At 38.8% G+C, this 72089-nt stretch overlaps 4 protein-coding genes across 5 annotated transcripts; 3 read left to right on the top strand and 1 right to left on the bottom strand.

Annotated features, from left to right (window-relative positions):
• The first annotated feature begins 19885 nt into the window (after positions 1–19885).
• LOC121978786 (dynamin-related protein 5A-like) lies at positions 19886–30801 on the top strand. Its single transcript, XM_042531082.1, has 16 exons — positions 19886–20141; positions 21229–21292; positions 21392–21496; positions 21583–21684; positions 23202–23252; positions 23351–23412; positions 23589–23679; positions 24334–24398; positions 25211–25405; positions 25540–25659; positions 26223–26293; positions 27274–27499; positions 27733–27783; positions 28876–29104; positions 29607–29746; positions 30406–30801. The coding sequence occupies exons 1-16, from the start codon at positions 20013–20015 to the stop codon at positions 30532–30534; spliced, it is 1830 nt and encodes a 609-aa protein (XP_042387016.1). The 5' UTR covers positions 19886–20012; the 3' UTR covers positions 30535–30801.
• A 1645-nt stretch (positions 30802–32446) lies between these two features.
• LOC121978768 (E3 ubiquitin-protein ligase SINAT5-like) lies at positions 32447–37120 on the bottom strand. Of its 2 annotated transcripts, none has more exons than XM_042531067.1 (3): positions 36706–37120; positions 33490–33876; positions 32447–33113 (listed from the first exon to the last, which is right to left on the bottom strand). In XM_042531067.1, exons 1-3 carry the CDS (start codon positions 36898–36900, stop codon positions 32751–32753), a joined length of 945 nt encoding a protein of 314 aa, XP_042387001.1. In that variant the 5' UTR covers positions 36901–37120; the 3' UTR covers positions 32447–32750. The 2 variants fall into 2 exon arrangements, with proteins under 2 accessions (XP_042387001.1, XP_042387008.1); XM_042531074.1 differs by having other exon boundaries at positions 33577–33876.
• Positions 37121–37536: 416 nt separating this feature from the next.
• Positions 37537–57413, top strand: LOC122042115 (SNF1-related protein kinase regulatory subunit gamma-1-like). Its single transcript, XM_042602070.1, has 7 exons — positions 37537–37702; positions 37804–37976; positions 38046–38135; positions 38221–38382; positions 56565–56647; positions 56730–56921; positions 57035–57413. The coding sequence occupies exons 1-7, from the start codon at positions 37537–37539 to the stop codon at positions 57411–57413; spliced, it is 1245 nt and encodes a 414-aa protein (XP_042458004.1).
• A 457-nt stretch (positions 57414–57870) lies between these two features.
• Positions 57871–58842, top strand: LOC121978757 (50S ribosomal protein L12, chloroplastic-like). Its single transcript, XM_042531057.1, has one exon. The coding sequence runs from the start codon at positions 57973–57975 to the stop codon at positions 58540–58542; it is 570 nt and encodes a 189-aa protein (XP_042386991.1). The 5' UTR covers positions 57871–57972; the 3' UTR covers positions 58543–58842.
• The last annotated feature ends 13247 nt before the right edge of the window (positions 58843–72089 follow it).

The raw sequence follows: 72089 nt of genomic DNA, 5'->3' as shown, positions 1-72089 counted from the left end.
ATAGAATTCAACAAAAAAAAAATGTAAATTGGCTCTGCGAGATAATTTAAAATGGAAAGATATAATTTTTGCTAAATAATTCATAAAAAGTAATTTCATTGTTAAAAAAATTGAAAATTTTCTTAGAGATAAGTGACGAAGTTATCTTTCTTAGAAAAATTAACTTCTAATTAATTTCTAACAGAAATCATGCAAAATAATTTATTTAAAAAAAATATGATATGTTTAGGCATGATTTTCGAAGGTTCCTTCCAACTGGATTAATTAGAAATTTTTTAGGAATATATTTCCTTGATAATTTTCTAATTTTGCCCTTGTGATATTTAAATTACCAATTTAGTTCATTATAATTTCTAAAGTTCGAAGCAGAGAAATTTGAACATGCAGAAATTTTTAGATTTTGTATTTGCTCCTTTAAAATTTCATTTTCTATTTTTATCTTGTTGATATCTTTTAATAATTTTTTATTCTCTATCTCTAATTTGTAGGAACTTAACAGCATTTTTATAAATATAAATAATTGGTCAGGAGGTAGGGATCGTACTTGACTTACCTTGTCTATTTCTGATGCTCCCCCTGTAGTGATGTTTTCCTTTGACGATGCTCCCTCTTCATTGATGCTCTCGAAATTCATTGAGGATGAGTTTGCTTCATCTTCTGGTAGGTACTTAGCTATTAGAGTTGTTCCGACAATTTTCTCAGTTTCAGATTCTTTTGATGATGACTCGGTGTCCATCGAGGAGTTGGATTCGGCTTATTCTTTTGGTTCTTCGTGGAGTTTCAAGAACTTTTTCCAAAGTTCTTTTGCACTTTGGTAGTCTCCGATTCTGTCGAGATCTTCAACCGGTAGTACGCTTAAAAGATGAAATTCAGCCTTACCGTTTGACATAAAATCGTCGTGCTACTTTTTGGTCCAGAGGTGTTTTTCGAGTTCTTCTCCGTTCATGTTCTTTGGTGCTTCATAACCATATTTCATTATTAATAAAATATTAAAATCTATTTTAAGAAATACCTCCATTCGTCGCTTCCAAAATATGAACTCTCTTTCAAACGTTGGTGGGTAGATGCTAGCTCCGACCATTTCTTGTTTGCTTCGGTCAGCAATTAGTCCTTCTGAGGCAACCTGGCTCTAATACTACTTGTTGGATCCTGGGTGGCCGACTAGAGGAGGGGTGAATAACCCTGTAAAATAAAATGAAAAGACCTTCCTATACTTATAGCTTTATCAAGATAAACACTTGCATAAAATAATTAGCAGACTAAAAAATGAGGCACAGAAAAATTACTTGGTTACAACTGGGGAGATTTTTAATCCAAGGAAGTTGAAAGTGCACTAAACAAATTCTCCTTCAAGCGGAGAAGCCTCTTACAATGTTAATGGCTTACAATAACAAAGCTAGAATCAAGTAGAATCAATTACAAGTGTTTTCCAGTGTTCTATTTAGCTTCTGGAACTAGAGTTGTATTTATAGCCCTGGTCGGGGCTCCTGGAAGGGTTCTAGGAGCCTGGAGGGGAATAAAATTTTATCCCCATTACAATAGATCGTGGTTAACGTGTTCCGAATAAAAATCCTAGCCCGGGCGCCCGAAGTCCGATGAGTCTGGGCGCCCGGACCAAGAAAGTCAACATCCTATTGACTTTTGGTCTCAGTCTTCTGCTTTAGTTCTGCTCGCCTTGGTCCAAGTCTTCTGCTCCGGCTCTGCTCGCTTGGGTGATCTCGGCCATCTGAAATAGGGCTCACCCGAACCTAACTTCCGGTCTTTTCGAGCAACCTTCCACTCCTGGCTTCTCATCCTTCGGAATCGCCACGTTCTTCCTTCTTGTCCGCTGACATACTCTTCCGCAGCGCCTCGTCCCTCGGACGCACCGTCCTTCTCGTTAACTGCATCTTTTGCTCGTCTCCTCGAGCAATCTTTCACTCTGACTTCTCGTCTCTCGAAAACACCGCTCGCCTCCTTCTCGTCCACTCGCGTACTCTTCCATAGTAACTTGTCCCTCAGATGCACCGAGCTCGTCGGCTCTCTCCCGTGCTGTCCTTCTCGCTAGCTGCGCCTTTCGCTCAACTTCCTATGCTCCTAAGTTCCTGCACACTTAGACACAGGGTTAAAAACCAACATGACCTAACTTGATTTGGTTCATCACATCAAAACTACTTTGGGGTACTAACAAAATTGCTAGAGCAGGGAACATATCGGGTGTATGGGAGCCCTAATATCCCAATTTTAGTGATGAATTAATTATTTCATCGCTACTAGCGATAGATTAATCCGTTGTGAAAATGGCGGATATTATGGTTTAATGCTTTCCGCCGGCTAAATACAAAGAACTTAGCGACTGAATGTTATTTTTCGTCGCTAATTAGTAACTAACAACAACATTCCATCGCTAATGTTCATCGCTAATTCCATCGCTATTAGGTGATTTTTGTAGCGTTTATTTTGATTATTGTACGTGCTTGAGTTCAAAATATTAATGAAAATTTTGTTTGTTTATTTGCCACTCTAAAATAAAGTATCATGATTTACTATTATTGTTTAGTATTTGGTGTTTATAAATATGATATAGATTCCATTTAGAAATCATAATATTTAGATCATGATTTGCTATTACAATTTAGCACAAGGTATTTACAAATATGATCAGACCCTTTTGGATCACTTATAGGACCAGTTGGAAATTAACATTCATGTAATTTCCACACTACACATCAACATCTTGTTCTATGTCATTAATGATATTGATATTATGATTACTGTTGAGATTTGTTACAGACATATATAATAGCTATGATCTCATTAATCATATACTAATGAAGTTAATGGACTAAATTGTTTACAGTGGTATTCTATACCCATAAAGTTTGATATCAACTAAAATTTTACTTGTATTTCATATATAACTCACAAGTAGCCTAAGTGGGAGATTATTGGATATTATCCCCTTTATGTGGGCTTATTTGTAAGTTGTGAACCCATTTAAGTGATCTACTTTAAAGGTATTAGGTTTCGGATTATTGGATATGTGTTAATGTGTAGAACATTTTAACCCGATTCGTTATCATCTATGGACTGATAATGGATTAGTTGCTTATATAAAGGGAGATCCTCAAGGGTTTAGGACATTATCTTAACAAAACCCTCGTTCCCCATTAAGAGAGTTTGCGGCCTGTCAACTCTAGAACCATTGGAAGGTCTCTCCTATTGCTTCTACTTCATCTTCTTTCTCAAGCATCAGAAAGGACAAGACCATGACTCTTCAATCAAACTCCTTATCATTGGTTTATGCTTTTACGTTGTTGGCCATATTTTCAATGAAACCAGATCTTCATGTATAGAATTGTTTTCTTTATATGAATTCCTTTTATTCCTAGAATTCATCCCAGAGAAACAAATTCCTTTCAAATAAATCTTAGTTGAATCGAATGCAGAATGCTCTTGTCTATGCTCTTGCTCCGAGGATGGATCCTCTATAGGGCATGATCATGGAGGTCGTCTTCACCTTTTCCATGGTCTTCTCCGTCTATGCTCTCATCATGTACCCCTAAAAGAGCGTTGTGTCCAATGTCATGCTGCTCCTCGTCAGCTTCATCATAGGCGCCAACTCACTGATCGACGGGGCCTTCTTTGGCGCTTCAATGAACCTAAATAGGTCCTTCGGATGTATCAATAATTGCACGATCTTTTGGAATGAAGATAGTGAACTGATGGAATGCAGAATGTAATCATCCTCATTATAAGCAGAGTAGTCACATGTCTGGGAAGAAGAAGAAAAATATTTCCTTAAAAGTCATGCATTACTTCCTGTTAACTGCTAGTCTCCAACACTTGTTTGCATTTGTTGCAACAGCAAGACACATGAGGTGACATCAAAACCATGTACACGAAGGAGATATAATGTGTTATCCTTGTGACTCACCTACGTGGAAACATCTTGATATAATATTTTCTTCCTTTGTAATGGAACCACGTTCTGCAGATGGATTCCATTCATTTGGAAGTTATGGACAACAATATTTATCTTGACCAGTTCTATTAATACCATATAACTTCCATGGATGTACATAAAAGATGAATTCATGTTTCTTGTTGTACTTATTTCAGGTCCTTATAATCTAAAAGGGCAAATAAGTATTTTTTTTACAACCTTTGATTGTTGAGTTGAATCATTTATGGAATGTAGGGTCTGAGACTTTTGACATTGCAAGTAAATCAAAGTTTACAATGCATGCTGCTTTGTTATGAACAATTAGTGATTTTTCAGAATACTCAATGTTGTCAGGATGGAACACGACTATAAGTTAGCATACCCACATTACGTGAGTGAGTTTGATACATTTTCATTATCTTATAGTAAAAAGATATCTTAGTTTGATAATTATAAAAAAAAAAATTTACCAATTGATTACCCATTCAGAAGAAATAAGAAAAATTTCAAAGGAATGAAGTGGTTTGGAAACTTCCTCCAGTATCAAAGTCAAGTGAAGAAGTTCTTGATGAAATTGACACTTATGGATTTTTACTAGTATATCAGGATGGTTCAGATGATATAGATAAGTACATTGTTAGAGTGAACAACTATGGTTGGAGGAAAAGAAGCATATTTTGGGAGCTATTATATTCAAAGTATTTACTCATTTGGCATAATTTAGATGTGATGCATGTTGAGAAAAATTTCTTCGATAACATCTTCAATACTGTGATGACTGTTCATAGAAAAACTAAAGATATAGCAAAATCACGCGAGGAATTAAGATAATTAGTAAACATACCTGAATTACATCAGAATGAAACAATTGGTAAATATCCGAAAGCATGTTATACATTGGACAAAGAAGGAAAGCAAGCATTATGTACTTGGTTAAAAGCAATCCAATTTCCCGATGGATATGCCTCGAATTTGTCTTGCTATGTTGATACAAAAAAATTAAAAATGTTTCGAATGAAGAGTCATGATTGTCACGTGTTCATGCAAAGACTAATTCCAACAACATTCCATGACCTACTTCCTAACAATGTTTGACAAACACTTATAGAATTGAGTATCTTTTTCAGAGATTTGACTTCAAGGGTCATTATGACACTAGATATACTTCGACTTCAGACAGACATTCCAATGATACACTGTAAGCTTGAACAAATATTCCCATCTAGTTTTTTTTATTCTATGAAACATCTACCTGTTCATTTACCATATGAGGCACAACTAGGTGGTCTTGTGCAATACAGATGGATGCAGCTTGATCCGGCGGTTAGAACAGGGGACCCCTATTCTGAGGGGTCAATGCCACATGGGAGTCAAAGGGCCAGGTGGCCGACCGGAGAAGGATGGGCCGACCTCCCGGCCGGCCGACCGACGAATAACCGATGGCAAAGGGTGCCCCGACAGAAGTCGGGGTTCCGGCGCTCAATTGAACAGTAGCGAAGGGCCAAGCGGAAGGCCGAAGGCAAGGTGACATACTGCTAGCAGTCCCCACAACACCTTACCGAGGATCTACCCAGCATATCGATGCAAACGACAGGCCTGACGTGATGTGAGCGCCGTCCGGCCGGCGCGTAAGATGAGGGCCGGACGGACGGACCCCCTGTCCAGCCGGCCGGACGGATGCCCCGGCCTGTGGTGGGTAGAGAAGGACAAGAACATCTTATGACAGCTGTCAAATCCTATGGCTAGGCCATACTCCAAATCTGACAACGAGGTGTTTTGTTGTCCCATCGAAGGCGTGCTTGGACTGTAGCGGTATGGCGTCAGGTAAGCTTTATGACAGACACATACCGAAGTATGAGCTGCAGACACGTATGCGCCTCGGTGGACGTGCGTGAGCTCCTGTACCACTCTATATAAAGAACCTTATATTTCGCCGGAGGTACGCGTTCAACACCTTTAGAGCCACTTTTTTCTGTTGCTTACTTGCCTGACTTGAGCGTCGGAGGGTCGCCGCCGGGAACCCCTTCCCGGCCCGACTTCTATGCAGGTTCGCCGGAGGTTCGTGCAACCAGTCAAAGATCCACGTCAGCAGCCGGGGAGCGCCACGTGCCCAGCGTCCGTTGATTCAACATTCGGACAGGATCAATTTGGCGCCGTCTGTGAGAACGCTCCTGCATCCGAACGGAAACAATGGACGAGGCTGGACGACAACACACGGTGACGCTTTCCTCAGAGGAACTCGGTGCTCTGATCGAGTTGAGGGCCGCCAAGCTTGTGGAGCAAAAACAGAAAGCAGCAGCCGAGCGGCCGGAGCAGCAAGCAACGTCCGTGTCTGGTGGCCGAGCAGAAGCACCGCAGGCCACCGTTGCATTTCATCGGGCCCTATTCCGCACCCCCGAAGCTGCAGCAACCAATAGAGATCGGGGATCTTCTTCGGATGAAATGCCTAGAAAAGACAGAAAAGGAAAAGCCCCTCGAGCGGACTCATCGCCCGAGCGAATTAATCGCCAATTTTCAGAGACTATTCTACGAGACCCTCTGCCCAAGCACTACGTGCCTCCGACGATCGGCGAATACAATGGAACCACCGATCCGGATGATCATTTGGGCAAGTTTGATAACACGGCAACCCTGCATCAATACACAGATGGGGTCAAGTGTCGGGTTTTCCTCACCACCCTCTCTGGGTCGGCTCAACGGTGGTTTCGGAGATTGCCGGATGGATCTATCTCAAGCTTCAAAGAATTCTGAACGGCCTTCCTCCACCACTTCGCCAGCAGTCGGCGCTACCAGAAGACTAGCGTGAGCCTATTCGCCATCAAGCAAGAGGCTCGCGAGCCGCTCAGAACTTATATCCAGCGGTTCAATCAAGTGGCCATGGACATTCCAACGGCCACCTCAGAGACAATGATGAACGCATTTACGCAAGGCCTCGTGGACGGAGACTTCTTCCGCTCACTCGTTCGGAAGCCGCCTCGAGACTATGACCAAATGCTACACCGGGCCAACGAATATATCAACGTGGAGGAAGTCCAAGCGGCTCGAAGAAAGGAAACTCCAACTGATCGGGCTCCCCCTGCTGAGCGGAAGCCTCACACCGCTCATCAACCGCCGAGAGGACCGAGGGCCGAAGCAATCCGCTCCCCCCATGGGAGGTCCCACGTACAAGAAGTAGCGGCCGAGCGACCCAAGCCAAAGAAGAAATGGACTCCCATGTTCTGCTCATTCCACCGCACGGACACCCACAATACCAGGGACTGTCGGAGTCTGCCCCTGATTGCTCATCCCGTTCCCCGAAGTGGTGGTCGTCGATCACCATCGTCTGACAGGCGACAGAGGCCTCGGGTATCCGAGCGGACAATACCCGACAGGCGGCAAAGGCAAACTCCCGAGCGGCATCATACACTGAGACGAGAAGACAATCCCCGGCAGTCTAGGGAGCGGCCCAGACCGTCCGCCCGGGAGGAAGAGAATAGAAACAACACTTCCCGGGGCGAGATCAGCATCATAGCTGGTGGGCCGACCGAAGGTGACTCTAACCGAGCAAGAAAGGCGAGCGTCCGGCAGCTCCAAATCCATGCAGTCGGCTGCAGCCAAGAGCGGGCGAGCGGACCTAAAATCAGTTTCGGGCCCGGGGACTTGGAAGGAGTTGAAGTACCCCACGACGACGCACTCCTCATCAAAGCGGTAATAGCCAACTACACTATTCACCGCGTATTTGTCGACACAGGAAGTTCAGTCAACATCATATTTAAAAAGGCGTTCGACCAACTACAAATTGATCGGGCCTCTACGGGTTTACGGGTAACGAAGTTCAGCCGGTCGGACAGATCCGGCTGGCTATCTCGCTGGGAGAAGAGCCGCTCAGGAGGACGCGGACAGCAAACTTCGTGGTGGTCGATTCTCCCTCGTCATATAACGTCATTTTGAGACGACCGGCGCTCAGTGAGTTCCGGGCGGCCGTCTTCACCTTCCATCAGAAAATCAAGTTCCCCGTGGAGGATAAAGTGGGAGAAGCACGGGGAGACCAACTTGCAGCTCGGCGCTGCTACGTCGAGATGGTCTGAGCTGAAGCCAATTCCGCTCGGAAATCGCCACGGATAGAGGTGACCGCTATAACTGAAAAGCCTCCCTCTTTAGTTTATGAAGAAAAAGAGGAAGTGCAGATACACCCGATCCGATCGGAGGCCACGACATTCATCGCGTCCGATTTGGAGGCGAATCAGAAAGAGGAGGTGGTCCAATGCCTCCGAAGAAACCATGATGTCTTCGTCTGGTCGACACATGAGCTGCCCGGAATTTCACCAAGTATAGCACAGCATGAGCTCCACGTCCGACCGGACGCTCGGCCAGTAAAGCAAAGAAAAAGAGACTTCAGCGCCGAGCAGAATGCCATCATCCGAGCGGAGGTGGAGAAACTCTTGGAGGCTGGCCATATACGCGAGGTCCAGTTCCCGAGCTGGTTGGCGAATGTGGTGCTAGTTTCCAAGCCCGGCAACAAGTGGAGAGTGTGCATTGATTTCCGGGACCTTAACAAGGTGTGCCTAAAGGACTTTTACCCCTTGCCCCGAATCGATCAACTGGTGGATTCTACGGTCGGCTGTGAGTTGATATGCATGCTCGACGCCTATCAGGGATATCATCAAGTGCCGCTCGCCCGGCAAGACCAAGAAAAAGTTAGCTTCGTGACGGCCGACGGCACCTACTGCTATAATGTGATGCCGTTCGGATTGAAAAACGCGGGAGCCACCTATCAACGCTTGATGAACAAAGTGCTCAAGGAGCAGATCGAGCGGAATCTAGAAGTTTATGTGGACGACATTCTTATCAAGTCCGTCCGAGCGGCAGATCTCTTCAAAGACATGGAGGAAACCTTCTGAACGTTACGGAAATATGGAGTCAAGCTAAATCCTCAGAAATGCCTGTTCGGAGCAAAAGGAGGGCATTTTTTAGGGTACATAGTGACCGAGCGGGGTATCGAAGTAAATCCCAGCAAGGTGAAAGTTCTACAAGACATGCCGCCTTCGCGAAATACGAGGGAAGTGCAGCGTTTGACCGGTCGGATAACTGCTTTGTCCAGATTCATATCCAAAACCGTCGACCGGAGACTTCCTTTTTTCAAAATCTTGCGCAAGACCACTAAGTTTCACTGGGACGAAGAATGCGATCGGGCGTTCGAAGATTTGAAGGTATACCTGAACTCTCTCCCGGTATTAGCCAAGCCGGCTGCGGGCGAGCCACTTTGCATCTACTTGTCTTCAGCCGAGCAAGCAATCGGCTCGGCACTAGTGATGGCAAGCGGGGAAGAGCCTGTGTATTTTCTTAGTCATATTTTAAAAGATGCTGAATCTCGCTACACTGGACTCGAGAAGCTGGCTTTCGCTCTGGTCCTCGCCGCTCGGCGCCTTCGTCCCTACTTCCTAGCGCATACCATCATTGTCAAAACCAATAGCCCGCTCGGGCGAGTATTACTGAATCCAGAAGTGTCCGGGCGACTCATCAAATGGACGACGGAGTTGAGTGAATTTGACATCCAATACCAGTCCCGCTCGGCAATCAAAGCGCAGTCCTTGGCAGATTTCGTGACTGAGGTGCAGAATTCAGAGCCCGAAGCTATGTGGAAATTATTTGTGGACGGGTCATCCACTCAGCTCAGAAGCGGGATTGGAATACTGTTGCTCTCCCCTCAAGAAGAAAAGATGCACTTATCAGTCCGGCTGGATTATAAAGCTACAAACAATGAAGCAGAGTATGAGGCCCTCATAACCGGCTTGCAGGCAGCACGGCATGTGAGAGCCGGTCGGGTAACGCTTCATTCGGATTCGTAGTTGGCCGCTCAGCAGCTCTCTGGCACCTTTGAAATCAATAGCGCTCGGCTCAAACTCTACGCTGCAGCCTTTGAGAAGCTCAAAGCCAATTTTAGAGAAGTCATTGTTCGGAAGATACCCAGAACGGAAAATCAAGCGGCCGATGAGTTAGCCAAACTCGCGAGCTCAATAACGCTGGTCGCCATTCTGCAGCCAATTGAACAAGTATCTTTGGTGGCGCACGTTGACCGGATGGAAGGTCTCACGTTTCCGAGTGACTGGAGGACACCCATCACGGAGTTTTTGCGCTCGGGCGCCACACCGTCGGATCGGAATGAAGCCCAGCTATTAAGAAGAAGAGCCGGTCGGTTCACACTCATCGGTGATCAACTCTACAAGAAGGCTTTCTCTCGTCCGTTGTTGAAATGCGTGAGCTCGGAAGACTCGGCTTACATCCTCCAAGAAGTACATCAAGGATCATGCGGAGGGCATCCGGGCGGACGATCGCTGGCTAAGAAGATCCTGCTGGCCGGATACTTCTGGCCAACCTTACAGGCAGACGCCGCTCGGACCGTGTCGACGTGCCTTTCTTGCCAAAAGTACCATAACTTCTCCCACCGACCGGCGGAGGAGATGAAGGCATCCACGGTCGCCTGCCCATTCGATCAGTGGGGAATGGATATTGTTGGTCCATTTCCTATGGCGATCGGGTAGCGGAAATTTTTACTGGTGGCAGTCGATTATTTTTCCAAGTGGGTGGAGGCCGAGCCGCTAGCCAAGATCACCGAGCAGATGGTCAAAAAGTTCATCTGGCAACACATCATTTGTCGGTTCGGCATCCCTCGCCGACTTGTTTCCGACAACGGGCGGCAATTTACAGGGAAGTTGCTCGAAGATTGGTGCAAAAGCTACGGCATCGAGCAACACTTCACGTTTGTGGCCTATCCCCAAAGCAACGGTCAAGCCGAAGTGGCCAATCGGGAAATTCTTCGTATCTTGCGCGCTTGGCTCGACCATTTGGGAGGAAGCTGGGTAGATGAAGTGTCAGGCGTCCTATGGGCCATCTGAACGACTCCAAAGGAAGGAACGGGCTTCACACCTTTCCATCTGGTATACGGCGATGAAGCGGTGATTCCTGTCGAAGTCGGCGTCGAGTCAGTCCGGATTCAGAATTATGATGAGGGCAACGCCGAGCGGAGGAACATGGAGTTGGATTTGGTCGACGAGGAGCGAGCCAAGGCATCCGTCCGGCTGATGGCGTATCGTCAAAGAATGAAGCAGAATTACAACCGGCGCGTAATCCCCAGATCATTCCAGGTTGGCGATCTTGTCTGGAAGAAAGTAAAGCCGGTCGGCGACGTCGGCAAGCTAGAAGCTCCTTGGGCAGGCCCCTTTAAAATCATTGAAAAGCTCCGCTCGGACGCTTACTATTTGGAGGATGAAGACGAGCGGCAGCTGGACCGACCTTGGAGCGCGAATCACCTCCAGCCTTACCGGGCAGGGTGAAAGGTGCACCAATTTAAATCATCCTGTATACTTTTTTCAGCTGTATACTTGAAAAGCATAAATGAAACATCGCGAGACTAAAGCAAGTATAAGGCATCGTCAACAAAAATGAAGGCCCCACGCCGTTCGGCCGGAGGTAAATTATCCGAGCCAAGCGCTCAAAAACGAAGGCCCCGGACCGCTCGGACCGGAGGTATATTATACAAGCCAAAGGCTCGATGCCGAAACCCCTGCGCCGTTCGGCCAGGTAGACATCGTCCAATTTAGGCTCAGAAGGCCGTCGAGCTCCGACGTTAAATATCGAGAGACGAGCCGGCGTCTATAAACCCTCCGAGCGGAAGACCGTCGAGCTCCGACGTTAAATATCGAGAGACGAGCCGGCGTCTATAAACCCTCCGAGCGGAAGACCGTCGAGCTCTGACGTTAAATATCGAGAGACGAGCCGGCGTCTATAAACCCTCCGCGAAGACCATCGAGCTCGGCGTTAAATATCGAGAGACGAGGCGTCTATAAACCCTCCGAAGCGGAAGACCGCCGAGCTCCGGCGTTAAATATCGAGAGACGAGCGGCGTCTATAAACCCTCCGGCGGAAGACCGCCGAGCTCGACGTTAAATATCGAGAGACGAGGCGTCTATAAACCCTCCGGCGGAAGACCGTCGAGCTCGGCGTTAAATTTCGAGAGACGGGTAGGCGTCTATAAACCCTCCGAGCGGAAGACCGTCGAGCTCCGACGTTAAATATCGAGAGACGAGCCGACGTCTATAAACCCTCCGAGCGGAAGACCGTCGAGCTCCGACGATAAATATCGAGAGACGAGCCGGCGTCTATAAACCCTCCGAGCGGAAGACCGTCGAGCTCCGACGTTAAATGTCAAGAGACGAGCCGGCGTCTATAAACCCTCCGAGCGGATAGCCATCTACGTGATACATTCCGACGGTAAGAGTCAATCGATGACAGAGCCTGTTCTTTAAGGCCAACATACGGCCGAGCGGCTCGCTTAGTAAAAATAGATGAAAAACCCCTTTGAGGTAAGGTGCTAGGCAAAAGATGGTTAATAAGAATTAAACATGGGAGCGCGTGAACGAATGACGTTCGCGCGCCGAGCGGCTATGCAGTCGCATGGTGAAAGGCGTTTTTTGAAAACAATCGGCTTGAGCTCATGTTAGAGTATGAAGCCGAGCGGAGGAGTTCTAAAGAACACTTTAAACATGACGAAAGAAAAATTTCTTGCCAAAACAAAAGTTGCAAGAACAGAAAGATGATGATCTATTTACGCCAAACGTTGGGCAAACAAAAGAAGTTACAGCAAAATAAGTTATGCCGAACAGCAAGAGTACAAAAACATGATCACTCCTCACGCGTCAAAATCAAAAAGAGCATCAGGAATGGCGCCCATCACGCTAGCCAAATCCTCTGGGGGGATGGTCAGCTCGGCGGGAAGGTGGCCTTTAGTCTTCAAGTAATCCACCGCCGCCTTGATCGCCTCTTCGAAAGTGAGGGAAATCTTGTCGGTGAATTTCTCTCCGAAGTAGTCCGAGCGGACAAATGCTTTCCTCACTTCGTCAGAGCGAGCCGACTCCCCATCCTGATACCCTTTGAGCGCGGCTCGGGAAGCATCGTTGGCAGTCTGGAGATCCTTTAAATCCCCTTCAAATTTAAGCCGATCGGCCGAACGGCTCTCCTTCTCGGTGGCCAGAAGGGCATCCAGATCCTTGATGCGTTGCTCTAGCCCTCTGATCTCCACCTTCATTAGGTCCATGTCGTCGATGGCCTTGCGCTTCCGAGTGGTCGCTGTCTTGACCTCTTTATCCCGTTGTTTGACCACAGCTTCAAGCCGAGCGACCTCGCTCGCCAGATCGGAAGCTCGTTTCCGTTCGGCTTCCAAAAGCTTTTTGCTTTTCTCCAGAGCAGCCGTGGATTGCCCTTGGTTTGCCTCTGAAAGTTTGAGTTTTTTCATTTCTTCCTCCAGCTCAGCCAGTCGATTGCTGACCACAATCTGCTCTACCCAACTTTGTGAACGAAGGCAGTTAAGTTAAAAGCTAAAACAAAAAGTATTGATAAAGCAGAAAGGCATACCCCGGTCGCCTGCTGCAGGTTACTGTCCCCTAGCTGACTGGGGGACATGAGCGCGACGCGTACGCGCGCGTCCTCCCAGACTTTGGCGAGCGGACCGGTGAGGGTGATCTGCTGTTCGGGAACCGATGGCCGATCGGCGGCCAGTAGGTATTCCTCCGAGGGAAATCTTAGGACAGTTTTAATCACCCTCGGGCCGCTCGAGTCATCTTGAGATGCAGCAGCATGGCCAGAGGACTCGCCGATCGGGACCGGACGGTCGCCCAGTCGCTTAAGACGACATAGAGTCCGAGAGGTGGAAGGTTGCGCCTCAGGGATGGTCGGTGGCAAGTCAAGCTGAGTCGGAGTGTGCTCCGAGGAGACCGCCTCAAAAACCGCATGAGCATCATCGCTCCGCTCAGAAAGCTGCTCTCCTGTTGGAGGCTGTTGAGCGGCTTGCTCTAGCCGACGGCGCTTTCGAGTGACCAATGGTGCCTCGTCAGCCGATCGGCCTTCCTCCTCGCCCTGGGCAGATGTTGTGACATCGACCGCGGCATCGTCGGTGAAGACGCGGGCGGCCGATGCCTCGGGAGCAACTTGAGTTCCCTCGCTCCCTTCAGTTGCAGGGCCGGTCAGGACCAGCCCTCGTTCGGCTGCTTCCTTGTCCTTCACCGCCTCAATATTGGCGGCTTTCAGCTTGAGCTTTTCGATTGCTTTAGCACGCCACATAACTTCAGCTGCAGAAACAAAGAATAAATCAATTAGCACAAAAGAAAAAGGAGGATAAGAATCGCTTACTCATGCTGCAAGGTAGATCGGCTTGGATAGGAGATAAGCCGAATATATACATTACTCCAGGAAGGAGCAACTTGTCGATATCGTAACATTGGCCGACCAGCTGGTTGGCCGCATGAAGATACGCCGGATGGCTCTTGAATTTGCCAAGACCCGGTTGATTCGGCACCGCCGTCTGCCACTTCGTTCGGAAGGCCGGCCGCTCGGGGAGACGCATAAAAAAGAAATGCTCCTTCCAATGCTTATTGGAGCTCGACATGTTGGTAAATAGGACGAAACCCGACCTAGATTGAAATATGAAGGTCCCCCACTCGGATTGTTTTGGGTAGAAGAAATAGTGGAAGATTTGGGGGTCCAAGGGGATATCGTTCAACTTGAAAAGGACTATCACCCCGCTCAGCAACCTAATTGAGTTCGGGACTAGTTGGCCGAGCGGGAGGCGAAAGTGGTTGCATATTTTGATGATGAACAGATGGGGAGGAAAGCGCAGCCCGGCCAAAAATTGATCACGGAAGAAGCATATAGTGTCGGGCGGCGGATCATTAGGCCGATCGGAAGGAGTAGCCACAACTATCTCATGGTTAGCCAGAATTTCATACGTCCGAATGAGACGCAATGCGTCTTCTTCATCGAATCGGCTCTCCATAATAGTATACCAGAGACTAGGAGCGCCGACTGTAAGCGTAGAAGTACTCGCCATGGTTGAAACAGAAGAAATATTGACAGAAAAACTAAAAGAAAATGCCGACAGAATGAAAAAGAAAACAATACAGGAGGCGGAGAGCTGAAAAGAAAGGCTTACGGGTACGAGAAAGATCGAGGAAAGGAAGAAGATGGTGAGCGCACCAAACAGATGGGGAATAAGGATCGCCGGAGCAGAAAGAGCAGCGTGGAGAAGAAGGTCGATGAAACAAGAAGGCGGCGGAGAGAAGTGGCCGCGAGACTTATAACGTTAGCGTCGAACGGCTGTATCCGTCCGATTCAGGTCGCGAAGAACGAGGTCATCATCCGGCCGTTCATTTCAAACGGCGGATGTCCCATCGGAGGTGACGCCACCGCCATACGCTGACAAGAGCAGGATCGCCACGTGTCAGCAGGACACAGGTCGCATTTAATGAGCGCACCTTACCGTGCGCAACGCATGTGATTGGCAGTAAGGGAAAGGATTTGATAGGGATTTCAAGGGAATACAAGGCACGAGCAAGACACCGCCGACCGGATGAGCACCTCTATGTCTGGCCGAGCGGACTAGTGTAGCAGTCGTTATCCAGTCAGATCGGCAGTCCAGTCAGTCGGACTTCGCCTCCTTCGACTAGATTTGAGGGGGAGGCAAGTGATCCGGCAGTTAGAACAGGGGACCCCCATTCTGAGGGGTCAATGCCACGTGGGAGTCAAAGGGCCAGGTGGCCGACCGGAGAAGGATGGGCCGACCTCCCGGCCGGCCGACCGGCGAATAACTGATGGCAAAGGGTGCCCCGACAGAAGTCGGGGTTCCGGCGCTCAATTGAACAGTAGCGAAGGGCCAAGCGGAAGGCCGAAGGCAAGGTGACATACTGCTAGCAGTCCCCACAACACCTTACCGAGGATCTACCCAGCATATCGATGCAAACGGCAGGCCTGACGTGATGTGAGCGCCGTCCGGCCGGCGTGTAAGATGAGGGCCGGACGGACGGACCCCCTGTCCAGCCGGCCGGACGGACGCCCCGGCCTGTGGTGGGTAGAGAAGGACAAGAACATCTTATGACAGCTGTCAAATCCTATGGTTAGGCCATACTCCAAATCTGACAACGAGGTGTTTTGTTGTCCCATCGAAGGCGTGCTTGGACTGTAGCGGTATGGCGTCAGGTAAGCTTTATGACAGACACATACCGAAGTATGGGCTGCGGACATGTATGCGCCTCGGTGGACGTGCGTGAGCTCCTGTACCACTCTATATAAAGAACCTTATACTTCGCCGGAGGTACGCGTTCAACACCTTTAGAGCCACTTTTTTCTGTTGCTTGCTTGCCTGACTTGAGCGTCGGAGGGTCGCCGCCGGGAACCCCTTCCCGGCCCGACTTCTGTGCAGGTTCGCCGGAGGTTCGTGCAACCAGTCGAAGATCCACGTCAGTAGCCGGGGAGCGCCACGTGCCTAGCGTCCGTTGATTCAACATTCGGACAGGATCACAGCTATTTGAAAGATTTCTGAGGAAATTAAAAAAAATAATATTCATAACAAAGCAAGAGTTGAGAGATCAATATGTAATACATATTTGGTTGAAGAATCAACCTCCTTTTGCTCTTATTATTTTATTGATAATGTGAAAATCAAACATCGTAAGTGTTCTCAAAATTCTGATGATACTCAACCAACATACCCAGAGATACTTTCTATTTTCAAGTTTCATGATAAGACAATGTGTGCAACTATTTCTAAATGACTAAATGAATAAGAATATTATGCGGATATATATACTCTTAAATTGTAAAGAGATCAAACCATACATAAGGTAATAGTTCAAGTATATATATAATACAATATTAAAGAATATTTGACATACTATCTAATATGTCCTCAAATTTTCTTTATGATAGCTTGTACGAACAATAACTATATCTACAAAATCTATCAATAAGTTCAAGTGAGGTATAGACTAAGTTAGAGGATGAATTTGCATATTGGTTTCAAATTTATGTAAGTTCATGATTAAATTATTTATTACACTTAACTGTATTATATACACATCTAATTTATATAATCAATACTATTATAGATGAACGATCGTAGTATATCAAATATGGAAGATGAAAGACTATAAAATCTTACATCAGGACCTCTCCGTAACATAACAATCTACTCATATTATTATGTTAATGGATTTAGATTTCACGTGGCTCATCATGATTCACAAAAATTGGCGTATAATTCTAGTGTTTGCATAAAAGGATCAACACATAACAATGACACTCAATTTGATTATTATGATAGACTTGAGGAAATTATCGAGGTTGAGTATCCAGCTTTACCTTTAAAAAGGTGTGTATTGTTTAAATATTCATGAATGATCCAACTCTAAGAATAGGTATCAGAAGACATTGTTTCTACAATTTAGTTGAGGTTAACGCAGATAAAAGATTCAACAAATTTGAGTCTTTTATCTTTGCGGTATAAGCTAGTCAGGTATTCTATCTTGAGTATCTAAGAAAGAGAAGAAGACCTAGTGAATAGGTAGTAGTGTGTCAAATAAAGCCTCGGTCAACCATTGAAATGTTGAACACCATAACTCCGTGAAACCATAATGCATATCAAAATGAAGAAGTCGAGATATACTCAGTTGATTCAGAAATACAATCCTCATCACAATTATTTGTAGATGTTAATGCTACTTACAAGGAAATAAATGATGGAGAGATGTCTAATAGTGAGGAGGTTGATGTACCAATGGAGTCTAGCGATGAAAACTTAGAAAATGTTAATTTAGTTGATCCAAAATGACATCAGGTGATTAATAATTATTAACAATGTATAATATATTGTATGAATTTTCTTTTTTTTTTCCACCTTCCTAGTTAGAAGACAATATTATATCAATTATGTATATCTTATATTGTGATTTTGCATATATAGTCATGCAGCCTACACAGAGACCACGTGGTGACCAGACTATTTTGCGAGTTGTTCGCGACTTGTAAGTAATATAGTATTTAGTAATTATTACAGTACTTTAGCTTCTTTTTAATTATTAAACATATCTAACACATGATATTTTTTCCATGTAGTTTTATCCTAGATGGTCACCAGGTAACATCGTATATATCTAAAAAGTTTAAAGAATGATTGTCTCCTGTTGATACTACATAATAGCTCGTAGACCAGGATATGAAGAATTTTTATTAAGGTGAATTTTTGGTAAGTATTTTGGATAGAAACATATTTGTAGTTAATATGATATTAATTGTCAAAATATATTGTTGCAGAAGAGATATGTTTGGAAGGAGGGCTAGGAGAAAATGATCAAGAAAATTTAGAATGCCTATTACTCTAAATTATACAAAGACATGTTATACAAGTGTTATACAAGTGGAGACAGCAGAGCACTAGACCATCTGAGGTCCCTGATACAGTTTAGCAATCTTGGCAAGCCATTTGGGCTGCCTAGTATTGGCAAGATAATTCAACGATTGCTCAAAGTAATCGTAATTTAGAGTCTGGTGAGTCGAGCACCGGATCCACAAAGCATACTGTTGGATCTTGTTCTATTGTGAAGCATACCTCTGACTTGGTAAGTTTAAAAATTAAGTTATATAAATATTTCTTACATATGTTTTGTCATTAGTTTTATTATATTTGCATTTTCTGTACATGCTGCTAAATTACAGAGACCTCTCACTTATTGGGAGATATTTAACAAAAGTCATAAGAAAAAAGATGGGTCATTTGTTAATCGGTGTTCCTTAGCAATTAATGTAAGATTATTAAATTTCGTGAATTTAATTGTAGACTTTACGTGGAGGTTAATAAAATTATTATTTTGACACAGGAAGCAATGCCCACTAGAGTTGCTGAGAGCCTGAGACATCCCAGCTTGGGGCAGAGGGAGAGGCATCATAGTCTCTTTCCACCGATGTGGTTAATGACATTTATTATGATGTTGTCGGTGGAAGGAAAGAAACCTCTCTCTATGGGCTTGGCTCTCAAGCCAAAGTTATCTATGAGCAGGAGATAGCTCCAGGGATCAGAGGTCGTCCTAGTTCCTCCTCCTCATCTAGTGAGATATGAGAATTGTGGGAGAAAAATTAGAACTTACGGACTCGACTATCGTCATTGGAGGAGATGATGGATGGGAGGGACGCAGAGATACGAGAGTACGAGAGATGCGACAGTGACAAGCTGAGATTGATGCTATATTTTGCCATATGCAAGTAATTGCAACGACATTTTCTTCGGATTTCAGATCTACCACCTGCATCGTTTGGAGTCTCAAGAGACCTAGGAGACCCAGGATCCCAACCATTTCCCTACGGAGTAGATTTGAGGTATGTTATCATTTATCTTAACTTTTAATTTCAATAAAAAAAATAATGCTATTTTTTAATAATTATATACATCTCTAATTATTATACATTTTCATGATCAATTTCAGATTTTGCTTATTTTTATCTCAGGATGCAGGTATGTATTTTTTTAAAAAATGTTCGTTAGTTTTTATTTATCAGTTTAAGTAGTTACATCTTTTGTAGTTTAATATCGCATTTTGTATTCATAACTAATCGTAATCAACTTTCATGCAAGACTAGAGATTATTTTGTTCATTTTGTTTATTAGATTTGGACTTGTGCTTATATTTATGATTATGTATCCATTGTGCATTTTCATTCATATGGATTATTGGAATATAATTTGTGATGTATAGTGATTTTGTTACGTTATAATTTGTGATGTGTAATGAGTTTATTATGAGTTTTGTTGTGATGAATTATGAGTATATTGTGAAAATCATGTTTGTTTGTCATATTTGTAGTAGATTAAATTTAAATGTAAACATGAAAAATAGAAAAAATAGAAATGGGCGCCGGAGATCATGACGAAGGCTTGTAGGATAGCTGTTTCTTCTAAAGGCGACGATATCGCAGCTACGTTAGAAGCAGATTAGTGCAAATAACACCTTATTTTTAAAGAAAACCACCGACTCAAATCCGCCAGTTGATGGACGGATGTTGGACTCGTAAGCGGTAAGCCCAGTAGCCTTTCAAATAGACGGCCCAGATCATCTCAATCCTACCACCGCCACCTTCTTTATTCAAGTTCTACTCGTGGCACTTGGAACAGACGTTCCTTCCTTTTACGGCGACGCTTTTGCTCCCAGCATCCACCCGATCGCCGCTTCCTATCCCATCTCCCATTTCCCTGATACATTGATCTGAAAAATCTGACCGGCGAGGAGCCATGGATAGCTTGATCTCCCTCGTCAACAAACTCCAGAGAGCTTGCACCGCTCTGGGAGACCACGGGGAGGAGAACGCTCTGCCCACCTTGTGGGATTCGCTACCTGCGATCGCCGTCGTTGGTGGACAGGTAATTGGTTTCTTCGTTGATGTTTTGTGCCTGCCTTTGGTTACTGACTCTCTTTTTTTCATCCTCCTCCTTGGATTCTGGTGTCTTACCGTAGTTGGGTGTTTCAAGTTCAACATTGGAGGGTTTAGTTTCGATACGAAGCGTCTGTAGTTTGTGTATTTGTACTGAGTTGTTTGGGAGATTGCTTCTTACGGACAGATTTTTTTTTTTTTTCCTGCCGTGATCGGTGCTTCTTTTCGTCTTACTCAAAACTATCTTTTGGTGCCCCCTTTTTCTTGATTGTTCCAATGCGGATTCGTCTCGACATGATTGATACTCACTACTAGTTTCTTGTGTGTTCGCCGATTCTTCTTTTTTCTCATCCTCCTTGGGTTCTAGTGTTCTTACTCTAGTTGGGTGTTTCAAGTTCAACATTGGAGGGTTTAGTTTGGTACGGAGCATCTGTAGTTATTGTATTTGTACTGATTTCTTTGGGAGATTGCGTCTTAAGGACAGATTTTTTTTTTTCTGTCACGATTGGTGCTTCTTTTCGTCCTATTCAAAACTTTCTTTTGGCGCCCCATTTTCTTGATTGTTCCAATTTGGATTCATGTCAACATGTTTGATACTCACTACTAATTTCTTAGGTGCACGCGAAGCATCGAATATTGGTTTGCTGCAGATTTTCCCATTTAAACGTCTAGGAAATTACCATTTGCCGCCCCATTCAATCAAGTCAAAGTACTTTGTCAATAATTGTGTCCATTTTATCTTTCAAGGTTAGGAAAATGAAATGACAAGATCCTGACCTATTCAATCTAATTTATTTCTTGTTGCATAGGTAGTTGTGGTGAATTTTACCAGCTCTTTTTTAGCCAAATTAGAATCATATTATAGGATATGTAATAATTTGTTTTTTAAATTGTTTATTCTGCTTCCTTTTGCTATCTTTTCAAATTCAAGAGGATGCTCTTCTTTTCTAATAAGCTAGTTAGTTCATGTGCATGTTTTCTTTATGATCAAAAGCTAAAGTTGTTTGCTTCATGCTTTTTCCACATCTCATTATTTACTTTCCACTCTATATTCATGACCTGGTTTTGTATTTTAGAGCTCTGGTAAATCTTCTGTACTTGAAAGCATAGTCGGGAAGGACTTTCTACCAAGGGGTTCAGGTGACCTCTAAGATGTCCATAATTCTCTTACTATACATTCTTTTGTCAAGTTTGAGGTGGTGGTTAGTTTTTTATAAGCAACGTCATTACCTTTTGTAGGAATTGTCACTAGACGCCCCCTAGTTCTTCAGCTGCATAAAATTGATGGACACAGAGAGTACGCCGAATTCATGCACCTTCCAAGAAAGAGGTTCACAAATTTTGGTAATTTTCTTGGCTACTATATTTGTGTTTTAGACATTCTATGAACTCGTAAGATTGAAATGTACACACTGCTTGTTTCAATACAGCCCTTGTTAGGAAGGAGATCCAAGATGAAACAGATAGAGAAACTGGACTTAACAAGCAAATTTCACCTGTTCCAATTCACCTTAGTATTTATTCTCCCAACGGTGAGAAATTGATGGCTTTTTTACATTTTGTAATCATCTTCCATACTAACTTCATATATCTATCCCTGCACCAGATGAAAAGGTTAAGGACATGGTTTAAAAAGTGGCCGCCTAAGCATTTGCATTAGGAGAATGAAGCAGATATAGCATATGTAGTTCTCTATATGCAGTTGGCTTCAATATGCAGGACCATAAATAAATTAACAATCTTATGGTTTTAGTAATATAGAGTATTTGCATTGTATTATCATATTGCATGAAGTAGGTCTCTTGATGTCTTTAACTGTGGATTATTAGAATTTAATTTTGTTGAAGAAAGCAAGTTTTTTGTATGAACATTAGTAAGTACTTTGATGGTAAACACAAAAATTGATAACTGATCCAGGTCACAAAATACTTGGATCCAGACAATTTTGGTTGAGTCAAGAAGTAGACCCGCGCCCACCCCAACCATGTATGATGTGCAAGACAAACATGTAGGGTGTTCTTTATAAACCCCTTTATGCCTCTTCTACTTCTTGATGTGGGACTAAACAAAAAAGCAATGTAGACGTGCTTTTTAGTTGAAATCCTCTTCTCAAATCCAGTAATACTGTTTGGAGTTAAATATTGGAGAAGAAGCTAAAGCACTTTTGAAAGAGTTCTCGATTTGCTTAAGCTTGAATAGATATTGGATTGATTAGATGAATATTGTCGAGGTTACAGAATTTGAGCACACCCCAAGGTTTGATGTCTGTTGGTGTCGGCTGCTTCTTTTGTCAGATGTTTGAGCCCCAGGAAAAAGATGAGTCAGTCCATCTCCTGGTTCTTTATTTGCCCTTGTTGAACTTGAAACAGCATTGCTCATGAATAATCCACTATTTAACTTATTTTAAAATATCTTATGTTAATAATTTAATTTTAATTGACACATCTATCTGCTCATAGACTCACTGTAGGTTGTAAAGAAGTGATGTGATAGAATTGGTATTTTTGGATGCTATAACTATAGCTTCATCTATATATCCAAGATGGATTATCATGTGTCATGTGATGGCTTAGAGAAACTGATGCTATAGAGTATGTGTTTTTCAGTGCTTCAACTGTATATCCATGATGATTTCTATTGGCCAAGTGAAGATTTAGAAAAAACTAGGGCAGGGATACACTATGAGTTACCCCATACCCTCAGCAGTGAGGTGATCTTGTTGACTGTGAATCAAATATTGTTGCGCCTGGGAAACAAGAAAATGATCTTGATACTTAGTGCAGTGAATAACTCCTATTATATTTTACTGAAATAAATTATTACCCAGATGCTCAATTATCCCACTTCAGGCTTTTGATATCCTTGAATTTTACTTAGTTTATCACTCATCCTCGTGATCCGTTAAAAGGGATGTCTGATACATCGTTGCATATACAACATTTTGAATCTTTCAATATATCTCCCATAAATTTGCCACTCTTTCACCATGCACCCCTGATTTTAGAGTAAAATTTTACTGCAATAATACTAATACTCTCATCTCTGGCAGTTGTGAATTTGACACTAATTGATCTTCCTGGACTTACAAACGTTGCAGTTGGTAATTCACTATCTATGTTTGTTAAATTTTGCTACCCTTTTTTTAGTCATAGATGCACTTAATCTTCCTAAACATTCTTTACTGTGTGTATATCGTAGAGGGACAACCTGATAGTATCGTAGCTGATATTGAGAATATGGTCCGTTCATATATTGAGAAGGTGATACTTATGAAGCTATGTTATGTTATCATCCCGTTTCTCTATGTGTTTTGTTTATTGTTGAAATTCATTATTTTTCATTGCATGCTGTGTTCTTTCATTTCTACTACTATGGATATCCTGTGTGTTGACTTGTCGATGTTCTATTGAATTTTTGACTTTTATTTGATGTGCAGCCCAATTGTATAATTCTTGCTATTTCACCAGCCAATCAAGATCTTGCCACATCTGATGCAATTAAGATATGCCGTGAAGTTGATCCTAAGGGTGTGTCTTGCTATTTCTGAAAAAAAAATTATACAAGTGTTGTTTTTGTTCTTTATACATTCACGAAGTTATTGCCCATTTTTATTCCAGCAGCGGCACTTTCTACTTGTAGATAAATGGAGCATCTATTTGAAAGGAGTTAAACATTATAGTGGTTAACAAGAGATCTTGGGAACTTTCACAATAACATTGTCAATATGCCATAAATTTTTAATTACATGATCTCTTTTTTTTTGTACCTTGCAAGTTATCAAAATTGATCTCTTAAGTTCATCTCGTCATTTTATTTTAGGTAGTTCTCTTAATTACATCTGGCTTTGAATAATATTTTTGTTATTGGAGTTTAACTATTTGATGTAGTTTTTCAACTCAGGCATTAATGAATTTTGAATGAATGATCTTTTTTCAAAAAATAAATCACTTTACCAGATGAATAGTGTGGCTAGTGAAAAAATATTAAGCAGGTTGTATTGATGGATTGATGGCACCTACTAAAAATGGCACATATGGTTTACATTTTCAAAGACAAAATAATGCATTTAGGGAGATTCATGTTTCATATAGAAGATCTCTTTATCATATAATCTTTCTCTGTTAGTGAATATATGACTGCCAATGTTAAATTGACTGTCTGTGTTTCTTTTGTCATTCTAGGTGAGAGAACACTTGGTGTGCTTACTAAGATTGATTTAATGGACAAGGGTACTGATGCTGTTGAAGTAAGCTGATTTCTTCGCATCTCTTTTTGCAGCATAGCTTTTGTACACTGTTGAATAAACAATTACCTATTATCTACTTATTCTTTCAGTGAGGTAATTTTCTTTCTATTCTCAGACAATCTAGAGGTTTAGATTTGTTGTTACATTTAGCTTCTTAGTTCTGCATTGTATGACAGAAATAAAGTACTTTCTTCACTTGGAACAATCTCCAATCCTGTGTTCATATGTAACTTTGCATCGACAATGTTTCTTTTGGATGTGCTCGTCTTACTCACAGCATAGCCAAGAAAGAACCTATGTGATTACCCTAACTAATTTCCTTGTAGAAATTACAAGATGAAGCCATGGAGGTTCGCAGAGTTATTTGGTTGCCTTTTTCATATGCTTTATGACTAGAGGCCATTAGTAGGTATTTAGTTCTCTTGAAGTCCCCTTCAAGCTATAGTTTTGTTGGCAACACTAAGGTTTCCATACATATGATGACTAATATCATTATTCTAATCGGCTTGCAGAACTTGGTTGCTTCTAGTATCAGTGTCTTGCCACTTGCTATAATGTACATGTACAATGCCCATGAGTTTTAAATTTAGTAGGCTTTCTTTCTCTGACAATTTAGATTAACCATATATTTCAATTTTTCTCTGTGACAGATTGCTGCTATTGCTTATTTTTTCTTTGTGATTGAAATTCATACTCTATTTGAATAATACATGTTCATATTTTTTGTTGTATTTATTTGGTTGATGCTTAAAACCTTATCATGTCAATTTTGTGCATTTATATCTTTACTCTGTGTATGATACTCTCTTAAGATACTGGAAGGGAAATCATATCGTCTACAATTCCCTTGGATCGGTGTTGTTAATCGTTCTCAAGCTGATATTAACAAGAATGTGGACATGATTGCTGCTAGAAGAAGAGAGAGAGAATATTTTGCAAATTCACCAGTATACAAGCATCTAGCTCACAGGATGGGGTCTGAGCATTTGGGGAAAGTTCTCTCAAAGGTATCAGATTTTTCTGCAAGCATAGTTACTTTGATTGGCATTTTGAAAGACACACAACGTGAATGGTGACTTTGGATCTTGAATTAACAATTTCTTTTACTAAAATAATAGAAAATCATATTTTTTATATGCAGCATTTGGAGCAAGTAATTAAATCTCGAATTCCAGGCATCCAATCTCTTATAAGTAAAACACTTGCTGAACTAGAAGGTGAATTAACTCGTCTAGGAAAACCAGTTGCTGCAGATGCTGGTGTAAGTTTCATATACTCTCTTTATGATTGATATTCCAATCTTTCCTGGTAGATTGTAGAGTTAATGTAGAGTGGTTTTAATCTGTTCTTCAACTTGTGTCTTGAGATATCTAAGCCGTTTAAGAAATTTGTTCAAATTTCTTAAACGTAGTTATTTGTTTCTCTTCTGTTGCGAGTATCAACTGAAGCTGACAATACTCTTCTTCTTTTTTTTTGTCTAGCTCATTGAGATGTAGTCATGTAGATGGATGTTGACACATTAATACTTTTTTTTGTGTCATGTTTCTTATACAATTTGTGCCCTTAACTGCTCAGTATGTTTTGGTACTGATAATTTGGTTATCATGGTTTGTTGAGATCAATTACTTGTTAGCTGATAACTACCAGCTTTAATGGATATAATGTTTTGTCTTTCTCTAGTGCAGAATTTCTTTAGTATTTTCTATATTCATTCTATAAATCAGGAGTTAATCATGGAAGCTATCCATCTATTAGTTCTCTTTCTTGGATATGTGCATCTAATTTGCTGCGAGGTTTTGAGAATTATTTTTCTATTATGTTCAGGGTAAGTTGTATGCGATTATGGAAATTTGCAGAATCTTTGATCAAATTTATAAGGATCACCTTGATGGCGTGTATGTATTTGTACCACACTTTTTTTCAAGAACTAATTATTTTGTATCATATTCACTTTTGAATTTCCTACAAACAGCTTCACTTATGCTTCTTTTGAATGAAGATGATTGTACATGCATCCGCATAATCTGAATCGATATGTAACTTACAGAGTAATCTAGTAAAATCAGTTTTGACATAAAATCACAACTTATTGAAATTAGGCAAGTTGATTGAGATTCCAACTTATTTATGTCTCAAGTACAATTTTTCTTCTGAATTAATTTTTTCAAGATGTTTTGGTGGCATTGAAGAATGATTAGTTACCATGCAGTTATGCAGATATTGCATAATGTTATCATTTATTCAATTAGTCAGAATCGTGAAAGTGCTTTAGTTCAGTGCTGACGAGCTTGGGGTCCATTGTTGGGTGAATAATGGAGATCAAAGGAATATATTGAGAGCACTCTAGTCCAAGCATGTTTACAGAGTACATGTGATGTCTGTAGATTATGTGTCTATACTTTATAATACCAAGTCATTGCACTGTGGAGCTATATCAGTAACATGTAGCAACAATGGTTCAGTTAGCAACATGGTTAGGATAGGAACTTGATCCACAGAACTATCGCTATGACAACTTGCAACATCATGGAGAATGGTAGTAGCATTGCCCATGACATTGTATCTATAATAAGTTACATAGTTGTAGTGGTAACATTATCCCTGGACAAAATTATCGCTGTTGGACTTATAGGAATGTTACAAAGATATGTTTCCTTTGGTATTTTAACATAGGAATGAATTTAGCTTGATCACAAGTAGTTCCTCTTCATTATACTAGTCTCTTTACCTCTGAATGGTAGAATGTTATAGTTTTATCAATAAAGTCGTCGACTCAAGTGTTTACCACCTTGTTCAGATTTATAGTTACCTTTAATGTGCATTATTTATGTTATCATAGATTTGCCATTAACATAGAATGTGTTATCAACTGCAGGCGACCTGGTGGTGAAAAAATTTATAATGTTTTTGATGCACAACTCCCTGCGGCTCTTAAGAGATTACAATTTGACAAGCAACTTTCAATGGAGAATGTAAAGAAACTTATCACTGAAGCTGATGGTTATCAACCTCACTTGATAGCTCCTGAGCAAGGATACCGACGCCTCATTGAATCTTCATTGGTTTCTATAAGAGGTCCTGCTGAGGCAGCTGTTGACGCGGTATAAATTTCTCTTTACATTGAACTAATGTTTTGGCTCTTTGAAACCGGGAATACACTTATCTTGAAATTGCCCTGTTGTTTACTCTCATGGTAGTTGGATGTTGCTACATACCTGCTTTTATTTCATTTACCTGCACTTGGTGTTAGATCTGTTAACTTCTAGCATATCTCCTATTTCTTGAATTTGTGATTGCAAATGGCGCTTCTAATTCTCCTGCAATGTGTTTACAGGTTCACGCTTTACTGAAGGAGCTAGTTCATAAGGCTGTTAGCAAGACTCCAGTAGGTTTTAGTTGCCTTGCTGTTTGCTTTCTATTCTCTTGTGAATCATCATGCCTTTTCTTGATTTGCTTCAAAACAATTCACTAAGAAAACATTAATTAAATGCATTGCATATGTTGATCCTTTTATTTGTTATAGTTGGAATTAATTAAAGTACTCAAGCTGTTATCTTTCGTCTCTTTCTTCTTCAGTTGTTAGTCATGTGTTAATCATGCATTAATCATGTGTTAGCATTCACTAGTAAGAATCTGAAAACTCAAGTTTTTCTAGTTCTTTGTTAAAAATTTCAGGTTTACCTGAATCAAACTATTTGTTTAATCTCATGGGGAGCCATAATCTTTTTCCATGTCTCTGCGTCTTCTTCCATGTCTTTGCATATCTTGATGTTTTTCAGACAGATGCCTGAAATGTGCATAGTATTCCTGTTGCACTGAATTAATAGTTGTGTAGGGACATTATTCTGTAATGCAGATTAGTAGTGGCATGGTATTGTGACCAACTATGCGATGGTCTATTGCTTGTAAAGAAGGTTGGTTTGCATGGTCATGATTATGAAAGAAGCTGAAGTATGATTTGAATCACTTATGATTGTCCAAAATTCCTTTAGGAATTTGGTTTTCCAATATTTGAGAATATGGAAAATAAATAAAGGATCAGTCAAAAAAAATTCTGTTACTTTTGTATGCAATTTGTTGTGACAAGGAGTTCCAGATCTTGACTATGCTATGAGTCTGTGACACGTTCACGATATCTTAGGTCTAGTGAAACGTCTTATAGATATGTTCTCAATTATATTTTATTTCTCTTAGCCAATGCTTCACTTAAATTTAATCAAGTAGTCAAGTTAAAAATTTAGCATCAGATAGTTTGAAATTTTGAAATTCGTAGTTTTAAAAGTACAAAAAGTGTTGTGCATTAATTAATTCTTAATAATTTTTCAACGTATAAAATTGTTGCGAAATCATGCTAATTGCATGAATATTATTTCACTGCTCATAGTCGAGAATTTTGTCATTTCATTAACCATACTTATGTTTTCAAATTTCATTAAAAGCACAAAATTGATTAATCCTTCATGATCTATTTTGGTAGGAGCTCAAGCAATATCCTACGCTGAGAATAGCAGTTGGGAATGCAGCTTTTGAATCATTGGAGAGAATGAGGGAAGAAAGCAGGAAAGCAACTCTTAAGCTAGTGGATATGGAGTGCAGTTATCTCACAGTAGATTTCTTCCGAAAGCTTCCTCAAGATGTTGAGAAAGGCGGAAGCCCAACACTTTCTATTTTTGACAGATACAATGACTCGTATCTAAGACGTATAGGTGAGTTAGGATTATGAACTTGTTAGACCATACACGAAGCTCCGTGTAAGATCCTGTGGAAGGGTCAGACCACATTGGCTTTATTGTACGCAGCCTTATTTTGTGCTTTGCAAGAGGCTGTTTCCACAACTCGAACATGTGGGTCACATGACAACAACTTTACCATATGGATTCAATCATAAAATAAAAATATTTCTTGCTTTTTATATTCTAGATCTGATTTTGGTTTGAAAATATAAGAAGAGATGGGATCAATATTGTATCTGTACAATGTCTTCTATACAAGTATTCCATGTTTGTATAGATCTAGGTGTCTGAGTTTTATTGCTCATTTCCTGAAATTTAATTTGTGATCAATTGATGTGTAGGTATCCAACTCGCAGTATCAATGTTAGTTTTAGATGTCTGACATGGGTAAATTAGGGGTAGTAGGTCCTGAGTGTTATAATGATGTTCACTATTCAATTATATGCTTGATGCCATTTATATTGGTGTTTGACAGGAACTACTGTTCTGGCATATGTCAACATGGTGTGTGCAAGCTTGCGAAACTCTATTCCTAAGTCTATTGTTTACTGTCAAGTGCGGGAGGCAAAGCGCTCCTTGCTTGATCAATTTTTTACTGAGTTGGGCAAAAAGGAGGTAAGATTGTGAAGTACTTACATTTTGACCTTTTATAATAAATCGATACTGCTGTTAGGCAATTGTTTTGGTGTCTGTTCTGATACATCCTTTCTCATAGAAACGTGAAAGGTTTCTTCGCTGACTTCAGTGATTTTGGTTGTAGAATGTGTCATCTAATATTTGATGTCTTTAAATGAAAACTATCTTATGTATTTCCCTATTTTCAGCTGTTATCATGTTTTACTTCGATTACAAAGAAGTTTATATATGAGCATGTAAAAATCACTTAATTTTGTTGCAACTGCCTGTATAGGAGCAGATGCAAACTTTTTGATTTATTTTGGAGTAGAGCTTTCCTTATCATTTAGTACATCTTGATCTTGATTTCAATTGAATCCAACAATATCAAAACTTGGATTACTGTTTTTTGGTTCTCCTAGAAGTATAGTGAAAAACCTTCTTATTTTCATTATGTGGTGGTTGAAACTGACATTTTTTACTCTATTGGCCCCATTATCTTTTATATGCTTTGCTTTTTTCCTTTTACTTCTATTGGCTTCTATGTGCCAACTTTCTTACCTCTCTAATTCTGTATTGTACTGTTTTTTATATTTCTTGTATCATCAATGCTTGCTCAGAATGGCATTTTACGTTTAGTGGGAACTTGTGTTATGCAGTCTAAGCAGTTGGGATCATTATTGGATGAAGACCCAGCAATTATGGAGCGTCGAGCTGCCCTTGCAAAAAGAGTGGAACTCTACAGAAGCGCCCAAGCTGAGATTGATGCAGTGGCATGGACAAAGTAGGCACCAATTGGAAATATAAAATTTTCTCGCATCCAAATGTTTACTGAGAAAATATAGTTTATACACTTCATATGATAATTAATAGTTAGTTTCATCTTTGTATTATCTTGTCGGTTGATTATTGTACCGAGTCGCAGCAAATTAGTTCTGATAAAAAGTATCTGGTGCAAGGCACAAGCTGACCTGCTGCCAGATATAAATAATAATTTTCTTTTTGAATGAATTGTGTTTCTGTTGTCTTAATGTTTTTTATTCAAATTATAGAAATGGGTAAAAAGTGTCTTTGGTGCAATGCACAAGCTGACCAAAATGTAGATGATATATTTATATAAGATCTCGTCAGTGTTGAATTTGACTTGAGAATTGAGAATGAGAAAGTAGGTGGATGATAGAAGAAATGAGAAATTGTTCTCAGTTTTTTAATTAGAATGATATTATTTTTTATATTGTGCTAGATTTGTAATATATAGTGTCAGTGATAAATTAAAGAGGTAGAAAAAAGAAAAATATAGAATTATATTTAAATTCAAATTTAAAAACAAATTATAAATAATAATAATATTTTAATTTATTTTGACTTTTAACATACTGAGTGTAAAACATCAACATGATTAATATATTGTCTATATCGACTAATATTGAATTCTAATAATTTATCTCCTGTTTTACTCGGCATGCATGCAAAACACCAATTTGGACTAGCTATCAGATTTAGCTGAGATCATTGACATATTTCCATCAGTGGAGAAAGAGAAATTTCTGCAATTCTTCACTCATTTCCAAGTATATCACAAAAATGCACTGAACATGAGATGGAGAGATATTGTCACCCAAGATTTCTTTAAAAAGAGATGTAACAAAATTCAGAAAACACATTCATACAAGCTGCTTTAGAGAACTTGTATAGAGATGCGAAGAATAAGCATTGCAAATTGATCATGTAAATGCCTTGTGCAAATGATTAAAAAAAAATCGATAAACTAACCACATGATATCAGGCTTTATAGAAAAAATGACTGCAAAATATGAAATCAAATTTAGGAATCACATTAAATATGGAAGATTCATATTCTTGAACAAGGATGGATTTTGTTTGACAGAATCCCTCCATTCATCTGGCTCTATCTTCCCATCACCAGTTGAATCTGCCTAAAACGAAAGTCTTGAAATGACAGTAAACAAAAAATTAGACTTTAACTCGAAAAATCTGCAACTACAAAAGAGGCTATTAGTTGTGAACAAGTCATACTATGAGCTCTGGATCTTACCTTTACAAAATTGTTTCAACAAGTTCGCGTGAAAGAAACAGACCTGATTCACCGAGAATAGCTAACACAGTCTGCTTCAGCTGCAAATCATATCAGCCAGTGCAGCTTAAGTTGCACAATTTAAATGCAACTGCAAGTTAGATAAAGCAAGCAGATAGAAAGGATTAGAATGGCGTACAATAATTAAGCAATTATCAGGGAACTTTCTCCAAGAAAATATTTGGGTAATCTAATTGATAAAACTTTAACTTAGGGCAACTAAACAAAAAGGAAAAAGTTGTAATCCAGCAGAGATGCATGCAAGCAGAAATCGAGTTTTAATATAATTGCACTTTAAAGCAATCTGTAGGATATGAACAAGTCTCAAAGATACATCAGAATACTTGTCTTTTTGGCATCGTTGTATACTAATTGCTTTTACATGGACGATGGTTGATTTTCCTCAACAACAAAAAGGAAATAGAAAATAAAAAATAAAAATAGAAAACAATGAACTATTAACCTAAAAACTAACATCATCGATCCAATAGGTCACTCACTTATCTTCATTAAGGGACATCAAGCATATCACAAAGCTACTTGTGATTAGTTAACCTTTTGAAAAACAGGAAAAGGGGCATCAAGCATATGCAAGCAACTAGACATGGCAACTCAGCAATGCAATAAAAGAATATCACAAAGTTTAGGTCAATGAGTTTGGTTCACCCGTGTTTTACAATTTCTTCTTTAAATTCACGTTGATCTCCTGGATAAAATAATTTGACTTTCAACTGTGGCCACTTTTTCCAACACATGGCAAATTAACTTGACTCTTCAAATACATCTTAGATGACACTTGATCCTTAAAAACACAGTTAGAAGTTCAACTACACTAGGGCGAAAGAATTTTAGGAAAGACTTCCATCATGAGGTATGATAGTATCCAGAATAGATCGAATCAGCTCAAAGTCAGCTGCAGACGCTTGGCATGCAAACTCCGGCATCATTGTTCTGTTGCTCCTTCCATATCCGACCAGTGACCCTCAGTTTCAGTTCTTTCCTATCACCACCAGAAAAGAAGAGAGCCATGTTTCTCTGAATGATAAGACCGTCATGACTGTCCCGGACTTTGCGGTGACTATCACGAATACTTCGAGGTGTACCTTCCCATATTAGCTTCCTTCCATTGGCCCCAACCTCAACACTATAGCTGAAATTTCGCGCTTCATTCTCATCTCCCATGAAACGCAGAAATGCCATATACACGGGAGCCATTCCCAGCTGGAAGGCTTCAAAGTGCAAGCAGAAGTAATGACCAAAACAATTAAATACCTGAACAAGGACAAAAAAAAAATTATGAAAGTTTAGCAAAGAGACCCATAAATGTGACAAATAACTATGAAACAACTTAGGTAAAACCCAATAATTTCCCCCATAATTAATCTATTCATCTTAAAAGACTGAAATGGCAACTCTTATATCGTTTAGGACAACCGGAAATAACATTCTTCAATTGTCATGTTGGCAACTGTAATATTTTGTTCCAAAAGAGTGAATTAACTTGTAGCATAACATTGGAGTGTATAAGCGCCACATTTCATATTTACTCAGTTAGTCAATTGGATTAATTTAAACAGACTTTTAGAATCACAAAAATCACTAAAAAAACATGCAGTCTATTTAGTAGCACAGGAGTGAGTAAGCTTACAGTCAGCATCCATGTAGCATTTTCAACCTCTCTAGGGTTAGATTTGACATATCGATGATTAAATGTGCAACCACTGTGCATGTCTACCTTGTGGTCATCTCTTAAATGTGTAACTAGAAAAGGGATATCCCCCACGACTGCGCATTCAGATCCAGCATACGGGCACTTGTAAGGCCTATAGCTGCACTGGGCTTCATGCTTCAGTTTGCTGTAGTATGGAAAGATCTCTGGGCAACCAAGTGAATTATATTTGCAAGGAAGCTCAAGTGACTCAGCTACTTTTTCCAATGCTAAACACCTAATGTCTCCAAGCTCCTGTCGACAAGTAGGGCATCGGTTGTGCACCCTTGCTTTGCATGTGGAACAAATTGTATGCCCATTTTGACACTGAAAAAGTAAACTGATCTTGAGACTGGAGAAACAATTTTAGTGTGAACACAAAGAACCAAGTGCATGCTCATGGAAAAAATAAGAATACTGAATTAGCAAGTAAACTTTACTCAAAACATATTAAGGTTACAATAAGAGCTAATGTATTTGGATCTCCAAACCCGTCAATTGGTCAGAAATAAAAATAACTACCAACAAAAATTACCATTAAAAAAACAATTACCATAATGCTATGTAGGTTCCCCTAAGCAGTAGAAGTTGATTGTTCATAAACTATATGCATATAAATTGGGTGTATATTCTCATATCTAAGATTGTTGAAGCTAATGGACTGTTCAACTAGAGATATGTGACTTACTTTCACTCTGACGTGTAATCTTTTCCTGTGTCACAAGATGTAATATCCAAAGATGAGAATTTGTTGGATTTCGGAGCATGAATGATGCACCACAGATTGCATGCATTATGAGATGTTTGCTCCAACTGAATTCTCTACTCGCTATGCTCCAAAAAGAAAAGTTTTACCCTATAATCCTATACTTGTCAATAACTAGTAAAATATTATCTTATTGCTCAAATGGTTATTAGTCTTATATGATATGGTGATTCTAGGTCTATTAATTGCCTACAGTAATATACTTATTTAATTACTGTAAAAATATTATTAATTATAAAAAAGTATTCTGAAAAATAGTTGTCAATATGAGTGACTAAATCTTTTAATGTTATTAGTTTTAATATAATTATTTAATTAATTTTAATATATTTTTAGTGACTAAATGTTTTAATCTCTTTAATTATTAAAATAAATAACAAATTAATGATATGATTTAGTCTTTTAAGACCATGTTGATTACCATCTTATATTTTTGATGTTATTATGTATGAATAGAAATTTAATTATTTTATAAAGAATGTTAGTGCTCACTATACCTCATTTCTGAAATGCTACATCAATTTTTTTAATAATTTTAAAAATTCCTTTGAGAAAGCAACTTTCCTATTGTAAGCCATGATTGTCAATGGAAAATTGGTTTAGGAAAGTGATGCAAGGGAAAGAAACAACAGGAAAACACTACAACCCCATCTTTGGCAGTGTTTCATTTGAGAGGAAAAGAGAGGAGAGCAAAGAAAGTAAAGAAAAGAAAAGGGAAAAGTAACTTCATTGCTAGAGGAAAGGAAGAAGGGAGGACAGAGATATCTTTCCTTTGATTTGGCTCTACTCAAATAGGGAGGAGAATCATAAATGTTGCAACCTTCCAACTCTTTACTTCCATCTTTTGTATTTTTGAAGCAGCCTCCAAGCCCTTGCACATGGAGCAGGATATGGAGGAGATCCTGCACATGCTAGATAAGGTCTAAGGCATGGGGATAGAGCTCTCACACACCCAAGGCATAGCTCCAGAGCATAGAGACGAAGGAAATCTAGCAGTCCAAAGAGAGTCGGTGACCGTGTCTGGTGGTTCACTGGAGAGAAATGTTTCAAGGAAGATAGAGACATTTTTATCTTTTTTACTTGCTTGCCTGATTTCCCCTTCAAGGAAACAACTTAATTTTTTTTTCTCTTTTCTTCATTTTCTACTCTTACCTTTCTTCCCTCATCTCCAAGTTGTGATTTCTCCAAGGAAACTCTGAAACTCACTCTTAGGCATCAGCTTGCCAGTACCCAGGAAAATGGTTAGGTTATTGATGCCTACTGATAGCACTAAAGAACTGCTTTTGTTTCAAAAGAATTTTAAAATAAGTTTTTTTTTTAAATTATTTTTGTAGATGAAGATCTGTGTACTTGCATTCTGAGTAATGTTTTGTTGAGCAAACAAATAAAAATGTAGTCAATTCTATTGAACTGAAATTATTGATGCTCCTTTTTTTGCTTTTTGGCAAAGAGGTAGATTAAGCCTCAATGAATTGGAAAAGCAACATAATGTTACACAAAGTTATCTCTTATTATTATAACAAGAACGGTCATAATTGCAACATGGTAGATACCTCCATTGGGCCCAGAAACTATGAATTAAGATATCTTTACAAATAATTTTTTTTTTAAAAAAAAATCAAGTAATAGTACTGTGCAATCTATGAAAAAAAATAAAGAGAGAAATATGCATGCCATTACTGAAAATTGAATATTGGGATCCCAGCTAAACTATCCACGCAACAAGAAATAATGGATTAATTTACAAAAAAGAAAGTATCATTATGCCTTATTTGATCCTTCCCGGGGCCCTGCATGGCGGGAACTTCGTGCACCGGACTACCCTTTTTTTTTATGCCTTATTTGATCTTTAAGTAAATTTAGAATTGTAAAGGAATAGAGGAATCATGATATTAGGTTATGTCACGTGGATTGTTTGTTTTGATATTGTTTGAACTTCTCCAAGTCTAAAGGCCAAGGCCAGACTAGCTATCAATAAAAAGTCTAAATCATAATTTCTTATCATTTGAAATCCAAGCAACCAATCAAAATCATGATGTGTGATTTGTACATAAACGAAAGACCATAAAGAATTAGAAGTCAGTTACGAATAAAGAAGCATAGTTCTGGAGCAAACAGAACCGAAACTGGGCAATGAAATCTTACAACCACGCAGCAACTACTTATTACCATCGGCTCATAATTGACCAACCAATTCCATCATATAATTAATTTTTCTAGCAGCCACCCCCGAAAAAAAAAAAGAGCATAGAAGGCCGCTATCTTTACCCTAGTTATGCCAACAAAATAGTGCACAAAAACATAAACCAAAATCCAAATATAAACGAAGAAAAAACCTAAAAAGCGGGTCATCGCCGATAAACTATACCTAATAAAGGGCAAGAATCGACCTGGTGGATTGGGGGATACATGGAGTTTGTACAGACAGGGCACTCGAGGAGCTCGTGGACGCTGGTGGCAGCGGGAATCCCAGCGGGGGTAGCGGCGCCGGCGTGGATCTTTGACGAAGCGGGGTGGGGAGGGGAGGTCTCATCCTCGTCCATTCCATCGATCGACGAGACGCATTCCACGCTATCCGACTCCATTGCACTCGACGGCGAGGGGATTCGGGCCCCTCCCTCCCTCCTCCCTCCCTCCTCCCTCCCTCTCCCCTCTTCTTCTCGGCAAGGGCAACCGAAGAAGCCGAAGCCAGAGAAACAGGAGCGATCGAGCCAGAGAGGAACGGAGGCGAGAGAAAGACAGGGCGACCGCCCCTTTTCCAACTCTCTGGTGGTCAGCGTTACCTTGTGGTGTTTGGATCACCGTTTTATTCTCGGAGCAAAACCTATAACGTGAACAGGGCACCTCTTTTATACCAGACGCGTGATTGGAAACCAGGATGGGGCCCGACACATTTCGACCTAGTATCGTGGACTAGCGTCAATTCCTAACCGCAGCGGGAAAAAAATTTATCTCATTCCCAAAGTTTGCTGTAATTTGCTTTTTGCCTCTCGAATTTTCTGAAAAAATGTCGAGCAATCGTCAAGTCTTCGTTATATATATTTTTATCCTAAAAACGCCAATAATTAATAACAAACAGGAGTTGACTGGATCGGAAATGACGTTCCATACCATACGACTTATTCACACGTGTGCGGCGGAAGCGTGTCGCATGCTGGCATCCTTCCACCTGCGCGCATACTAATGCACACCCGCTCACAGAAGCGATGAGATAGCTCGACATGAAGTCTTCCAGCGGTGGCCTGGCGGCGGCCGGAGAGACAGAACCCTTAGCGCCAAGATCGAGAAGAAAGGATGAACAGACAGTAGCTTCGAGCTCTTCGCTACAATCTTTCCTCAATCACATTCCCATATCTGCCATCCCCAGCGTGCATGCTTCAGTGCCAGGTGCTTGCCTAATTCATTATATTGCCATGCATGTTAGAGAACTTAAGACGAAAGGGAAAAAATGGCTCGACGAACATACAAACATTATGTTGTTCTTACAGTTTTGGAAGTCAGATTCGATGACTGCGTGGAGCATGCGATCAGGTTGATGTACGAAAATAATGTGTTTGGAGCACCTATTGTGGATCCCGGGGACGCACTCTCCACCAGAAATCCCATGGACAAGGACATTGGTTTGATTGAGTTCTCTAGCCTGCTGCTATGGTCTCTTAAGGTGATCTGATTGTAAACCTGCAGTGTAGAATTTGTTTACTAAATTAAATATGTATATATACTTTACCAGGAAATCGACAAAGTAAAAATTGAATCAAAGGGAAGCAACCATGGATTTCTTGATGTGCTAAAACAGAATTCTCATATTGGACAAACTAAGGTTCTTTTTCTTTCTATCCAAGAATAATTATTGACGACTAGCATTGTTTCTTGCTAAAGCTCGGAGTCTTGGTCTCCCCTTGCAGATTGCAGAACTGGCCAAGTCATTTTTATGGGAACCCTTCTTCCCCGCCTATGAGGTCGACACACTCTTTCATGCACTATTGTTGTTCTCAAAACATCACAGATTAAATGTCATACCAGTCGTCGATCAGTCTAAGTGCACTGTATCAGGGTTTATATCTCAGGTAAGTAAAATGGATTTATTCCTTCTTTTTTTTTTTAATCAAATTCCAGAAGATTCATTTGCTTCAGAGATATAGAGATGCCATTGTTGTAAAACCAAGATGTCTACGTAATTTCGGTTGGGATCTTCTAATGGTGTAATCTGAGCGGGCAAAATGATAGTATACCATCGTTTTGACGAAGTCGGGGTTAGAATTAGACTCTATCTCTTTAAGACAAATTTACCTCGCATGTAGTGCTCACAAAACACGGCAATCGTCTCCCAAATATAACAACTTTATCTTACATAGCAACACTGCAAGTTACAAGACCTCTGAACCAAAGAAACTTCTTGAACTCCAATGCAGGTATGGAATATAATGCTTGCTTTGCTTGGAAGGAATTGAGTGATTGAAATAAGGATGTGAGGGACCTTATTTATACTAAATGAAGAGGTATAAGAATCTCTTGTTTCAATTATATCTCATCCATCCATTTTGAATTGGATAATGTAGATCGCATCATTTCCTAAGAGACACACTACCTCTTCATTAGATGTCACCATTTATAAATCAATGAATGAGATTTAGTCATCCAAAGAGAACTTAAACTTTTCAAGTTGAATGAACAAGATTTGTCAATCTTGATCCAACGATAAAGATTTAATTTCTCATTTATATTAAATTCCCAACAATCCTCCAGATAAATAAAAATTAATACATGCATGTTATCACCTAAGGAGAGTTCAATTAAAAAATTATTGCATCAGGAGAGGTAGCTTGTGGCTCTGAACCTTCTGTAGTAGAGTACCATCGAATTTACTAGGCTGCTTAGTGAACATAATGTCTTGAACTACTCAACCGTTTGTGTAAACCAAAACAATGGTACCTACACAATAACTTCTCTCACTTCTTTATAGCTCTCACTGTTTTGTCCGTTTTGACTATGGACAACATCTTGGATTGCTAAGTATTTCATTGAAGTGGCCCGTCTTCATACTTATATAGGTGATCTCCTATAAAGAGTTTCCTACCATACTCTACTTTTTCAAGTATAGGAGTCATTAAAAGTTTATAACTTAACCTCACTACATATCGTAAGTAACACTTTTCCATCCTATGAATGAGAGGGGAACTAGTCCAAGTGCTTACACGAATTTTATAATTTCGTTGTTCCATTGAACTAAGATCTTGGGATCTCTAATCAACAAGGTTAGATTACCACTATGAATGTTCTTGTTTGTAGATTTTTAATCTCATTCTTCTTGATGTGTAGTATATTTGATCTCTATTCAAACCTTTTGTAAATGAATCCACCAAGTTATCTTTTAATTTGACATAATCGACAGAGATAACTCTATTAGAGATTAACTACCTAATGGTATTGTGCCGTCGATGAATATGTTGTAACTTACCATTATACAAGCTATTTTGTACCCTTGCAATTACCGATTGATTATCACAATATATCATCACGGCAGGCACTGATTTTTCCCAACATGGGATATCTTCTAAAAGGTTACGAAGTCATTTTGCTTCTTCTGCGGCTTTATCTAAGGCTATAAACTCAGATTCCATAGTTGATCGAGTTATGCAAGTTTGTTTTGTGGATTTCCATGACACTGCTCCACCACAAATGGTAAACATATTCACTAGTGGATTTAGAGTCTTTTGTATCAAATATCTAATTTGCATCATAATAGCCTTCTAGTATCACTTGATATCTTGTATAATGTAATCCATACTCTAAAGTATATCTTAAATATTTAAGAACCCTTATTAATGTCTTCCAATGGTCATCATTTGGATTACTTGTAAATCTACTTAATTTGTTGATCGTATAGGCAATATTCGAACGTGTGCAATTAATGATATATATCAAACAGTCAATTATTCTCGAATATTCCAATTGGGATACAGGTTCACCATGGTTCTTAGCTAAGTGCAAGCTTAAGTCCATCAGTGTTTTTATAGGGAAAAATCATCTACATTAAATTTCCTTAGTACTATCTTAATATAATAAGACTGTGAAAGGATAATTTCATCTAATGTCTTATCAATCTTAATCTCGAGTATAACTGTTGGACCGTGATCGTTCGATAGAGGGGGAGGGGGGTGAATATCGATTTAAAAACTTTCGAAAAGAGTTAAGCACGGCGGAAAATATAAGCGAAAAGAAACAAGGCTAACACAAGTTCTTTTTACTTGGTTCGGAGCCTGTGTCGACTCCTACTCCAAGGCCCGTACTCGTTAAGTACTTTCGTTGGGCAATCACTAATAATTCGGAAGAATGTTTATAAAAATTGACGTACAGGAATTAATTAGTAAAACAAAATAATACCGACAAGAAAAGAAACTAAAGGAATGGCGCGATGTCGGAGATTCGCAGTGTCGTAGGAGCACAAGTGAGCAAATCGTTTGTTCTGAGTTGTGTATGGAAGCTCCACCCCTTGACCCTTCTTTTATAGGATGCTTAGCGCGCCCGGATCGCTTCCGGGCGCCCTGGTGTGACGTAGCAGGCCCAACCAGAGAGCTCCATATGTCGACGACGTGCTAGGGATAAACTTGCCTCCGGGCGTCTGGACCACCTTTCTCCAGAAACTCCTTCTCCTGCAAGACAAAGTTAGTCCGAGGTAAATATATAATGTATATCCTGCAAAATAAATTATTAGCACAGTTTATAATTTTAACATAAAGAGTATGACTTAGATTCCGTCTTTCCGAGACCAAAATCTAGTCACGATCTCAACTTAGATTTTCGAAATGGATCTAAGTTAGATCGACGCCTAAGTTCCCTTCCCGGGAACGCGTCCTCACAATCACTCCCCTCCAGTGACTTACCTTTACTTACCTGCCAGACGTCCGGTCAGCCCTTCAACCAGTTTGAACTTCGCGCCAGCTATCCGGTCATCCCGTCAACCTAGCTGGACTTCGTGCCAAATGTCCGGTCAGCCCTTCGACCCATTTGGACTTCGTGCCAACTATCCGGTCGACCCATCGACCTAGCTGGGCTTCGTGCCAGACATCCGGTCAACCCGTCGACCTGTCTGGACTTCGCCTGCATACTCGATCAGAGTGTTAAACAACGACAAACTTAACTTAACCTAATTTGGCATTTATCAAAACCTGAGTTAGACCATTAGTGCTAACTGCACCAACAATCTCCCCTTTTTTGATGGAATGACAATCTGGTTAAGTTAGTGAAAAAATATACAAGTAAAAACAAACATTTATAGGGTTTTTTAAGTTAGATAGTTAATTTAATTTTTATTTCTTAACTTTTGTAAACTAACTGAGTTTTGAAAGATAGCTAATTTAACAACATAACTTAGTATTGATTAATTTTCAAAAGATAATTTTTACAATATAAAAGCTAATTTTTCAAGTATAAGTTTAAAGTTTAACCAAGTTTTAAAATTTCAAATTTTCAAAACATAAGTGTATAAGTTCCAAATTTCAAGATCAAGTTTTAAATTTTCAAAATAAGTTTCAACTTTGAAATACTTTTCAAACATAAGTTTTCAAAATCAAAATTTCAAAACTAAGTTTGAAATCTACTTTTCAAAACTAATTAAAATTTATTTTTTATATCTAAGTTTGCAAAAGATTCTATTTTCAAAACCTTAGTTTATAAAATCCAATTTAAAATCTATTTTCAAAAAAATAGATTTTATCAAATTAGATTTCCAAAGATCATATTTTAAAAAAAATTAAGAAAAGACATTACTTTTAAAGCGGAGAAAATAATTTTGGTACTAAGTATGAAAATAAGTTGATTTAATCCTCCCCCTAAACCTGACATTTAAAATAACTGTCTAACCAATTAGGTACTTACTAACTATCAGAAGATAGCAGCTTTCACTTGGTTAGTCAAGTTAAGTGCATTGTAATCAGTTAGTGTTTGACTAAACTGAATAACTTAACTTGATCAATGTCTGTTTTGTATTTAACACCCAGACTTATGTCGATGTACTGAAATAAGCATCTTAAATCCAGACAATTTGTCTATGCATCTCACCCCTTTCTATGTTTGGCAATCACAAGCAAGGGAGTCCTAAGGAGTTGGTGAGATGCTCAAGTACTAACCCTAGGGGTACATGATTTCTAGAGAATTTTTCTAGTCTAAGGCTAAAACTGTTTTGAAATTCTAAAAATAGGAAATTTTGAAAACATAAAAGTATTTTACTTTAGAATTTGAAAATAACCATTTTTTTAAGACAATTTTAAAATTCCTAATCTATTAGGCACATTCCTAGTTTTCTACGTAGATTGCTAAATTCACTCTCAGAGAGTGGTTTGGTGAAAATGTCAGCTAAATTTGACTTGGACTCAATGTATTTGAGTTCAATGTCACCTTTAGTAAAGTGATCCCTGATAAAGTGGTGCCTAATTTCAATGTGTTTAGTTTTTGAATGATGCACATGATTTTTTGTTAAATTTATTGAGCTAATGTTGTCAATTAAAACTTTTATATTTGTAAGGTTTAAGTTAAAATCTTTTAGGGTGTGCATCATCCATAGTAGTTGTGCAACGCACTCTCCTATAACTATATATTCTGACTCAGTTGTAGATAAGGCAACACAGTGTTGCTTTCTACTAAACCAGCTGACAAGTGATGGACCTAGTAGTTGACATCCACCACTTGTGCTTTTGCGGTCTAACTTGCACCCGGCATAATCTGAGTCAGAGTATCCTATTAATTCAAAGTTGTTGGTCCTGGGATACCAAATTCCTACATTTGTTGTTCCTTTAAGGTATCTAAAGATTCTTTTGACTTGAGTCAAATGAGATTCTTTAGCACAGGTTTGGTATCTAACACACGTACTAACTGTAAATAAAATATCTGGTCGACTTGTAGTTAAGTATAGTAGGATGCCTATGGCACTTCTATAATATTTTAAATCAACTGGTTTTCCATTTGGGTCATCATCTAAGATTGTGTCACTGGCATGGGTGTTTTTATCTCTTTAGTATGTTCCATTCCAAATTTCTTAAGTAACTCCTTAGTATATTTTTGCTGATAAATGTAATTTCCTTCATTTGTTTGTTTGATTTGTAATCCTAAAAAATAGGTTAATTTACCTACTAGACTCATTTCAAACTCGTGTTCCATTAGGCTTGTAAATTCATCTAAAAATTCTGAATTTATTGAACCAAAGATTATATCATCTACGCAGATTTGGGCTATAAAAATATCTTCTTTTATTAACTTAACGAATAAGGTTGGGTCAATTTAATCTTGGCTGAACCCTTTAGAGATTAGGTACGAAGTTAGTCTTTCATACCACGCCCTAGGTGCTTGCTTAAGTCCATATAAAGCTTTTTTTAATTTATAGACATAGTCAGGGTGCTCTAGATTTTCAAACCCAGGTGGTTGTCCTACGTAGACTTCTTCTTTTATTAATCCATTTAGGAAAGCAGATTTAACGTCCATCTGATATAATCTGAACCCTTTGTGGACTACATAACTAAGTAACATTCTAATGGACTCTAATATGGCTATCGGGGCATAAGTCTCATCATAGTCAAGTCCTTCTACTTGACTAAACCCTTTAGCAACTAGCCTGGCTTTATTTCTAGTAATTTCCCCAGTTTCACTTAATTTGTTTCTAAATACCCATTTTGTTTCTATTACCTTCTTGTTTTTGGGTGGTGGTACTAAGTCACAAACTTCATTACGCTCAAATTGAGCTAGTTCTTCTTGCATAGCTATGACCCAATCTGGGTCAAGTAGGGATTCAACTATGGTTTTGGGTTCAATTTTTGAGATTAAAGATATTTGACTTAGATTTCTAAAAGATGGCCTAGTTTGAACCCTTAGATCTGGGTCACCAATTATTTGATCAGTTGGATAATTAGGGTTGACTCTTATAGTTCTAGGAGGTTGACTCTCTTGAGGTTGTTCTTCTTCTTCATGACTTAGGAGTTGGTTGGTTCTTTCAGAATTATTGTTTTCTTGAACAAATTCAATTGGTTGTGTTGGATTGAGACCGCGCTAGAGGGGTGGGGGTGAATAACGCTCGTGGCTATTTTGTACGTTTATCGAAATCATAAAACTATCGGAGTTAAAGCAGCAGAATTAAAACAAAGAAACACAAACAGAAGGATACAAAGAATTTACTTCGTTCGGAGCCTAAGGCGACTCCTACTCGAAGGCCCGCGATCCTTGATCGCTTCCGATGGGTAACAACTATAAGCTCGATAGAAATTACAAATTATAATGAAAGTATTGAAATAACTTTGTACCAACAACTTAAGAAAGAAGAAGATTGGAGCTCCGGGTCGTCGGAATGTCGCAGCAGCACTTTGGAATGACTTTGTTAGCAGCACGTTGAAGAAGGAAAGCCTAGAACTTGATATTTTGAAGTGCTGGTCGAAACCCCTTTATAATGGGTGTTCAAGGCGCCTTAAAGGCTGTCCAAGGCGCCTCCATGCTGCCGAGTCTTCCGCGTGGATCAAATCTGATATGGTCGAACTTCATCCCTTTAAGGCGCCTTATGCCCTGCTCAAGGCGCCTTATACCCTCACCAAGGAGCCTCCATTGAAGCTTCGTAGCCAGGTCAGCTTTTGCACCCGAGGTGCCTCCAAGCTCCATGGAGGCGCCTCAGATACTGTTCATCCGAGACAAATCTTCGTTATTTTGTACCTGCAAGACATGTTAGTCCCAAACAACATCCTGCAACACAAAGTTAGCACAAAATAACAGTATGAATAATAAAGAATGTTTATGACAGTCTCCGGACTGTCCGGGTCTGACTTCGGATTTCCAACCGGAAACCCTAGGTCGACCCGACGCCTACTGTTCCCTCTACGGGGAACGCGTCCTCACCTACTCCACTCAGGAGATTTACCTGTTGCCAGTCGATCCTCCAGATCGACTGGACTTTTGCTCAGCACTCGACGCTTCCGGACTTTCTGCTGGACATCCGCTTCCCAGCTAGTCCAGTCTTTCACCTGGTTCGTGACACTAGGACTTTCCACCTAGGGTTACCACCCCCTAGGACTTTTGCCTGAAGTCATCGACCTGCCAAGACTTTCCGCATAGGGTTACCACCCCCTATGACCTAGGGTTACCACCCCCTAGGGTTTTTCCCTTTGCCTAACCGCAGTTAGGACTTTCCTGAAATCCTCAAGTAGACTTGTTAGAATACAAAACACCTTAACTTTGAATCCTTTGCCATTATCAAAACACGAGTTCGATCGTCGGATGTTTCCTGCACCAACAGGTTGTAGTTGAGTTTGTTCTAGGTTTTGTTTGGATTCTTCAAATTTCACATTGGTAGTCTCTTCAATTCTTAAGGTAACATTTGTTAGGATCTCTTCGTACGGCTAGAGAGGGGGTGTGAATAGCCGACCCCAATTGCTCGCGTTTCTTTCTACAAACTAGGGTTAGCGCAGCGGAAACTAAATGTAGAAAGAAAACAGGAGAAGAAATCAAACCTCAACGCAAGGATGTAACGAGGTTCGAAGATGAAACTCCTACTCCTCGGCGTGTCCGTAAGGTGGACGAAGCCTATCAATCCGTCGGTGGATGAGTCCCCGGAGAACCGGCTAATATCAACTCCTTGTGGGTGGAGAAACCTCGCCACAATCACTTGCAACAGCAAGCTAAGAGTACAAGAGAATAGCAAGAACAAAATACAACAAGAATGTAAACACAGTAGCTTGCCTTCTCGTCGACTGGGGTCCCGGATGAAGTAGCAACTTCACGGACAGATGCAACAAGCAACTCAGCAGCAGCTGATCCAATCGTGGAATGAAGCTCACGCGAAGCTTCGACAAGGAGGAGCTCAACAAAGCTCAAGCACAACAGCACTTCGCAACAGGAAGGAAGAAGAAGAAGTACTCGTGCAGCAGCAGCCCTCGACCCCTTTATACCTGCGAAGAAGACAGCGAAGAAACTAGCCGTTGCGTCGCAACGGCTAGAACCCTGATCGGTCTGCAGACCGATCAGCCTAGGCGCATGAAGCTTCTGTTTGTCACCTGATCGGTCCCCAAACCGATCAGGTGTCGCGATCGAAGCCCTGATCGGTCCACAGACCGATCAGGCTTATGCCTGATCGGTCTTGCCGATCGATCAGGCCATGGGTGGATCGGTCAGCAGACCGATCCACGGCTTTCTTCTCGCGAGGTTGCGTTGCCTCCTGATCGGTCTCCAGACCGATCAGATTACAATCAGTGAGCCACTGATATGATTCTGATCGGTCACCAGACCGATCAGGGCAAACGCAGTATCACTGGATCGGTCACCAGACCGATCCAAACTTCTCAGCCCTAGACCTAAGGCTTCCACACCAACATTCGGTCAACCTTGACCTGTTGGTACATCATTCCTAGCATCCGGTCACTCCCTTGACCTGTTAGCACTTCCCGCTAATTGTCCGGTCAATCCTTTTGACCCACTTAGACTTCTCCACACCAGATGTCCGATCACCCTTGATCCATCTGGATTTTTCCCTTGCCCGGCTTCACTCACCAGGACTTTCCACACTGCCTAACATCCCAGTTAGGACTTTCTCACTGCCTGGCTTCACTCACCAGGACTTTCCAACTGCCTAACATCCCAGTTAGGACTTTCTCACTGCCTGGCTTCACTCACCAGGACTTTCCACACTGCCTAACATCCCAGTTAGGACTTTCCCATTGCCTAACATCCCAGTTAGGACTTTTCCACTGCCGTGCTTCACTCACCAGCTCTTTCCACACCGCCTAACATCCCAGTTAGGACTTGCCTGGCTTCACTCACCAGGACTTTCTACACTGCCTAACATCCCAGTTAGGACTTTCCCTCGTGCCAAGCTCCCTGCTTGGACTTCTCCGTGCCAAGTCTCCATACTTGGACTTTTCCAGTGCCAAGTCTCCATACTTGGACTTTTCCCGTGCCAAGTCTCCACACTTGGACTTTTCGCGTGCCAAGCTCCCTGCTTGGACTTTTCCAGTGCCAAGTCTCCACACTTGGACTTTTCCGTTGCCAAGTCTCCATACTTGGACTCTTTCCCGAATCAGGTCAACCAGGTCAACCTTGACCTACGGTTGCACCAATAATCTCCCAAACATCTATTCTTGTCCCATATCAAGAATAGAACTTCTCTTCTCGTCAAATATCGTCAAACATAACTCGTCAAACATCAAAACACAACTCGAGTCAAGTCAACTCGAGTCTGGTCAACCAGGTCAACCTTGACCTAAGATTGCACCAACAACATTATTATAAATTCTGTAGCCTCTACTATTTAGGGAGTAGCCTACAAATATTCCATTTTCTACTTTAGAAGTGAATTTCCCTAAATGTTCTCTTGTGTTTAGGATGAAGACTGGGCACCCAAATACTCTAAAATATCTTATATTGGGTTGTTTATTATAGTAAATTTCAAAAAGGGTTTTATTATGTGTTTTATTTAGTGTTGTTCTATTTTGCACATAGCAGGCTGTACTAACGGCTTTTGCCCAAAAATACTTAGGTAGATTATACTCATTTATCATAGTTTTGGAAGCTTCAAGTAGGGTTCTATTTTTTCTTTCTACAATTCCATTTTGTTGGGGGGTTTTCGGACACGAAAATTCGTGATGATATCCATTTTCAAGACAAAATTTACTAAAATTGTGATTTTTAAATTCTCCCCCATTGTCGCTTCTAATTCTTTTAATTTTAATATCTTTTTCATTCTCAATTTGTTTACAAAAATTTGTAAATATTTCAAAGGTTTCATCTTTATTTTTTAAGAATTTGACCCAAGTGAACCTAGAATAGTTATCTATTATTACTAGATAATATAAGCTTCCATTTATTGATTTGACTCCATGGGAGTCAAATATGTCTAAGTGTAAAAGTTCTAATATTGAGTTGGTTGGTGATTAATTAGTTAATTTGTGGGTAGATTTTGTTTGTTTACCTTGTTGACAAGTATTACATATGGTTGAATCTAAGTTAGGTAATTTTGGTAGTGCTCTAACTAATCCATTTAGTCTGCTTATATTTATGAAATTTGTGTGTGACATTCTTCTATGTCATAACCAGGTTTCTTCTTTTTGTGTTAAGTAACACTTAATTGAAGAAGTGGTTAAGTTGATTGCATAGATGTTGTCTTTTCTAAACCCTTTTAGGCTTATGTTAGGGTTGTCTAGGTGTTTGATTAAGCATTATGTAGATGAAAAACCTAACCTTATATCTACTATCACACAATTGACTGATACTTAGGGGATTATACTTGAAATTTTCAACAAGTAAAACATTCGTAATGATGAAATCTATTTTTAATTCAATGTTACCTATACCGATTACCTTGAGTTTGTCAATGTTTCTAAAGGCAACTGTTCCTAGACTCTTGTAGGTAAGTTGGGTGAACTTGGTGTGATCTCCGGTCATATGCTTGGAGCAACCACTGTCCAAAATCTACCTGGTTTCCTACAATAGGTAGGAGTTAAAGTTAGTCTAATTTTATTCTTTTAAAATCATTTTTAAGGTTGATCATTTTATGTGAGAGTGTGAGTTAATTTTCACACACACATAAGTTAAAATAAATTTTTAAGTTAAAAAAAAATTAAGTTAATAAATAAATTTTTAAGTTAAAAAAAATTATAAAAATTTAAGTTAATTTTTAAAATAAATTTTTAAGTTAAAAAAATTAAGTTATTTTTTAAAATAAATTTTTAAGTTAAAAAAAATTAAGTTTAATTTTTCATGTAAATTTTCAAGTTAAAAGAAATTTAAGTTAATTTTTAAAATAATGTTTTTTAAAAAAAATTAAGTTAAATTTTTAAAATAAATTTTTAAGTTAAAAAATTTTAAGTTATTTTTTTTAAAATAAATTTTTTAATTTAAAAATAGAATTAAATTTAGTTTTAAAGATAAATTTAAAATTTAAAAATAGAATTAAATTTAATTTAATTTTCCTTAATTTAAATTTAATTTCATCTCCTTTTAGTTTAATTAAATTTTGATTTAATTTAATTCTCATTTAGTTTATTTAATTTAATTTAATTTTAATTTTAATTAAATTAAATTTAAGTTTAATTTTCATTTAAATTAATTTATTTTAATTTAAATTAATTTATTTTTATTTTAATTTAATTTTACTTGAGTCCTTAGTCATCTCACCCGATCTATGTTTTCAATCAGGGAATCTTATAATTTTGTGAGATGAATTAGGTTTAATTTTAGGGTTTGGTTTAACTTGTGTTAGATTCAGGTTTAGCTTTGAGTTCAACAGATAGGCGTTCTCTGGATAAACTTCTGGGCTATGGTAAGTCACTTGGACATCATTAGAGTAACCATGCCTTCGGGGTTTTCTAAATAGTCCTATCCACTGGACTTAGTACAAAACTTTAGTCTAACTAGTTAGGATCCATAAAGGATAGCTTCGGTCAGTTCCACTTAGCCAAATGCACCAAGTCGAAGTCATATCTTCCTAAACATGCATAGACTAAGCTTCCCTAACGTACTATCATCCAAAACTTCACCAGTACCATTTTTCAAGTTAAACTTGAACTCTTTTCTAATTAATCCTAAGTACCCTGCCGGGTAGATTAGTTTGAGTTACCCTTCCAGGTATGTTAGTTTTGGAGGTGTCAGTTATTCTGGAGCCTCCCCTGAATTATTGACCTTTAATTTAATTTTTCGTTTTGGGTTTATGTCTATTTCTTTTATAGTTATAATTTACTTGATGATAGGTCGAGTTTTGGTGAGTTTTAAAATATTTAGATTTTGAATTTTTTTGTTTAGGTTTGTATTTTGGTTTTTGATTTGGTTTATTCGAATTTATATAATATATTTTTTTCTTTAGGTATATAGTATTGGTTAAGTCCTACTTGCGTGATCAAATACATTTTCGGAACCCAGGCTTTACTCGTTGGTTTGTGTTGGGTTATTAATGATTTAAAAGTTTTATTTGAGTTTGACTTATATCCAAGTCCGGTTTTGTTATAACATGCATTTTGATTATTTAAAATTAGATCTAAGTTTTTTTATCTTGTTGTAAATTTTTCTAACATTTTTTTTAAATTATTAATTTCTAATTTTAGTGATAGATTCTCCTCCTCAAGTGTTAGATCTTGAGTCGGATTATTATTTACAATTTGTTCCTTGAGGTTTTGATTTTCCTCAAGGAGTAATGTATTTTCTTTTTCAGTTTTCATTAATTTATTATTTAAACATGAAATAATTTTAAAAAACTTTTTGTTCAAATTAAAGTATACCTCTTTGGAACCTTCGGAAACGAGTACGGACTCGTGGCTCGATTCGGGTTCGGACCCGTCTTCCGATTCGTCCTCCAACTCTGCTTTGTGGGCCATCAGCGCGAGGTAACTTTGGTTCTTCTGATCTTCGTCCTCCGATTCTTCCGAAGACGAGTCGTCCCACATTGCTTTGAGGGCCTTCTTTTTAGTCGACTTCGTTTTGTCATTCTTTGATCTCGGACACTCATTCTTGTAGTGTCCCTTTTTGTTGCATCCGAAGCATGTCACGTTCCTCGATTCGGTTGGAGTGTTGATCTTCTGAAGATCCTTCTTGCTGAAGCTCCTTTTCTTCCTGATGAACATCTTCCTTACCAGGTTCACCAGGTGCTCTTCATCTTCGGAGTTCTGGTCAGAATCTTCTTCAGGTTCAGGCTTGTTCTTCTTTTCCTTGGAGGAACCTGCAAACAAAGTTACACCTTTCTCGGATCTAGCATTAGTTTGTTCGTGTAACTCTAATTCACAAAATAATTCATAGTTTAGATAAATTCTTAGAAATTTTGTAGGCATCCACGATAGATGCCCACAAATTGTTGTGTGGAAACGTGTTTAATGCATACCTGATTAGATCTCTATTTTTCATCTGGTGGCCTATCACGTGGACCCGGTGAGGATATCCTTGATCCTCACGTGCAGCTGACTCACCGTTTCTCCTTCCTGTATTTTTATATTAAATATTTTATTTAACAACAAATCCCTTTTTGTTACCTTAGCGTCGCTAGTTCCTTCGTGCAGCTCTATCAATTTATCCCATAGCTCTTTCGCGTTCTGATACGGTCCGACCCGGTTCAGCTCTTCCCTTGTCAATCTGCATTGTAACGTGTTGATCGCCTTGTTCTTCGTTGACGTTTTCTTCTTTATGTCTGACGTCCATTGTTCTGGATCAAGCAGATTTCCGGAGTTGTCAACTGGCGGTTTATAGGTTTTTGTGATGCTAAGCCACTAGTCGAAGTCCGTCTTGAGATACACCTCCATTCGCTTCTTCCAGTACGGGAAATCATCCCCGTTGAACAGGGGAGGTCGCACTGTGCTAAAGCCCTCAAGTTGCGACATTTTAATTTGCACACAGGAAAACAAACAAGAGAGGTTCCAAGACTTGGTCTTGGATTAGTAATGCGGGAAGAAAAAAAATAACTAAATTGGTGTTGCACCAAATTTAATTACAACGAAAAGAAATTTCCAAAAAGGTAATAATTTATATGAAAAACTGAAAGCCGAAAGAAAAATAATTTTTAAAACAGATCACCCCCTTGTCTGATTGGTGGTTGCACCAAGTCAGAGCGGTACATGCTCTGATACCACTTGTTGGACCGTGATCGTTCGATAGAGGGGGGGTGAATATCGATTTAAAAACTTTCGAAAAGAGTTAAGCGCAGCGGAAAATATAAGCGAAAAGAAACAAAGCTAACACAAGTTCTTTTTACTTGGTTCGGAGCCTGTGTCGACTCCTACTCCAAGGCCCGTACTCGTTGAGTACTTTCGTTGGGCAATCACTAATAATTCGGAAGAATGTTTACAAAAATTGACGTACAGGAATTAATTAGTAAAACAGAATAATACCGACAAGAAAAGAAACTAAAGGAATGGCGCGATGTCGGAGATTCACAGCGTCGCAGGAGCACAAGTGAGCAGATCGTTTGTTCTGAGTTGTGTATGGAAGCTCCACCCTTGACCCTTCTTTTATAGGATGCTTGGGGCGCCCGGATCCCTTCTAGGTGACATGGTGTGACGTAGTAGGCCCAACCAGAGAGCTCCACGTGTCGACGACGTACGCGCTGGGGATAAAACTTGCCTCCGGGCGCCCGGACAACCTTTCTCCCGAAACTCCTTCTCCTGCAAGACAAGGTTAGTCTGAGGCAAATATATAATGTATATCCTGCAAAACAAAGTATTAGCACATTTTATAATTTTAACATAAAGAGTATATGACTTAGATTCCGTCTTTCTGAGACCGGAATCTAGTCACGATCTCAACTTAGATTTCCGAAATGGATCTAAATTGGATCGACGCCTAAGTTCCCTTCCCGGGAACGCGTCCTCACAGTCACTCCCCTCCAGTGACTTACCTTTACTTACTTGCCAGACGTCCGGTCAGCCCTTCGACCCGGACTTCGCGCCAGCTATCCGGTCAGCCCGTCGACCTAGATGGATTTCGTGCTAAATGTCCGGTCAGCCCTTCGACCCATTTGGACTTCGTGCCAGCTATCCGGTCGACCATTCGACCTAGCTGGGCTTCGTGCCAGACATTTGGTCAGCCCGTCGACCTGTCTGGACTTCGCCTGCACACTCGATCAGAGTGTTAGACAACGACAAACCTAGCTTAACCTAATTTGTCATTCATCAAAACCTGAGTTAAACCATTAGTGCTAATCACACCAACAATAACATCCGCTATACTCATATCTTTCATATCAAAGGTTTTTGTTAGCATCTTCTTAGTAGTCATGATTATATCATGATTACTACCCATGATGAGCATATCGCCTATATATAAATAGATAATGACAAACGAGTTAGGTGTGTCTTTGATATATATGCATTTATCGCACTCGTTTATTTTAAATCCATTTGACATCATAGTTCTATCAAATTTCTCATGTCACTATTTCAGTGCTTGTTTTAACCACTTCATGAGTCTACATACTTTATTTTCTTATCTTGGAGCTACAAACCCTTCAGGTTGCTCTATATATATTTCTTCTTCTAATTCACTATTCAAAAAGACTATTTTCACATCCATTTGATGTATCTCAAGGTTACGTATTGCAGCAATAGCAATGAATACTCGAATAGATGTGATCCTTGTTACCGGTGAATATGTATCAAAGAATTCAAGGTTTTCCTTTTGTTTGAATTCCTTTGCCACTAGTCTTGTCTTGTATTTTTCAATAGTTCCATCAGCCTTATATTTCTTCTTTAGGATCCATTTACATCCTAAAGGTTTGATTCCAGCTGGAATATCTACTAATTCCCAAGTATGGTTTTGCATGATGGAATTTATTTCACTATTGATGGCTTCTTTCTAAAAGGGAGCCTCAGGACTTAATAAGACTTTGCTTATTGTCCTTGGTTTATTTTTCAATATATAAGTCATGAAATCAGAACCAAATGAAGTTACTATGTTGGCCCTCTTGCTGCTACGTCTTAGTTTCTCATTATTTCTAAGATTACTTCAGTTTCATAAGTTTTTTATTTGAATTTTCCTCTTTCCTATCTTTGCGAGGAAAGATATCTTCAAAAAATATAGCATTCCTTGATTCAATTATTGTTCCAATATGTACATCAAGGACTATTGATTTGTGCACTTATGCACTACTATTATTGGCATATCCAATAAAAATAATTGTCTTTGGTCCTATTTTAGTTTGCTTTGGCTTAGATATTTCTACCTTAGCTAAATACCCCCACACTTTCAGATACTTATAAAAAGGCTTATGATCCTTCCATAACTCATAAGGAGTTTTATCTTTCCTTTTGTGTGGGTTTTATTAAGAATACAGTTTGCTAATAAAATAGCTTCCCTCTTCTCATAAATTCCGGGGTAAGCTCGAAGTTATCAACATAGCATTCATCATTTTTTTAAGAGTCCAGTTCTTACGCTCGGCAATCCCATTTGATTAAGGAGAGTAAGGAGCTGTCGTTTGATGAATAATACCATATTCTGCACAAAATTCATCAAATGGATCATCATATTCTCCTCCTCGATTACTTCGAATTCTTTTAATTCGTTGATCAATTTGATTATCAACTTCATTCTTATAATCTTTTAATGCTTCTAAGGCTTCATCTTTGCCTTTCAATAGATACACATAACAGTATCTAATGCAAACATCAATAAAAGTAACAAAGTACGTTTTGCCTCCTCTAGTTTGCATAAATTTTAAGTCATATATGTCACTGTGAATTAATTCTAGAGGGGTCATGTTTCTTTTCATTGAATGGAAAGACAACTTTGTTATTTTAGCTTCAACGCATATTTCACATTTATGTGTTGGATCAATATAAAATGTTAGCAATAAATTTAAATTCATAAGTCATCGCAAAGTGTTATAATTTACATGTTCAAGTCTAACATGTCATAAATTAGAACACTAGATTAAATAAGAAGAATTTATAATTTTATTGCTATTGAATTCACGGTGTATAGACACTACATTCATTTTGAATAGACCTTTCTCCATGAACCCTCTGCCTATGAATTGATCATTTTTTATCAATACATATTTATTTGACTGAAACACTAGCCTGAATCCAGCTTTGACAAGAACCAACCCTGACACTAAATTCTTCCGAATGTCGGGAACATGAAGCACATCAATTAGTGTCACTTCTTTGCCTGATGTCATCTTTAGTACCACCTTGCCAAGACCAATAATATTGGAAGTTACAAAATTGCTCATAATTAGTTTTCTCCCATTAATAAGGGTATAAGTTGAAAACTGGGCCTTATCAGAGCAAATGTGACATGTGGCACCAGTATTGACTCACTACTACCTTAGATTGTCCACCAAGTTGGCTTCGAATACAATGACAGTCAAGTCTAATTCTGACATATCTATTGGCACTGACTTATCTTCAGTCATATACACTTAAGTGACTTTCTTTGGACGTCGGCAGTGTTTAACCTTGTGATTTGGTTTGTTACAGTTGTGGCATATTCCTTGGAACTTCTTAGCCCTCCCTTGACTCTATCATTTGCCGGGATACTTTCTTTTCCTACCAGTGTTTAGTTCCAGCAAATTTGCCTTTGCAAATATAAGTATTTTTATTGATTTTGATTGCTTGTGATTATCTTCTTCAATCCACAGTCTTACAATCAGATCCTCAAGTCTCATCTCCTTTCGCTTGTGCTTTAGATAATTTTTGAATTCCCACAACGAAGGTGAAAGTTTCTCAATTATCACGGTAACTTGAAAGAACTTATTCATTGTCATGCCCTCGGCATGCAAATCATGGAGGATCAACTGCAACTCTTGGACTCGAGTTGTCACATTTTTAGAATAAATCATTTTGAAGTCTAAGAATTTGCCGACGATAAATTTCTTCAATCTGACATCTTCTATTTTGTACTTCCTTTCGAGAGATTTCCATAACTCCTTTGCAGTTTTCATTGGAATGTACATGTTATATAATATGTTATCCAAGCCATTGAGGATATAGTTTCGACATAAGAAGTCACTATGTCCCCATGCATCATATGTCGCCTTCTTTCCTTTATCAGTCTCGTCTTAAGATATAGAGGGGACATCTTCACGTAAGAACCTCACAAGGTTCAATATGGTTAGGTAAAACAACATCTTTTGCTAACACATCTTGAAATCCGTACCTGTAAACTTCTCTGGCTGCTCGCCATGCGCTAGTGGAACAAGAGCTGTCGATGATGAATCCATTAAGATTGCACAGAAAAGTTCGTCTTAAAGTTGTTGGGATCTTCTAGTGGTGCAATCTGAGCGCGGGTAGAATGACGGCATACCACCGTTTTAGTGAAATCGAGACTAGTGTTAGACTCTATCTCTTTAAATGAATTTGCCCCATACAAGGTGCTTACAGAACATGATAATCGTCTCTCAAGATACGACTTTATCTTGCGATGACAGCAATATAAATCGCAAGACCTTCGAATCAAAGAAGCTTCTCGAACTCTCCAATACAAGTATGGAATACAATCCTTGCTTTGTTTGGAAGGAATTGAGTGATTGAAATGAGAATGTGAGAGACTTTATTTATACTAAATGAAGGGGTATAAGAACCTCTTGATTCAATTAGATATCATCCATTCATTTTAAATTAGATGAAGTAGATCATATTCTTTCCAAAGAGACACAATATCTCTTCATTAAATGCCACTCTTTAGAAATCATGAATGAAATTTAGCCATTCAAAGATATTTAAACCTGAACGAACAAGATTTATCAATTTTGATTTAATAATCAAGATTTAATTTTTCATCTACATTAAATTTCCAACGATTTCAGCATGCAGTACTAGAGTTGCTTCTTCAGTCAAACGGACTCGAGTGGTTCGATAAGGTTGCTGAGAAATCTCTAGTAGAATATGGGTTAGTGAAGGATGCGATGCTGTGTAAGTCTTATCAGTAATGTGTCACAATGTCTAGAATTAACTTGTCTAAGTTCTTATAGGTTGATAGACTCTGCTGGAGTGGTTTCTATTTACTCGGATCAAACTTTAGTGGATGTCTTGCACATACTGTGGGATAAGCAGATCAATGGCGTACCCATTGTAGATCGAAGGTCTGGAATGCTAATGGGATCTGTGAAACGTTCTGACATTTATCTCCTGGTCAAGGATGATTCTCTATTCAGCAAGAGGAAGTAAGTTTTCCTTCTATTTACAAATTCTAGCAGTGTATAATCTCTACTTCGGCATGTCAAAAGTCCATGAGCGCGTGACAATCATAAACAACTAAAATGAATGAAATTTCCAGGACACTAACAATCGAAGAATTCTCAAAGATTCGAAAAGCTGCACAGGATAGCAATCTGTCTACAAAAACAGAGCTTGCTTCAGCTGGTCTGCTTAGATTGGAGAATTCTAATCTTCCGAAAACTAGCAATCCAGTGGTTCTTCAGAAGCATGACAGTCTCAAGAAGACAATGGAATTGATGGTAGTTTCTCTGAGTGAAATTTGTTTCTTGGTTAGTGATTCTGGGGAACTTGAGGGTATGGTGACTCTGAAAGACATTCTCCTTCCTTTTTCTCCTCCATCCATGGATTCCAGAATTGATGGAGGTGGCTTCTTCAAATCAGTGCTATACCAGACAGGCAGTTATGTGGATGATGGAGGGATGGTCAGGCGAACTTGAACAGGTAGAAAGATTGGTTTGATTCAGTTCTTGCTACTCAAACACACAACAGAAATGCTGTGTAGATGTTGAGTCAATCGATTATCTTCCAGCATCCGGCTTTTACCATCACATCAGATAGCACCGGCTTTTACCATCACATCAGATAGCACTGATCTTATAGCAGCAAGTATGTCTCCGATATATATTGGTATTTGCAGTTTGCATCTTAATCAATGTATCCTTTAATATACAGGACTCTAATTTGTTTTCCATAAATATCGTGGAAAGATTTTGACTTCTGCAAGTTTATTGGATCATAATATAAATACAATTATATACAGTGTCTTCGTGCAAGTCTATTTTGGACCCAATTCCGCCAAGCCGGTCAATTTAATCAAATCCGACCCAAACTAAGCCGAACAACAATTGGACCGGAAGGTTATCCTGTCGAGACGGCTCGTCGGCTCTTCTAATTTCACCACTCGCAGCTGTCAATTCGCAGTCGCTGCCTTATCCCTTTTCTCATCCCTCTCCCTCTTCAATCCTCATCCCTCTCCCGATCGCCAGAGGAGCAAAGATGGCGGCCACGCTCACCTCCGCTCTCTCCCTCGTTGCCTACTACTCCGCCCCATCCACCGCCTCCTCCTCGCCCGAATCCCCTTCCAAGGCCCTAAAGTTCGCTGCCCAGTCATTCCCCCGTCGCGGCTGCCGCCGCGCCACCTTCGTCCGCCCGCCTGCTGCGGTCTCTCCAAAGATCGAAGAGATCGGCACCATCATCTCCAACCTCACACTGGAGGAAGCCCGCAGCCTCGTCGACCACCTCCAGGACCGTCTCGGCGTCTCTGCCGCCGCCTTCGCGCCCGCCGCTGTTGCCGTTGCTCCCGGAGCCGCCACTGACGCGGCCGCCGGAGGAGAGGCGGCGGTAGAGGAAAAGACCGAGTTCGACGTGGTCATCGAGGAGGTCCCAAGCAACGCCAGGATCGCCACCATCAAGGTGGTCCGGGCGCTGACGAACCTGCCCCTCAAGGAGGCCAAGGACTTGATCGAGGGGCTTCCGAAGAAGTTCAAGGAGGGCGCATCAAAGGAGGAGGCAGAAGAGGCCAAGAAGCAGCTCGAGGAGGTTGGGGCAAAGGTCTCGATCGTATGAGTTCGGAGGAATCAAAGCGAAAGAAGTTTCATGGTTAGATTTTCAAATTTACGCTTTTCCGATCCTCCTTTTTCCTTGTTCAAATTTTCATTTAAATTAGCTTCGGCTATCGATCCGTGAACTTTGTCTCGGTGAATTATTGGCCACAAATTCTTATGTTTATCCCTTCGGAATTCGTGTGTGAAAATGGATTCCTCGGGCTACAATTTTCAGAGCTAAAAAGATGGTCAAACCTGGTGTATCAACCTAATTGCTCGACTTTCCAATTACTTTGATGATCAGTCTCCATTTTCTGATTTATCTTGGGAGTTCTGCAAAATTATGATTTAAATTTCTCCAATATTCTTACTTTCTTTGTGATTCTCTTATTGTTTTACGTCCTCCTATTTATTGTTTATATTTGTGGGAAATATTGTTCTGTTGTACCATTTGTTATTGTTCTTCCAATGATGTTATTGTTCTTCCTCCATTTTCTGATTTATCTTGTGTAGCAAAGATAACGCTTTTGCAACGTTTTAAAAGCATTGTCATTTTTTACAAAGACAACGCATAAAAAGTGTTGTCTTTTTTAGCAAAGACAACAGTTTCACAATGCATAAAAAAATATTATTTTTTTTTAGCAAAAGCTAAGAAATTTTAAACTATTGTCTTTTAATACCAAAGACAAATAAAAGATAAATGAAAATAAATCTATTTCAATTAACAACATAGTATTAAATAAATAATAATATACAAATTATCATCCTTACACTTCTATAACAAACATAATTATTTGCATACAAAAAAATTTTAATTAGGAGACATTCAAAACTACTCCTATCGACTACATCTTATTGTATGAACTTAAAGGATCTTGATAGATGCTACTTATCCTCTTGACTTGAATGTTCTTTACTCATTGGTTTTAATCATCTTCTCTCTTAAATCCCAAAGTATTTTTAATAGTTCTTCGTCGAAATACTTTACAGTCACACCCTTGAGGTTCGAATGCAGTGCCACATAGCATGTAGTTGCTACACCTATAATCATCCAATCACACCCTTGAGGTACACAGGCCATAGGTGTAGGTTCACAGGCCATAGGCGCAGGTTCATTTAGATGTTATCGAACTCTCAATACAAGGTTGGCTTAAGCTTGATTCAAGCTTGGTTCATTTAGATGTTATCGAGCCACTACAAAGAAAAAAAGCTAGTAGACAACGCTTTAAAAGCGTTGTCTATGTTGCTGAAAAAGCGTTGTTAAAAGTCTGCTCAAAGGTAACACTTTAAAAGCATTGTCGATTGTAGCAAAGATAACGTTTTTGCAATGCTTTAAAAATGTTGTCTTTTTTTACAAAGACAACACATAAAAATCATTATTTTTGTTAAAGACAACACATAAAAAGTGTTGTCTTTTTTAAAAACAATGCATAAAAAGCGTTGTCTTTTTTAGCAAAGACAACAGTTTCACAATGAATAAAAAATATTATTTTTTTTAGGAAAAGATAAGAAGTTTTAAATTGTTGTCTTTTAATACCAAAGACAAATAAAAAATAAATGAAAATAAATCTATTTCAATCAACAACATATTATTAAATAAATAACTAAGATAAATATACAAATTATCATCCTTACACTTCTATAACAAACATAATTACTTGCATACAAAAAAATTTTAATTAGGAGACACTCAAAACTACTCCTATCGACTACATTTTATTGCATGAATTTAAAGGATCTTGATAGATTCTATTTATTCTCTTGACTTGAATGTTCTTTACTCATTGACTTTAACCATCTTCTCGCTTAAATCCCAAAGTCTTTTTAATAGTTCTTCGTCGAAGTACTTTCCAGTCACACCCTTGAGGTACGGATGCAGTGCCACATAGCATGTAGTTGCCGCTCCTATAATCATCCATACCCGAGCTGTTTAGCTAGAGTTTCTGAATATCTCCATTCACCTTCAAAATATCTGAAAAGACACTATATGTGAAATTTCCACAATCTCAATATTTAATAAAAGACAATAGGAACAAGCAAACGACATGTGAAATTTTCACAATCTCAACTTCTATCATCTAAGAAGTCAAAATCTTATTCCAAAAAAATCAAGAAATTGATGCATCAGAACAGAATCAACTGGAATAAAACTACCAACTAAATATAAAGGCAAACATAGGGAAAGTAAATACTTTGCTGATGACATGTAAGATTATTTCTGTAGTCCACATGGCAAGGTCTGACTAGGATAACTACAATTTGTTGTATGTAGGTATTTATAGATTCACAATGTTGAGATTTAGACTCAGTCAAAGTTCTGTCACCCAAAACTAACTCCAGTAATGATGCAAATCCATTATGTGGGAAAAGAAAAGAGTATATAAACAAAGAAAATTCAAGTATCAAATAATAGACATGAAATATGAAATAGGAGAATAAACAAGATTCAACATATGAATCAATTCAGTATGCTTATACAACTTCTAGACAAATAAAAGAGCTAACAGACTCAAAATAAAAAGAATTTGAGCAGACTAGATTCTCAGTAGTATAAATTAGACATAAAAGAAATCTTAATGTTTATTTCAACTTTACTTTTGCAACTTCCTTTATTTCTAGATATATATCAGACTCAACTATTTATGTCAATCACTTGAATTTTAATCCTCAAGAAAAAAATTCTAAATAGAACATCAGTAAGATTGAAAAAAAAATGAATTTTGCATGTATTTGATCTGTTGTAGCCATAATCAAAACATAAACAATTTCTAGATTTGTCAAATTTTCAATGCTCACGGAAAGTACACCAAATAGATTCTGGCTTGGAGTGCCTCTGCAGAAAATATCATAATAATTTTTTTTTTTAAAGTTAGAATACAAATAACAAGCTATAAAGTTTATATATGTACTGAGAAATAAGAAAGAAATGCAAAAGGTGAAATAAATCATGATGCTTATAGTCAAAATCATCATGTTTTGAAATAAATGAGTAAATCAGAGTAAGGTTCTAATGACATCAAAATAACATCACAAAAATGTAGATAAATCCTTTTTGTCTCCTCCAATCTCAAAGTGCTTGCATCTTTGAGAGAATAAAATAGATATTAGCTACAAGTGGAAAAATTACAAAGGGCAGGGAGGTAGAATATCAATACAAACTTTTATGGGATGCTATGAATAATGCTTGCAGTTCTCCCATTGAAGTGTCAACACAATCTTCTTTGTTGTTTTGGCCTGCAAAAAGAATTAGTTCTATTGCTTACAATTTTGTACAGCTAAGCATTAAATACAACTATGAATTAGTTTCAAGAAACTAAGCTCAAAACAAAAAACTTCATTGTCTCTAACCACTAAAACTGGCCTATTATTTTGACGGAACTAAATTTAAGATTAAAAAGATAATTCATTCATGTATGATCAGATACCAAAGTACATGTACTTTGGTATCGACAAAGCCAACACCATTGTCAAGCAAGTGTTGAGTCCAATCAAGACCGTCTACTCCTTCACGACCGAGAAGAGCATCGCGGAGAGGTATGGTGAGGCTGGGGATTGCCAAGGGACTCGAGGTGGGAAGCACTTGGTTGTCCTTCACCATCTAGGAGTTCCTCGCCTGGTACAGCAGCCGACTGGTGTTGTACCACTGCAAGAGGCTGAAGGATTTATGTCGTCGGAATTTCCTTTGTTTTGGGCATATTGTAAGCGAGTTTTGGGCATATTGAAAATATCATGATTATCTCATATTAGTGCTTATCCAATAAGCCTATAAATATGTACTTCTTTTTCATGAATAAACAAGTTGAGTTTTCTATTTTATTCTCATTCTCTTCCACATAGAGAGTCTCCTCCTCCTCCATATTATTGTCTCCCATATTTTCCTTTTATTTCTTCTCCAATAGTTTTTCTTTTTCCAACAAAGTGGTATCAGAGCTATGGCTAATGGAGGTATGGTTCCCTTCCAAGTTCCAGTACTCAAAGCGAGTAATTATGACAATTAGAGAATCAAGATGAAGGCGCTTCTTGGAGCTCATGATGTTTGGGAAGTTATAGAAAAAGGCTACGTTGAGCCTCGTGACGACTCGACGTTATCTTCAACTGAAAAAGACTGTCTGAGAGATTTAAGAAAGAGAGACAAGAAGGCTCTCTTCCTCATTTATCAAGCTTTAGATGAGGATGATTTTGAGAAGATTTCAAGTGCTACTTCAGCCAAGCAAGCATGGGAAAAGCTCCAAGTCTCATATCAAGGAGAAGAAAAGGTAAAAAAGGTACGACTTCAGACATTAAAAAGTCAATTTGATGCTCTTCGTATGAAAGAAGGTGAGTTAGTATCAGATTATTTTTCTAGAGTCTCTACCATTTCCAATCAACTAAAGAGAAATGGTGAAAAACTAGAAGAAGTAACTATTATTGAGAAAATTCTTCGATCATTGGATTCAAAATTTGATAGCATTACAACCATCATCGAAGAGACCAAGGATCTACAAGTCATGACGATTGAGCAACTGCTGGGTTCATTACAAGCCCATGAAGAAAAGAAGAAGATAAATGAAGAAATTACTCAACAACTCCTAAAGACGACTCTTCAACCGACAAAGAAAGATGAAAGCTACAGTAATAATAGAAGTCAACGAGGAAGAGGTCGTGGATATGGACGAGGTCGTTCTAATGAGCAAGGATGGGTCTCCAACAACAACAATGAAAGAGGAGAACATTCAACAAGAGGACGTGGAAGAGGGTATACAAACTCGAGGTACGATAAATCTCAAGTTAAGTGCTACAATTGTGACAAATTTGGACATTATGCAAAAGAATGTAGATCGCCCAAGAATAAAGTATATGAAAGAGTAAATTATATGGAAGAAAGGAAAGAAGAAGATGGCACCCTACTGCTAGCATATAAAGATAATGAAAGAGAAGAAGATACAATTTGGTATCTCGACACTGGTGCAAGCAATCATATGTGTGGGAAAAGAAACATGTTCGTAGAGCTTGATGAATCAGTTGGTGGTAATGTATCCTTCGGAGATGAATCAAAGATTGAGGTAAAAGGCAAAGGTAACATTCTCATCCATTTGAAGAATGGAAAACATGAATTTATCTCAAATGTTTTCTTTGTACCAAATATGAAGAGCAACATCCTAAGCTTAGGACAACTTTTGGCAAAAGGGTATGATATTCATCTAAAAGATGGTATGCTCATCTTGAAAGATCATATTGGTTGCTTAATTGCTAAGGTGCCTATGTCAAAAAATAGAATGCTCTTACTTAATATTCAAAATGATGTCGTCAACTGTCTCAAAGCTTGTTACAAAGACATCACTTGGCTATGACATCTTCGATTTGGACATCTGAATTTCGGAGGACTAGAACTGCTTTCAAAGAAGGAGATGGTGAGAGGACTACCTTACATCAAACATCCTGATCAAGTATGTGAAGCATGCCTACGTGGGAAGCAATTTAGAAGAGGTTTTCCAAAGGAGTCAAGTTCCAGAGCTCAAAAGCCTCTTGAACTTATACATACAGATGTTTGCGGTCCAATAAAGCCAAGTTCACTTGGTAAGAGTAATTATTTCATTCTTTTCATAGATGATTTTTCTCGGAAAACTTGGGTATACTTCTTGAAGCAAAAATCAGAGGCCTTCAGCATATTCAAGAAATTTAAAGCTACCATAGAAAAGGAGAGCGGTCTCGAGGTCAAAGCTATGCGTTCTGATCAAGGAGGAGAATTTACCTCAAAGGAGTTTCAAGAATTTTGTGAAGCCAACGGAATACGACGACCCTTGACAGTTCCAAGATCCCCTCAACAAAATGGAGTGGCGGAAAGAAAGAATCGAACCATCCTTGACATGGCAAGGAGCATTCTCAAAAGCAAGCGGCTACCAAAGGAACTTTGGGCAAAAGCGGTTGCATGTGCAGTATACTTATCCAACCGATCACCAACAAGGAGTGTGTGGGGCAAGTCACCACAAGAAGCATGGAGCGGAAGGAAGCCTGGGATTTCTCATCTAAAAGTTTTTGGAAGTATAGCTCACGTTCATGTGCCTGATCAATCAAGAAGCAAATTGGATGATAAAAGTAAGAAGTTTATTTTTATTAGTTATGATGCTAACTCAAAAGGGTATGAGCTATACAATCCAGATACTGGGAAGATAATCATCAGCCGAGATGTCATATTTTATGAAGAAGAAGAATGGAATTGGGAATCTCGAAATGAAGATTATAACTTTTTCCCGTGCTTTGAAGAAGAAGATGTGGAGCAACTAAGGGTGGAGCAACCGAGGGTAGAGCAAACAAGAGAGGAGCCTACTACTCCACTAGTAACACCAACATCAAGTACTCAAGAGAATTTATCTGCATCAACTTCAAGTGAAAGAGTACCACGCTTTAGAAGCTTACGGGAAATTTATGAGGTAACTGAAAATCAAGATAATCTTACTCTATTTTTGTTGGTTGCTACTCGGAAAACCTAGAGGTTCCACTGTACAAAAATTTTGTACAAAGGTCTGAACCTTTTCCTAGCTACCATGTGTTCTTTTAAATTAAATTTTGGATCGCCTGCGGAACTTAACACGTTTGATCCAAAACTTAATCTATTTGTTCTTTTAGGTTTTGACTTGGATCTCCTGCGGAACTTAACACGTTCGACCCAAATCTCCTTAAGTTATTAATTCCATTAAATATTAATTTCCATAATTGGTTCCCAGTACTGACGTGGCGAGGCACATGGCCTTCTTGGATATGGGAGCAACCACCACCGACTAGACAAAACCTTTTATAGAAATCTAATATTTAATTTCCTAAAATAACTTTAGGTTAACCGAAAAGAACAATCAAATCACAAGGAAAAGAAAAAATAAAAGAACACAACATCGAAAAACATATTCGAAATACTAGAATCGTAAGCCTCTTGTATTTGGTATTATTTCCATAAATAACTAGCATGATGCGGAAATGAAAAATTACTAGTTATACCTTCTAGAAAGACCTCTTGATCTTCTACCGTATTCCTCTTCTAACCTCGGATGTTGTGTGGGCAACGATCTTCCGAGATGAGAAACCACCAATCACCTTCTTCTTCCTTGCAAGTTTCGGCCATCAAAACATCTTCTAGGATGAAGAGGTTCGACCACCACCACCATGCTCCAAGGGATGCTAGAAACGAGGCTTGCTTTCTCTCCTTCTTCTCCTTCCTTGATCCGGCCACTAACAAAAGCTCCACCAAGAGGTAAGTTTCGGCCAACAAGAGGAGAGGAGAGAAATAGGGCCGACCACACCACCAAGGAAAAAAGTGGGAGAAAAATAGAATAGAGTCGTTAGCTTTGAAGTCTCCTCTACCCCCTCTTTTATAATCCTTGATCCTGGCGAATAAGGAAAATTTAATAAAAAATTTTCTTAATTCTTTTTCGATTGAAAAGGAAAAATTATTTAATTAAAAACAATTTTCTTTCTCAATTTTATTTGGCCGACCACACCATAGCTACAAACAAGGAGAGTTTTAATTAATTAAAACTTCCTAATTTGTCTCCAGAAATTTATAAAATTTCTCCAATAATTTAATCCCTTCATGATTGGTTTATAAAAAGGAAATTTAATAAATTAAAATCTTTCTTTTAAACATGTGGATAAAAAGAAAGTTATCTCTAAAAATTAAAATCTTTTTTAATCTACAAATAAGGAAAGATATCAAATCTTTTCTCAATCTTTTGTAGAAACTAATAAAAGAGAATTATTAATTTTTAAACTTTCTTTTAAATCATGAACATGGTTAAAAAGGAAAGTTTTCTTAAAATTTAAAATCCTCCTTTAATCAACAAATAAGGAAAGATTTCAAATTTTAAACTCTCTTTTAAACATGTAGATGATTTACAAATAAGGAAAGTTTTTACCAAAAATTAAAACCATCCTTTTAAACTAAATAAGGAAAGAGATTAATCTCTTCTCTTAATCTTTGTAGAAAGTTATAAAAGGAAATTTTTAATTTTTAAACTCTCTTTAAAATCATGATATCCACATAAGAAATAATTTTAATAAAAATCCTTTAAATATTCTAGTGGCCGACCACCTACAAGCTTTGGCCGGCCACCAACTTATCTCATCCACTTGGTCTTGGCCGACCCTAGCTTGGGTTCCAAGCTAGCTTGGCCCGCCCCATTGGATGGGTAAGAAGGTGGTATAGATGGGTATAAATCTCCATATACTAGAGGCTACGATAGGGACCGAGAGGAGGAATTGGTTTTGGTCTCCGATGAAATTAAGCATCCCGTGTTCGCCCGAAACACAACTTAATTTCATCAATAATAATTCATTCCACTAAAGAACTATTATTGAACTATCGTCAATCCCAAATTACATTTGGGCTCCTTCTTATTATGAGTGTGTTAGTCTCCGTGTTTAAGATAACAATGTCCACTAATTAAGTAAGTTACCGACAACTCACTTAATTAATATCTAGCTCAAGAGTAGTACCACTCAACTTCATCGGCATGTCGGACCACCTGCAGGGTTTAACACGACAATTCTTATGAGCTCCTCGAGGACATTCTCAACCTAGATCACTAGGACACGCTTCCTTCTATAATCAACAACACACACTATAAGTGATATCATTTCCCAACTTATCGGGCTTATTGATTCATTGAACTAAATCTCACCCATTGATAAATTAAAGAAATAAATATCAAATATATGTGCTTGTTATTATATTAGGATTAAGAGTACACACTTCCATAACAACTGAGGTCTTTGTTTCTTTATAAAGTCAGTATAAAAGAAACGACCTCTAATGGTCCTACTCAATACACTCTAAGTGTACTAGTGTAATTATATAGTTAAGATAAACTAATACCTAATTACACTACGACCTTCCAATGGTTTGTTCCTTTCCATTATGGTCGTGAGCTACTGTTTATAATTTATAAGGTACTGATAACATGATCCTCTGTGTGTGACACCACACACCATGTTATCTACAATATAAATTAATTGAACAACTTCATTTATCATAAATGTAGACATTTGATCAATGTGATTCTTATTTCTAGATAAATGTTTATACCAAAAGCTAGGCTTTTAGTATACACTCTAACAATTTTGTCTCTTTGCGGATTGCGAGCCTATAGATTTCCAAGAAGCTATAAAAAGCAAAAGGTGGAAAGATGCAATGGATGAAGAAATCAAGGCGATAGAAAAGAATGACACATGGGAGTTAACTGCACTTCCTAAAGGACATAAGGCGATTGGTGTGAAGTGGGTGTACAAAATAAAGAAGAATGCCAAAGGAGAAGTTGAAAGATATAAAGCAAGATTGGTGGCAAAAGGCTACAGTTCTGACATTGATTATGATGAGGTATTCGCTCCCGTTGCTCGATTAGAAACTATCAGACTAATCATTGCTTTAGCAGTTCAAAATAAGTGGAAAATACATCAAATGGATGTAAAATCTGCTTTTTTAAATGGAGTTCTTGAAGAAGAAGTCTATATTCAGCAACCATCAGGTTATGAAGTTAAAGGACAAGTAGACAGAGTTCTAAAATTGAAGAAGGCTCTCTACGGGCTGAAGCAAGCACCAAGGGCATGGAATAGCCGAATAGACAAGCACCTGCAAGAGAAATGCTTCATCAAATGTCCTTATGAACATGCATTATACATTCAGAGTAAGGATAAAGATGTTTTAATTGTATGCCTATATGTCGATGACTTGATCTTCACAGGAAGCAATCCAAGTATGTTTGGAGAATTTAAAGAAGTGATGACTAAAGAGTTTGAAATGACTGATATTGGGCTCATGGCATACTATCTGGGCATTGAAGTGAACCAAAGGGAAGATGGAAGCTTCATCTCACAAGCAGGTTATGCAAGAGAGATATTAAAGAAGTTCAGGATGGATAACAGTAAGTCTATAAATACCCCAGTAGAATGTGGAGTCAAGCTATCAAAGCATGATGAAGAAGAAAAAGTTGATCCAACATTTTTTAAAAGTTTGGTTGGAAGTTTACGATACTTGACATGCACAAGATCTGATATTCTTTATGCTGTTGGACTTGTTAGTCGCTACATGGAAGATCCAACTACTACCCACTTTAAGATCGCTAAGAGAATTTTGCGTTATATCAAAGGTACGATAGATTTTGGATTATTTTATTCAACATCTAACCACTTCAAACTTGAAGGATATAGTGACAGTGATTGGGGTGGAGATATAGATGATAGAAAGAGCACTACAGGATTTGTGTTCTTTATGAGAGATACAACTTTTACTTGGATGTCGAAAAAATAGCCTATTGTCACACTTTCTACTTGTGAAGCAGAGTATGTGGCTGCGACTTCATGTGTTTGTCATGCTGTTTGGCTCAGAAATTTATTGAATGAGTTAAGTTTATCACAAGAAGAGGCAACCAAGATACGAGTTGATAACAAGTCTACAATAGCACTAGCAAAAAATCCAGTCTTCCATGATAGAAGCAAGCACATCGATACGCGCTTTCACTATATCAGAGAATGTATTACAAGAAAAGAGGTGCAAGTGGAATACATAAAATCTCAAGATCAAGTTGCTGATATTTTTACCAAGCCACTCAAATTTGAAGACTTCATCAAAATGCGATATTTGCTTAGAGTCACAAAATCAAGTTTAAGAGGGGGTGTTGAAAATTAAACTTGTTTTTTTATTGATAAAATTTTATGGAGATAAAATGGTGATGTGGCAAGTCTTGACTAGAGATAGGATAGAGATAGAACTTGATGAATTGATAAGAGTTCGTGGAGATAGAATTTATTTATTTATTTATTTTTTAATTATCATGATTATCTCATATTAGTACTTATCCAATAAGCCTATAAATATGTACTTCTTTTTCATGAATGAACAAGTTGAGTTTTCTATTTTATTCTCATTCTCTTCCACATAGAGAGTCTTCTCCTCCTCCATATTATTGTCTCCCATATTTTCCTTTTATTTCTTCTCCAATAGTTTTTCTTTTTCCAACATATTATAAGCGAGTTTAAGCTTTTCTAAATCTTCATCCTTTGTGTTTGTTTCTGGTTGTGAAATGAAACCCATGGATCGGTGTACGTAGATCTCTTGGCATGGCGCTGGCGGAGGTGAAGCACTTCGCGGAGGCATCGGTGGCGGCGAAGAGGATACTCGAGAGGATCAACAGGCGTCCGTGAATCGATGCAGAGGATCCCAAAGGGTTGAAAATGGAGGAGATGCGCAGCGAGGTGGTGTTCGAATCGGTCCAATTCGCGTACCCCTCGCGGGCGGAGGTGCCTGTGCTGAGGAACTTCAGCCTCCGGGTCCTAGCGAGGCAAACGGTGGCACTGCTGGGCACTAGCGGGAGTGAGAAGTTGACGACCATTGTGCTGCTGTAACGATTCTATGACGCGGACACCGAGGCAGTGAGGATCGACGGTGTGGACATCAGGAAGCTACAGCTGAAGTTGATCGAGGGTAGGCCGGTGGTGAAGATGGAGGAGGATGGACGCCAACCGGCAGATTGAGGTTGGTGTTCGACATGAGAGGGGTGGCGGTGTTAGGCGTGAGGCGTTAGGCGTGCGAGAGGAGATGACGTCTTGGAGAGAAGTTGTCTTTAGAGAGAACCCTAGGTTCTCTATAGATCTCTTCTATAGTGTGGCATCCAACGATCCAGATCTTTCCAGATTTAAAAGCGTTGTCTTTTATCCAAAAAAACATCAATAGATAACGTTTTTCAATCTTTGGAAAAAAAAATCACCAATAGACAACATTTTTCACTAAAAGCATTGTAAAAAAAAATAATATTTTTTTTTAAAAAAAAATATTATCTTTTAAGTATTATAAAATCTCAATTTTCTTATAGTAAACTCTCAATTTAAATTTATTTGATTATTTAAAATGTTTAGTTATTTGATTAGTACATTGAGTTTGATAATTTAAATTTATTTATTTTATTTTATTTTATTATTTATTTAACATATTGAAAAAAAAATTATTAATGAATATGATTCGTGAGTATTATTTATTAACATTGTTCGTAAATATTATTCACAAACATTAACAAATTAATACATATATATTCAAGATTATTTATTTAATTTAACAAACTATATATATATATATATATATATATATATATATATATATATATATATATATATATATATCAAACATAAATAAATTTTTATCAAATTAAATATTAAATTTATTCATAAATATTTACTTTTTTATAAGGATTGTCTATCAACCTTAAGCAATCAAGTGGCACCCTGCATGTGCACGTATATGCATGGTTAGCATCCAGATGCACGTGGCATGCATGCAAAGCAACCCATGTGGTGGCATGCATGTAGCACTTGTATATACATGCAATGTAAGAGGCCTACAAGCCCACTAAAGACAAGTCCATAAAACATAAAGCCCATACATCAAAAGTCCAGTTATCGTGCATACTCAATCCAGGACATAATATGTGGTGTCTACTGTATGTGACACATATGCATGCCTGTATCAGAGAACTAGAGAAGTGGGACACATATTGGCTGATGTGTGTGGACACGCTGGGCCCGAGTGACCGGTCCGCTATGAGCAGAAGCATGCATATTAGTATTGGATTTGTGTAATCCAAATCCTAGATTTATACTCCCTCTTATTGTTATCTCTCTTGTACTATCGAAACTTCTCTTGTGCTATTAATCAGCTATATTATTACTCATTCGATATAGAACTTCTGTATTGTCATTCGTCCAATATAAAACTTATAACTCATAGCATCTATATCATATTTCCTAAATAAAGATTCTACATTAAATTTTATATTTTATGTAAAAATTTAATTCGTTATCGCTGCTTTAAATTATAAAACAAAGTCAAATTGATACTATATTATCCAACAGAAAAAGAAAAGTCACGTTCAGCACCCGGTCAGTATAATTTTCTATACTACCACACAGGAATTGATCTGCTGAACGGGAGGTCCTTCCTCAGTGTCAAATCCATCCATATAAAGAACACGGTATCATGATGTCATTTGCCTGATGAGGCTGAAGAAGAAACCAAAATATACTTGGGCAAATATTGGTAGGTGATAGAAAGAAAAATATAATTATATTGTTGGCAAATAACGAAGGTAGTGTACATGTAGATCATTTCTAGATGTGATTTGTTGAGAGAAAGTTGAACTTTAAGACAATTGTGATTGATGATTACGCATACTGCTAGCTTGCAAGTTGCAGGTCGGAATTAATGCTGGTATTAAAAGTCAAATCACTTGGCCTGTGCAGAAATTACAAATATGAATCATTAATTATTCCAAAATTATGTGAACAACTACAAGTTGGAACCCTCAATATAATTATAAATAGCTGCACACTATCTCTCGGTGTTCAAGTCTAAGGGGAAAGATCAACCTCAATATAATTATAAATCGCTACACACTATCAAGATGTTCAAGCTGAGGGCGAAAGCTCAACAAGGTTGCTAGTTATGTGTGTGGCAAAAGATGAAATCACAGGATGATTCCATACTTTCTGAAAGGAAGCAAATTGTGGGGGGTTTCATTAAATAATAGTAGCTTATGCAGGAAGGGTGAGATA

The sequence above is a fragment of the Zingiber officinale genome, chromosome 1B, assembly GCF_018446385.1.
Source record: "Zingiber officinale cultivar Zhangliang chromosome 1B, Zo_v1.1, whole genome shotgun sequence".
Taxonomy (NCBI): domain Eukaryota; kingdom Viridiplantae; phylum Streptophyta; class Magnoliopsida; order Zingiberales; family Zingiberaceae; genus Zingiber; species Zingiber officinale.
Note: the sequence above shows the minus strand (reverse complement) of the source record. Positions and strands in the feature narration are given on the sequence as shown.

Bases quoted from the DNA above. Each gene is read 5' to 3' on its own strand.
- LOC121978786 (XM_042531082.1), top strand. From the start codon at position 20,013: ATGGATAGCTTGATCTCCCTCGTCAACAAACTCCAGAGAGCTTGCACC. The intron at 29,105-29,606 runs GTGAGTTAGGAT...GGTGTTTGACAG, and splicing joins CTCGTATCTAAGACGTATAG to GAACTACTGTTCTGGCATAT. The intron at 29,747-30,405 runs GTAAGATTGTGA...TGTGTTATGCAG, and splicing joins CTGAGTTGGGCAAAAAGGAG to TCTAAGCAGTTGGGATCATT.
- LOC121978768 (XM_042531067.1), bottom strand. From the start codon at position 36,900: ATGGAGTCGGATAGCGTGGAATGCGTCTCGTCGATCGATGGAATGGAC. The intron at 33,877-36,705 runs GTCGATTCTTGC...TTACTTTTTCAG, and splicing joins TGTATCCCCCAATCCACCAG to TGTCAAAATGGGCATACAAT. The intron at 33,114-33,489 runs GTAAGCTTACTC...GTCCTTGTTCAG, and splicing joins ATGCTACATGGATGCTGACT to GTATTTAATTGTTTTGGTCA.
- LOC122042115 (XM_042602070.1), top strand. From the start codon at position 37,537: ATGAAGTCTTCCAGCGGTGGCCTGGCGGCGGCCGGAGAGACAGAACCC. The intron at 37,977-38,045 runs GTGATCTGATTG...ATACTTTACCAG, and splicing joins TGCTGCTATGGTCTCTTAAG to GAAATCGACAAAGTAAAAAT. The intron at 56,648-56,729 runs GTTAGTGAAGGA...AAGTTCTTATAG, and splicing joins AAATCTCTAGTAGAATATGG to GTTGATAGACTCTGCTGGAG.
- LOC121978757 (XM_042531057.1), top strand. From the start codon at position 57,973: ATGGCGGCCACGCTCACCTCCGCTCTCTCCCTCGTTGCCTACTACTCC.